Genomic DNA, 72,089 nt, shown 5'->3' on the forward strand with positions numbered 1-72,089 from the left:
ATTCGGAAAGAGATGCATGACAGGGCATCCATTATGACTTCTTAACTTTGGATTTGACTGAAGTGGGCTGTCAAGGAGGCCAAAGACTGCTGGGGGAATGATTTTACTATAAAAAACAAGGCATTCCCATCTACCTATGGGCCATCTTTTAATTTACAATATATATAATAATTTATAATAACCACCCAGAGTCCCCCATTGGGGGGACATGGGTGGGGGGAAATGTAATAAATAAACAAACAAACAAACAAATAAACAATTTAATTGTTCATTTTGAGAACACACTGAACTGATTTATGGGCAAGGGTAAGTCTATTATGTCCCCTTCATGGATCACTGCCTTGTCATGGGGAAGGGGCTTGCATAACTCAGTGAAGCCATGAGCTATACCGTGCAGGGCCACCCAAGACAGACAGGTTATGACAGAGTTCTGACCAAATGTGGTCCACTGGAGAAGAAAATGGCAACCCACTCCAGTATCCTTGCCAAGAAAAGCCCATGGACAATGTCAAAAGGCTAAAAGATATGACGCCGGAAGATGAGCCCCTCAGGTTGGAAGGTGTCCAATGTGCTACCGGGGAAGAGTGGACGGCATTTCCAAGTAGCTCCAGAAAGAGTGAAGCGGCTGGGCCAAAGCCGAAAGGACATTCAGCTGTGGATGTATCTGGAAGTGAAAAGAAGGTCTGATGCTGTAACAGAAGAACAATATTGTATAGGTACCTGGAATGTAAGATCTATGAACCAAGGCAAGGTGGATGTGGTCAAACATGAGATGACAAAATTGAACATCGACATCTTGGGAATCAGCAAATTAAAATGGACAGGAATAGGTGAATTTAATTCAGGTGACCATTATACCTACTACTGTGGGCAAGAAACCCTTAGAAGAAATGGAGTAGCACTCATAGTCAATAAGAGAGTGGGAAAGGCAGTAATGGGGTACAACCTCAAAAATGACACAATGATCTCAGTGTGAATCCAAGGCAAACCATTCAACATCACAGTAATCCAGGTTTATGCCCCAACCACTGATGCCGAAGAAGCTGAAGTTGACTGGTTCTATGAAGACCTACAACACCTTCTAGAACTAGCATCAAAAAAGATGTCCTTGTGATGGAATGTTGTTATGAAGGCCACGCTCAGGGAGATAAACATTTCCTTAGCCCCCAACAGGAGTGTGGGAAGTTTAGGAAGATGAGACTGGCACCACCCTAAGGAATTCACGGTGTTGTGGCTTGCTGGCTTGGGAACGTAGGTTGAGTCTGGAGAGATTGATGTCAGGTTCAGCCCAAAGAACTCCACGAGACAGTGCAAATACAGTTCTGTTGCATTTATTAGCTTCCACCTCAAGACAGAAATCTCTCCAGATTCAACCTAAGTTCCCAAGCCAGCAAGCCACAACACCGTGAATTCCTTAGGGTGGTGCCAGTCTCATCTTCCTAAACTTCCCACTCTCCTGTTGGGGGCTAAGGAAATGCTTATCTCCCTGAGCATGGCCTTCATAACAACATTCCATCACAGTCCTTTTCATCATGGGGGATTGGAATACTAAAGTAGGAAGACAAAGATTAATCCAAGGATTAACAGGCAAGTTTGGCCTTGGAGTATAAAATGAAGCAGGGCAAAGGCTAATAGAGTTCTGTCAAGAGAACAAGCTGGTCATAGCAAACACTCTTCCAACAACACAAGAGACAACTCTACACATGGACATCACCAGATGGTCAATACTGAAACCAGATTGATTATATACTTTGCACCAAAGATGGAGAAGCTCTATACAGACAGCAAAAACAAGACCAGGAGCTGACTGTGGCTCAGATCATGAGCTTCTTACTGCAAAATTTAGGCTTAAATTGAAGAACATAGGGAAAACCACTAGGCCACTCAGGTATGACTTAGATCACATTCCTTGTGAGTACACAGTGAAGGTGATGAATAGATTTAGGGGATTAGATTTGGTAGACAGAGTGCCTGAAGAACTATGGATGGAGGTCCGTAACACTGTACAGGAGGCAGCAACTAAAACCATCCCAAGGAAAAGAAATGCAAGAAAGCAAAATGGCTGTCTGATGAGGCTTTAGAAATAGCTGTGGAAAGAAGGAATGCGAAAAGCAAGGGTAAAAGGGAAAGATATAAGCAACTGAATGCAGATTTCCAGAGAATAGCAAGAAAAGATAAGAAGGCCTTCTTAAATGAACAATGCAAAGAAATTGAGGAAAACAATAGAATGGGGAAGACTAGAGATCTCTTCAAGAAAATTGGAGATATCAAAGGAACATTTAGTGCAAAGATAGGCATGATGAAGGACAAAAAGGCAGAGACCTAACAGAAGCAGCAGAGATTAAGAAGAGGTGGCAAGAATACACAGAAGAACTATACAAGAGAGATGTTAATGTCCCTGATGTCCATGCTGGTGTGTCCACTAACATTGAGCCAGACATCCTAGGGAGCAAAGTCAATTGGGCCTTAGGAAGCATTGCTAACAACAAAGCTAGTGGAGATGACAGTATTCCAGCTGAGTTATTTAAAATACTAAAAGATGATGCTGTTAAAGTGCTACACTCAATATGCCAGCAAGTTTGGAAAATGCAAAAGTGGCCACGGGATTGGAAAAGGTCACTTTACGTTCCAATTCCAAAGAAGGGCAATGCCAAAGAATGCTAAAACTATCGCACAGTTGCACTCATTTCACATGCTAGCAAGGTTATGCTCAAAATCCTACAAGCTAGGCTTCAGCAGTACGTGAACCGAGAACTACCAGATGTAGAAGCTGGGTTTCAAAGAGGCAGAGGAACTAGAGATCAAATTGCCAACATTCGCTGGATCATGGGGAAAGCATGAGAGTTCCAGAAAAACATCTACTTCTGCTTCATTGACTATGCAAAAGTGTTCGATTGCATGGATCACAACAAACTGTGGCAAATTCTTAAAGAGATGGGGGTACCAGACCACCTTATCTGTCTCCTGAGAAATCTGTATGCGGGCCAAGAAGCCACAGTTAGAACTGGTCATGGAACAACCGATTGGTTCAAAATAGGGAAAGGAGTACAACAAGGCTGTATATTGTCACCCTGCTTATTTAACTTATATGCAGAGTACATCATGAGAAATGCCAGGCTGGAAGAATCATAAGCTGGAATTAAGATTGCAGGGAGAAACATCAACAACCTGAGATATGCAGATGATATCACCCTAATGGCAGAAAGTGAAGAAGAACTAAAGAGCCTCTTGATGAGGGTGAAAGAGGAGAGTGCAAAAGCTGGCTTGAAACTCAACATTAAAAAAGCTAAGATCATGGCATCTGGACCCATCAATTCCTGGCAAACAGAAGGGGTGGAAATGGAAGCAGTAACAGACTTCATTTATTTGGGCTCCAAGATCACCGCAGACGGAGACTGCAGCCACGAAATTAAAAGATGCTTGCTCCTTGGGACGAAAGCTATGGCAAACCTAGGTAGCATATTAAAAAGCAGAGACATCACCTTGCTGACAAAGATCTGCATAATCAAAGCTATGGTTTTCCCAGTAGTAAAGTATGGCTGTGAGAGCTGGACCATAAAGAACGCTGAGCGCCGAAGAATTGATGCCTTTGAACTGTGGTGCTGGAGAAGACTCTTAAGAGTCCCCTGGACTGCTAGGAGGTCAAACCAGTCAATCTTAAAGGAAATCAATCCTGATTGCTCATTGGAAGGATTGATAATGAAGCTCAAGCTCAGATACTTTGGTCACTTAATGCAAAGAGAGGACTCTTTGGAAAAGACCCTGATGCTGGGAAAGATTGAAGGCAAAAGGAGAAGAGAACGGCATAGGATGAGATGGTTGGATAGCATCACTGAAGCAATGAGCATGAAACTGAGCAAACTCAGGGAGGCAGTGAATGACAGGAAGGCCTGTCGTGATATGGTTCATGGGGTCACGAAGAGTCAGACACGACTTAATGACTGAACAACAACAACATGTCTATTATGAAAACACCATGTGTGTCCATGTGTGGGGGGCGAGTTGGCAAAAGCCAAGCATTTGAGATTATAGTTTCTAATTCAGAGACTGTAGGAACTTTCAGGCTCAAACTTTCATCCTCCCAGAATTCCAAATGTGAACGATCCAAAATTACTTTATGCAGACAATGCAGCCATTATATCAGGACACCCTTTAGACAGTCACTCATGCCCTAGTCATCTCCCATACAGATTATTGCAGTGTGCTCTACATGGGGCTACCCTTGAAGAGTATCCAGAAGCTACAGCTGGTTCAAAATGCAGCTGCGCAGGCAATCTTGGGTTCCCCAAGAATCGCAGAGGTTACATCTTTGCAGCAGAAGTTGTGTTGGGTGACAGTTGGCTTCTGGGTCCAATTCAAGATATTGGTTATCACCTTTAAAGTCCTTCATGGCCTGGGACCAGGTTACCCAACGACTGTCTCATCCCCATTTCATCGATCCATCCCACCTGGTAAGTCAGAGAAGGCATGTTATGGACCCTGTTGACGAAAGAATGTCAACTGGCGGGGTAGATCTGGAAAGGTCAACCCAGGGGAAAGAAATCAAAGCCTTGCCAGAAGTAAAAGAACAAAGCCCTGTAACTGAAAAGCAAGAAGAACTGAAACAAAGAATAACTCAGTAACTAGAACAGCACAACAATAACAGAATAAGGTTGCCTGCATTGAAGCTTGTTAGAAAGAAAAGGCTAGCACAAGTATTAAATGATGCCAATCCTGTAATACAAAATATAAGCACCAGCTCACTGCAAGACACAAACCAACTGAGGTATAGCACAGCTGCTCTTATAACTGAATACCTTGGATGCAAAATCAAAAAACAAGAAAAAAAGCCAAACAGTGCACCACCAAAATGGAAGATCAGGTTGGAAAATAAAATCAGCATGGTAAGTTCAGGTGCAAGCAAGCTAGAGCAGATGAAAGAAAAGGAGCTGAAGAACAAAAAGACCAAAGAATACCTGATGAGGAAATATCAACAAGAAATAAGGAAGATCAAGAAAGCACTGGAAATAATAAAGCAGCAAATAACAGCCATAGCCAAAAAGATCAGCAGATATGAAGCTCGAATTGCACACTACAGGCAAAATCTCCAGTTTCAGTCAGATCAGAAAGGTTTCTACCAATCCATCAATGGAGACTGCAATGAACCAGTCAACACCTGACAAAGAGGAAACAGTGCAGTTCTGGGTGCAGCTATGGGACAACACAAAGAAATACAAGAATGCAGCTTGGATAAAGGAGGTGGATAAGAATAAAAACGAAGCTGAAATGAAAGAACTTGTAATAAGAACAGGAATGGTGGAGAAAAGGGCAAAGAAGATCAAGAATGGGTCAGCACCAGGTGAAGATGAACTGTGTGGTTTTTGGTTGAAACATCTCACTGCTCTGCACCCACTCATTGCCAAGCAGTTTAACAAGATACTGCAAGGAGCTGACATTGAAGATTGGTTAACATCTGGCAAAACCTACCTGATAATGAAAGAGAGCAGCATCCAAAAGGGGCAGCACCAGGCAACTACAGGCCCATTGCCTGCTTACCACCAACGTTCAAATTACTAACTGGTGTTGTAGCTGATGCATTCCAACAACACCTAGTTGAAAACAAGCTCTTTCCACCTGAGCAGAAAAGAAACTGCCCAAAATGGCAGAGGAACAAAAGATCAGCTCCTAATTGACAAGATGATTCTGGAAAACTCTAAGAGAAGGAAGACCAACTTGAATGTAGCTTGGATTGATGACAAGAAGGCATTTGACTCCGTGCCACATGACTGGATAGGCAAGTGCCCAGAAATAACAGGAGTCTGTAGAAATATCAGAAGCTTTGTGCAAAGATCAATGGCATAATGAAAATCACAGTTGCTGGTCAATGGCAATAGGCTGGGAGAGGTTAATATCAAGAGAGGAATCTTTCAGGAAGACCCACTTTCACCACTACTGTTTGTCATTGCATTGATTCCTCTTCAACAATATTGAACAAGTCAGGCCAGGGCCATCAAACATCAAATACATCTGCTAGGCTATCCCACCTCCTTTACATGGACCATCAGAAGCTGTATGGAAAAACACCATCTTAAAAGGAATCACTGCTCAATAGTGTCCAGATATACAGCCAAGATATTGCAGTGGAGTTTGCACTGGACAAATGTGCCACCCTGACCATCAACAGGCGAAAAATAGTGAAAACTGAAGGAATCAAGTTGCCCAATGGAAATAACATCAAGAGTCTGGATGAAGAAGGTCATTACAGATACCTGGGTATCCTTCAGCCTGACAACATCAAGCACACTGAAGTCAAGAAGAAGGTTGGTAGTGAATACATCAGAAGAGTGAAGAAGATCTAAAAGTCCAAACTCAGTGGCGGAAATACCATCCCGGCAATTAACACCTGGACAATTCCAGTCATTAGATATACAGCTGGAATAGTGGACTGGACTCAAGTTGAACGAAAATCCCTGGATAGGAAGACCAGAAAAATAATGACAATGAATCATACCCTTCATCCACTCAGCGACGTTGACAGATTCTCCTTATCAATGAGCATAGGTGGCATGGAATGTTGCAAGTACATCAGATAGCTGAAGAAGAAGAAAGGGCATTGGGAGAATATCTGAAGGACAGTGAAAAGATGCACTGAAGCTAGTACGTGATGGAGGCTTACTGAATACCAAAGGAACCAAACTTTGGAAAGACCAAATGAAGAATAGAAAAGAGACATGGCAAAGCAAAGCATGGCCAGTACAGAAACAAAACTACAGCAAAGCAGATGATAAGATCTGGCAATGGCTAAGAGAAGGATAGTTGAAGAAGGAGGTAGGGGGACTAATTCTGGCTGCACAAGGCCAAGCCTTAAGAACAAATGGATAGAAAGGCAGAATTGAGAAGACAGCAACAGACAACGAATGCCACCTCTGTAAAGGAGCTGAAGAAACAGTGGACCACCTAGTTAGCTGCTGCAAGAAGATCACACAGGCTGACTATAGACAACAGCATGACAAAGTAGCAACAAAGGTGCTTTGGAATATCATGAAGAAATACCATTTGCCTGCAAGCAAGAACTAGTGGGACCACAAAACAGACGAAATAATAGAAAATGAAAAAAACTAAAGTGCTCTGGGGTTTCAACATTCAAACAGACAAGCACCTGCCACACAACACCCCTGACTTAACAATTATTGATAAGAAGGACAAAAAAGTTTGGGTAGTGGACTAGCCTGGAGACAGCAGAATAGAAGAGAAAGAACTGGAGAAAATCACAAAATATAAAGATCTGCAAATAGAAGTAGAACAACTGCGGCAAAAGAAAGCAAAGATAGTACCAATAGTCATAGGTGCCTTAGGTGCAATCGCAAAACAACTGGAGCACCACGTGAAGACCGTTGGCATTGACCAAATCACCATCAGTCAATTGCGAAAGGCAGCTTTACTTGGAACAGCTCATATCATGCAATGATACCTTTCACACCATCAAAAAACAACATCTGCCACTCCCAGTTCTTTGGGAAGGACTCGATAGGCGAATAAAAATGCCAGATCCAGTCTAAACATCTGGCTGAATGTGTGACCAACCATAATAATAGTAATGCCTATCCTGGGCTTTTGCCTGTTGCTGCTGAATGATGCCAGGTCAATCCATAAGAAGGCTGTCCTCATCCATGATTTGATCATGGATGAGAGGGCTGATGCGGCATGTATTACCAAAATCTGGCTGGGTCTGGAGGGGGGAGTCCCCCTTTTGGAGATGTGCCCAGTTGGGTTCTGGTGTGGCATCAGCTGAGACTCCAGGGTAAGAGTGGTGGGATGGCAGTTGTCAACCAAGATACTTGGGATGTTTCCAGAGGCACTGCGCCACAGATTGCTGAGTGTGAGACCCTGTTTGTTAGGCTGGGCTCTAGGGTTCATTTGGGACTGTTGGGTTTGTGCACCTCCTGGTCACATAGCAACATTCCTGCCTGAGCTCCTTGACTCAGTGGCCAGGTTGGTGATGGAGTTCCCCAGGCTTATGGTCCTGGGTGACTTTAACTTGCCTTTCTGGGTGCAGGGTAAGAGGCAGCTTGGGAGACGGCGATCATGTTACAGCTTCAGAGGTCCCAGGAAAAAGTGGATGGTCTGGACACCTTCCAATCAGGGTTCAGGCCTGGGTATGGGACCAAGACAGTATTGATCACACTCTTGGATGATCTTTGCCTGGAGCGTGATGGGGGTGGTGTGTCTGACCTTGGTCTTTTTGATCTCTCAGCGGCTTTTGATACCATCATCATAGTGTCCTTGTGGGATGGCTCTGTGAGTTGGGGGTGGGCAGCACAGCGTTATGCTCATACTCCTTCCAAGGTCAGTTCCAGTGAGTTTTGATGCGGTCTAGCCCATGGCCCCTTCTTTGTGGGGTGCTGCAGGGCTTGGTACTTTCTCCCCTCCTGTTAAACATCTACATGAAGCTGTTAGGTGATATCATCTGACAGTTTGGATAAGGTATCATCAGTATGCTGATGATACTCAGGTTAATATCTCCACCCCAGGCCATTTGAGTGATTCTGTGGAGGCTGTTGGGGCTGGATGGGATGCAACAGATTTAGCTCAACCCAAACAAGAGTCAGTGGGTTTGGGTTTTGGACCGCCTGGTTTGGGAACCTTCCATCTTTGGTCCGGGATGGGGTGGCACTTCCCCAGATTGACCTGGTGTACAATCTGGGGGTCCACCTAGACACATGACTCCTGCTCAAGGCAGCTGTGGCTAAGGGGGGCTTTGCAAAGCTTTGGGTTGTGCCTCAGCTGGACAAATTTCTGGATCGGGAGGCCCTGCTCACAGTCACTCATGCCCTTGTAACACTCTACAGGGGGCTGCCCTTGAAGAGCTTTCAGAGGCTTAAGCTGGCACACAATGCAGCGATGAGGGCAGTTAATGATGTTGTTTTTTCAGTGCTTCTGACACCACTGCTTCGCAATCTGCATTGGCTTCCAGGGTGCTTCCGGATGCAATTCAAGGTGCTTCTAGTTACCTGAAAAGCACTTCATGGCTTGGAACTAGGTTACTTATAGGACTGTCTCTCCCCAATTGTTTCTCACCCAGTTGGGCAGGTGTCAGCTAAAGAGTGCTGACTGGCGGGTCCAGGAGGAAGGCCTTTTCCGCCATGATGTCTGCCTTGTGGAATAATCTCCCACTGGAGATTAGGATGGCCCTGACCCTGCTGGACTTCCATGAGGCCCTAAAAATTTGGTTTTGTGCCCATGCCTGGAAGGGTGATACAGCTGATCTCTTGGGTCTGTTCGCAGTTATCTATGAAGTTTGGCTGATACGTTTATATATATTTGTATAATATAATATGATATGATATGATATGATATGATATGATATGATGTGATATATTTATATATATTACCAGATATATATATATATATATATATATATATATATATATATATATATATATATCTGGTAACATGATCTCATGCAGATATCCCCTTGCTACATCTTCCGTTGTTTCACCAAGACCGAGCAATGAACAATGCAACTCTACTTCCAAAACAATTGAGACTAAAAGAGAAATAGATTTTATTCTTTTTTTGTATCTCATAACAAACACTTCTCCCCATTTAAAGTTTTTCTTTTCATATTTATTTGCTACATTTATATTTCCCCCTTCCTTCTCAAAGTCAGGTTGGTCTAAGAGGTTGCCCTTGGTCCATCACTCAGTGCATGACCTAGACCAATATTCAGACTAGCAGATGATACCAAAAGAATGCTGAGTATCAATAGTAATATTGGTCATTTAAAGCCTGTGTTTGAACTGAAGTGTCCAAGTATCCAGCAACTTGCACTGTCCCTCAGTTTTGTTATGCTGGCTCAGTTGATGGGGGTAGAAATTTATAACAGGTGACACAGGGACACTTTTACAACAGCAGTCACATTGGTCATCCCCTCCAACTAACATGGGGGCTTCTCTAAACTCCTTGACAATTCCTGGAGAGAGGCTGCCACCAGCCATCTTTCCCAGAGAAATCCTTTTTGGTGCTGAATTACTCAGCAGCCAATAAAGTGGTGACCTCTTAAAAGAGCCAGTTTGGTCTAGTGGTTAAGACTCCAGGTTAAAAACCAGGAGACTGTGAGTTCTAGTTCTGCCATAGGCATGAAAGCTGGCTGGGTGACTTCGGGCCAGTCACTCTCAGCCCATGATGTCAGACTTGAGCAACAAGCCGGTTGGCCAGTTCTTGTCACAACCAATGGATTGACATTTGGTTGTTCCGAAAAAGTGGACCCTGCACTTGCAGGAAAACGCTAGGAAGGAAAAAAAAATGAAGTGGTGACCTCCTTCTTGATGTCTGCTTGGTTTGGTTGCTTAACCAAATGGGGAGATACATGGGCTAAGGTTGAAATCCTTTCTGAAAGAGAGTGCTCCTTCAGTAAAACTGCCAGTACGTCAAAGCTGAGGAAGGAGACAAGAGCTGAAAGAGGAAAGCAGATAGAGAGAAAAAGGGAATAAGAGTGACTGCTAAAGAGATAATCCCAGGCATTGCTCCTTCACCAGGGACTTGCCAACAATTCTACAGAAATGAATTGGCTGAACAGTGTGAATAAGAATAAAAGAACCTCAAGGAACTGCAGGGATTGTAACATTGCATGGCAGAAGCCAGACACGATGCTGCAGCCACTCTTGTAATGAATGTTAGCCTGGCAAAGCTATATGACTGGTCCTGGAATCCAGAAGGGACTTGAACCCTGCCACCCTCAAGGTTTATGTTCACGCTCCATTGCTCATTTGCCCCAGGGAAGCTGAATGTATGAAATTGCTGCTGATAGGGCTTCTGCAAAGTATCTGAGATCTCTATTTTTCTATTCTCTGTTGAGAGAGAGAGAGAGAGAGACAGACAGACAGACAGACAGACACTGACTCTTCCTGATCTCATTCCAAACCCAGTTTCTGCAGTGCCTCTTCCAGGGAAACAAGACTGGGTCCTAGGCTGATACTGAGTCATCATATGAAGAAGTTTGTTTTTTTTTAAATAGTATCCCATGATGTTTAGCTTGAAAAAAAAAATCTTAAGACATGACTTTATGTTCCAATGAGGGGTTTTAGTTAATGTTTTAAATTTTGTTCTGTAGTATTTCTGCACAAGCAACCACATCAGCCGGAAGGCCTCAATGGCAAAGTAACTGCTTCAGTCAATAAACAGACAAAGAAAGAACGAGACTGTTTCTGGGTGACTTTATGGCACAATGTGTGGCTGAAGAGCAGGGAATGCCTTCCACGCTGAAATCTATGTAAACACATATGCACACCCAAACACACACACACACACTCATGCAGCCACACAAATAGGCTGCCCCGAACCCCTCTTAAAGAAGTCGCACAACAACTGCAATGCTCATTTAGCTGTATTTCAAGGAAAATTTGCCAAATTTAACTTCAATGCATAAATGTTTTAGAGTCTGAGAGATAGCACTTTTGATTTATATAAAGGAAGATAAAGCGATAGCAAGCGGTGATGTCAAGTCCTTGGCCAGATCTTGAAGATATCCAGAGCGGTAGACGGAGATGGCCTTATTTTCCAAAGGGGCTACAGAAATGGGATAAAAGAATAGGTTTGATCAAAGTGGGTTTAAGGTCTCTTCTGCCACCTGAGCCCCAAAACTCAGTCTCTCCTGTCCTCCTTTCTGCCCTTCAAACACCTCTCCCTCTTCAGGGCAATGCCTTGCAATGCTTTCTGAATGCAAGCGATATGCAGGCACAGTATCCCAATCTACATCCGTGGCATTTCATTTGGGGAGACTTTTCTTACCGCCTACAGCACACATATCTCTGCCCTCTTCCACATCTCCATCTCACAACGAGGCAGCTGCGCCGAGGACAACGGCGATTCTGGACCCAGCATCTTCCTCGACAACGACACCCGTAAGCATTCCCTGTGAAAAGCAAATGAGGAGCCAGGTGTATGATGAGTAAAGTTACCCTGATATTTAGATAAATTTCTCCTTCCAAGGTACCACCTGCTTCTGCAGAATTGATGAATTCCTATGGCTTCAAGCAATTCCATCTGACCAGAGGAATCAATGCCCTTCTCTGCTCTCGAAAAGCTGCGTATATGAGACCCAGTTCTGACTTTCATTGGGTTGTTCACGTAATCCCCAACAGTCAAGCTTTTCTTGAGGGAGCATGTGCAGTTTTGCTTTCTCTATTAAGCAAATCATATTAAGTAGGTGGAAAAAATATAATTTCTCTGTTTCTAGATATTTTCCTGCAAGTCTAGGGATTACCTCATTTCACCTCTTTTTCCCATACTAAGTACAAATAGGTTCACCAGATTGTTACTATCTTGCCTCTTTATTCAAACAGAAGGTACTTTGGTGAGAATTTGGTGAACTAAAACAAACTGTAAACCCTAAACCCTAAAACCAACCAACCAACAAAAGAAACTGACAACAACACAAACCCCAATACAGTTCAGTACAGAATAGTGAATCAGTGAATTGGCTTTCCAGTCCATCCTTGATGCCCTACATTATATTAGGTGTCCAGTTTTAATGCAGAAGAAAAATCAATGGCGTATTTTTCAGACATTTGGGGGCTCACATTGCCAATAGTCCACGTTGCTGAAAGTTATTTCTTTAAATTAAAACTAAAAGATGTCAATGTTTGAGATATTTTAGCTAAAATATGAAGCTCTAATTCAAGAAGTCCATTCCTTAAACTTGCAACAAATCCTGGCCCTGGATTGAATGGTAGACCTGACAAGGCTGTAGAAGAATCCCCTGCTTGCAAAGGTGATCATATTTGTTTATAAAGGAATGAGTTATCAGTCCTTTCTAAATGATCAGTAATTTAGTTTCTTACCTGGTTCAGGCAGGAATGCAAGGAGAAGGAATGCGAAGAGCAGATAAAGGATCTTCATGTTGGGATTGGTCCTGGACCAAATCTTGCTTCTGGGACAGGACACAGCTCTCTATTTATAGAGTCATAATGATTACATCATATCCCCTGAGGGAATTATTGCAAGTATTCTTAGGAGTTACTTTTACTGTTCCTACATAAGGCATTATTGCACCTTCCTTCTATTGAAACACTCCTGTGGGTTTGCTGTTGCAAAAGTTCTTGGAAGAGCAAGGGACTCAGTTGAATGGCTAACCTGTGGTAGTTGCAAAAGATCCCAGCCTCAGGGCTTGCCCTGTCCAGGTGGGAAAGACAAAAGTCCTTCCTGAATTGCTGCCAAACCTCTACCAGTTGAGAAAGATAATACTCGGCCATATTCACCAGTGGTTGGAGGTTTGGAAGAGCCATGATACAGTTTAGAAGCAAATGATAGAAATTCTGGATTGGCAGTGCTGTCATTGGTGGGTGGGCTTTGGGAAAACAGCTGGCTCTGCTCCTTGGTGGGTGTATGTGGCACTCAGATGAAGTGCAGGCTGATTTTGCTTTCACTGCAGTATCAGCCTGGTGATTCCTGTTTCCCCGAAGACTGAAGATATGTGTAGCATCAGAAATATTCATGAAGCCTTATTTGTATTCTGGAGTTAGCAGAAGTCCTGCGGGACACAGAAGATCAGTTGAAATTGGGAAGGAGAGCTGGGTTCTCTAAGCTGCGTATTCTGCCAGTGCTGGTTATATTAGATGTTTCCTCCCGCTTCAGCCACAAAGAATTTCATGGGGCCATGCTTTTTATTAAATATCTCTAAACTTTCTTTCTCTTCCCAAAGTCATATTAGCAATAATAAGAACATTAAACCCAAACAGGATGAGAGTAGAGCAAGTTCCAATGAAAGACTTAGTTTCAAAGTCCCCTCCAAGATGCTACATTTGGAGCATATAGAAGTTGACTTCTGACTTTTCTAAAAATCCACTAAAATGTAACCAAAAACACTAAAATAACCAAATTAGATAAAAACTACCCTAAAATTAAAAAAATGATGAAAACCAAAAAAGTGAAGGAAAATTTCCTAAACTAAAAACCCCCTACCTTATATTTTAAGTTTATAGTTAGTCACTGCTTCACTTATAAATACCATACCACAGCATAGAATAACCAGATCCAAAACATTATTGTAAAATAATCATCCATCTTCACAAAAGTAGAACATTCTGTACTGCTTTAGCCTTTGCTTATATTTCAATATATTTTGAAAGTATTTCCAAAAGTCATTCTGTAATATATGGAATAAGATCACTTTTTCAATTTCTCAGGATTATTCTTTTAGCTAGCCCCCACGCATGATACAACCATAATTTCTGACAGACAGGTACTCTATATAATTCAACATCACATTAAAGTCTCTAACATTTAAAGGTTTTCCCATAAACCTACTCGTATCCATGAAAATGCTATTCCCAAAAATTGACAAATGATTACAGGACCATATCATATGGGTCAATGAACCCTCAATATTTTTTTACACCTCCAATATGGGAAATATGATGCTTTACCTTTCAACTCCATTCTTTGGGGAGTCCAATACACTAAATCCAATTTTTGGATCATTCAACTTTAATGTCAAATCTGTTGATACCATTTTATCATTTTCAAGTGCATGAAGCCATTGACGGGGTATTATTGATTTTTAAAATCATGAAGCAATTGATGGAGCATTATCTATGTGGCCATACTTTTTATTGCTTGTATTAGTCTGAGGTGGTGAGTGGCAGAATTTTGCTTATTCATTTGCAGTTTCATGACTATCCACATGCAACTTTTACCTGCTGAGGGCCTCAGAAATCAAAATGTGTTGGCTGCCACTTTGCTATTCCTAGGAAAGTATGATTTTCTCTGTTTTGATCACTTCTTTCAGCTTGATCCCAAGTGAACTTGAATATTGGCTTTATTTATGTATTTCTTTATTTACATAGTATATATTATTTTGGTTTTGGTAAATGAATAAATTTTGACCTTTATATATATACTGGATAATCTGCCCAATTGGGGAAGCCTCAAAATGGTTTACAACAAATGAAATAAAATAAATAAATAAATAAATAAATAAATAAATTAAAATAAAATAAAATAAAATAAAATAAAATAAAATAAAATGAATAAGCAACATTGAAGTGGAAAACCATTGTAACAGAGCAGAACAACAGTGCCCTTAGGAACAGCTCTGAGATCCAATCCCTCTCATCGCTGATCTATTTGGAGGGTCTCTGGAGAAGCAAGGTTTCAGCTGCTTTCTGAAAGAAACAATATGGTGGAAGGCAGTCTAAACTCTGGAGAAATGTGCTGCTTATAAAAGGAGTCCAAAGAAGATGGCCAGCAACTGAGAAAGTTTGTCCCTGTAGTCCCTAAATATGACACTCCTTAAGAGATGGGAGAAGGAGAGAGGCCCCGATGTATATTTGTCCGCAGCCGCATGGTATGCGGTATACTCCTGCGGCGGTGAGGGGATCCCTTTTGTCTTTTTCTGATTTTAGCATTTGTTGTATTTTTCTGGTGGGTCTGAAGATTGTCTGGAAGTTGTGTTTTTCCATCAGTTTTCCCATGCGGTCTGTGACCCCTTTGATGTAGGGCAGAAATACTTTGTTGGTGGGTGGCTGTTTTTCTTCTTCAGTCGCATGTTGTTTTCTTGGTTTGATGGCTCTTTTTATTTCATTCTTGGAGTAGCCATTTGCTTGTAGGACCCAATTAAGATGGTTAAGTTCAGAGTTTAGGAATTGGGTTTCACAGATCCGACTGGCATGATCCATCAGGGTTTTGATAATGCCTCTCTTCTGACATGGGTGGTGGTTGGAGTTTTTGTGTAGGTACCGGTCTGTGTGGATGGGTTTTCCGTAAACTTTGTGTCCTAATTTGAGGTCTGGTTTGCATATGAAAAACCAATGCATCTTTTGTAATACAGATGTAACATGGGAAAACCCAGAAGGTCCCATTACCATATGAGCCCCTGTATTCTGGATTACTGGAAACTTCTGGGTGGTCTTCAAGGGCATGTAGAGTGCATTGCAGTAAACCAATGGAGAAGTATGTACGGCATGAGTGACCGTGAGAAGGGCCCTCTGATCCAGGAACGGCCGTAACTGGCATGCTAGATGAAGGTGTGCAAAGGCTATCCTAACCACAGCTGCCACCTGCTGTTAAAGAATTCAAGAACATTCCCTAGTTATAAAGACAATGACTCCACTCCCAACCCATGAACAAAGTAAGATGCCAAGATTAGCTGTATCATAATTCACAGAGAGGTCCAGAAAGACAGGGCAGTTACATTTCTACTGTCCCAGTCTCACTACAGGTTTTCCACAAGACCCTCACCTTTTGAGTCAATGTAGTGGCAGGAATGAGCCCGTAGTGTGAATGGATGGAGATCTTAACCTGTTCTGCGAGAAATTCCCTAAGTTCTTCCACCTTAGTTTTACTCTGGCCTTGTAGTAATTTTCACTAGCACCATTTATCTTCCAGTGGTATAACATTACCTGTCATCCTCTTTAACCATAGTGAGTGAAATAGGTGAAGATACTTTATTATAAAGTTTTTCTAAAAAACTGGTAAAAATGAAATAAATTCTATGGCTACATCCTGGCTGTGATTTACAAGGCACGCGAGTAATGAAATGAGTCCCCCTCTTACTTTAGAAGAGAGGTCATATCACAAGTTATTAGTAAACCAAACTTAATAAGCTTTTAATTCCATGCCTGCATAAAGAGGCTGGTGGAAGTTGTTTCATTCATCCATCGATTGGTGGTTTCTTTGCTCAATAAGGAGGTTGCATGAAAACACATTTACACAACTGAGATGTGGAAGCAGCAGCTGTCTCTTTACTTATATTTCAGTTCAGAAAGTAGTGAAACAGGGCTGTATTCTGGCCCCTCTTCAGTACTGACATGAATTCAATTGCCATTGCACTGGTAAGCCATGCCCAATGTGTGAGGTCCCTAATGTTAGGCAAACCTGGATTATAGAGCATATTAGAGCTTAGTATCTTGCAAGGCTGAAGGAAGCCAAGGAAGGAGTTTGTGAGGAAACCCTTGAAGCCAAGGATTTCATGTTCAGAAATAACGGTGAGATATCAATAGTAGCCCGCAAACCTCATGTCTTCTGATGTAACGTGTGTTTGAAAGTGTGGAAACATGGAGAAACCAGAAAGCCTCAACTGACTTGGAATTTAGCAATCAAAATTCCTAAGCTAAATAATACAGATACATTAGAACAGGCAATTAGTTTTCAAATGAAATCCAAGCTCAAGATGAGTTCAAGGTCTAGAAAATTTGAAAATCAGTGGCCTGAGATGTGTTGAGTTAGGTAGAATTGACAGCTTCCCTTGTTATATTTCATGTTGGAGTTTAAAACTTGATGTGAAAAAGAAGACTTCCAAGATGGCTACTGGGAGCAGACGCCAGCTGCTTCACTAGGCTAGACGAGGCAAGCCGAAGGTGAAACCAAGGGGCTGAGCAGTGCAGCTGGGTTAGGTTTTTACCTGGCTGCCCTGGGGGTTCCTTGGCACCATTCCACGAGGACTTGGGGTCCCTTGGTCCTGTGAACCTCATGGGTGAGCATTCTGAGGTTGAACAGCCTGAAGTTGAATGGTGCAGTAGGGAGCTGAAGCCGGGGATCACAGTGTACGTAGTGAGCACAGGAGGTGGCCTGAATTGCCGAGTGGTGCCCAGCAGAGTTCAACGGAGGTTGGGGGAGCTCGATGGAGGCTGGTGGAGCTCAGCGGAGGTTTGAGAACCAGGCTACATAGCTGAACTGGGCTGCAAAGCTGAGCGGCGCAATGGGGGGCTGTGGTGAGTGGCCCTGATCCTAATGATACAGTGTAGTGGTGTCCTGGGTTGAGCGGCGCAGTGAGTGGCTTGTGGTGCTGGGTCACAACTGGTGGAGCCTGGTGGAGGGTGGTGTGACTTGGGAGAGAGTGGTAGGAGCTCGCCGTAGGCTGACAGATTCAGGCTGCACGACTGAGCAGTGCAGTGAACAACAGAACAAGCAGCCTGAGACCAGCGATGTAGCAAGATGACTGAGGGGAGGCCTGGTCTGCAGCAACTTGGAGAACAGCCAGAGTAGGGCTGGGACAGTTCAAACAACTGAAAGTTTACCAGACTGGTGATGGCATAACAGTGATACCTTGAGCAGGACTGGGGGCAATAGCCAAAACTTGGCTGCGATGGCCCAAGGCCTGAAAATCAGCCAGAGAGGCGGCCAGAGATGCAACCTGAAGGGCGGCCTAGGTGGTCAATTCAACCGGCCCCTATAGCCTATGTAGAGAGGGAAGAGGTGGGTGGGGGTCCCTCCTGTGTGTGAGAGTTGGGGTGCCCTTCCCTAGTATGAGAGACAGGGAGAGGAGCCCAAGGGTGAATGTATGGAGTGCAAATGAGGGTGTGAGTGTTCTGAAGATACTTGCCCCCTGAGTGAGAGTCAGGGAAGGAGGGGAAGTAGATTGGGTGACCCTTGCCAGCTAGTAAGAGAGGCCAGTAAAGGGGGCACAGTAGGTGATAGTGAATGAAGGGGGTGAGGGTTAGGGTTCTGATGGCACTGAGAGGGGTAGCTGAAGTGCTGAGGAGCCCACCACCACCCTCTGATTGATTGAGGTTGTGTGTTGATGTATGGTTGGATGGAGGGCCACCTAACCAGGAAAACCAGAGGTCGGAGACTGGGGGGAAATGGAGGCTGTGGGGAAGTTAGGGTGGGTTACACTATTCAGGTGGTGATGGGCAGGGGATATTATGGCAGGAGTCAGAGGGTGGGCTGCTCTCGGGGAAGGTGCCTTTGGTGTTTGTTACCAGTGGCATGTTCTGGCCCTCTGTACTCAGACCCAGGCCCCGGACAGCAGATCCAATGGCAGCCCTGGCTTTCGGTTGCTGCTTCTTAATGCCAGATCAGTTAACAACAAGGCCCCCCTTATATGTGATCTGATCACTGAGGAGCGGGCCAACCTGGTGTGAATCATTGAGACCTGGCTGGGCCCTGAAGAGAGGTGTTCCCCTTTCAGAAATGTGCCCAGCTGGGTTTACGGTTTGGAACCAGCCAAGACACCAGGGCAGGGGAAGAGGGGTAGTGGTTGTCATCCAGGAGTCTATCTTGGCCTTCAGGGGTGCTGCTCCACAAGTGGCCAGTTGTGAGAAGTTCCTGAAGTTGGGCTCGCGAGAACAGTTGGGATTGTTGCTACTGTACCAGCCTCCCTGCTGCATAGCAACCTCCCTGCCTGAGCTGCTGGAGGCAGTCTCAGGGCTGGGGGTAGAATTCCCCAGACTTATGGTTCTGGGGAACTTCAATCTGCCATCCCTGGGACATGCCTTGGAGGCAGCCCGGGAGTTCATGGCCACCATGATGCCCCTGGACCTATCCCAGATTATTAGCGATCCGACTCAGGACAGTGGCCTCACGCTGGACTTGGTTTTCTTGTCGGAGCAGTGGCAATGTGATCTAAAGGGGGAATTATGTCTGTCTCCCTTGTCATGGTCTGATCACACCCTGGTGCCCTTGAGATTCTCCTATGGTACCTTTCTCTGCAGGGAGGCAGGACCCAATTGATTGGTTCGCCCCAGCGACCGATGGACCCAGTGGGGTTCCAGAGGAAGCTGGGGACTATACCCAAGGATCTGCTGCCCGGTCCAGGGGAGGCCTTGGCCATCACCTGGAATAGGAAGGTGGTTAAGGCCTTGGACAAGATCTCACCCATGTGACCTCTCTTGACCCATCAAGCCCGATACTCCCCATGGTTTACAGAGCAGTTGAGGGTTCTGAAAATGATTAAGAGTTATCTAGAGTGCCGCTGGAAGAAAACAAATCTGACAGAACACAGGCTAGAGCCACTATTAAGGCCTACCTTGTGGGGGTAAGAGCGGTGAAACGTCAACACTTCTCCGCTCTTACTGCATCCACAGAATGCTGTCCAGCAGCCCTGTCTAAGATCACTCGATCTCTTCCGGGAAAGGTGGGCCCAGTGACCCACCTACAAGGCCATGCAGAGGAGTTTTCTGGGCATCTCGAAGATAAAATCGCTCGGATACGTTTCCCAGTTGGATGCCAATCATGTGACATGGCCTGTGGAGAGTCCTGGGGTACATACTTTCCCTGTTATCTGGGAGCAGTTTGGTCCTGTTGGACCTGAGGAAGTGGACAGGGTCCTCCGGGCTGTAAATGCCACCACCTGTCAATTAGATCCATGCCCCTCCTGGCTGGTTAAGGCAGCTCGGGAGGTGACGTATGGGTGGGTCCAGGTGATGGTGAATTCATCCTTGATAGAGGGAGTGTTTCCAGTAGCCTTTAAAGACAGAATGGTACACCACCTTGTCAAGAAACCATCACTGGATCCCACTGTACTGGACAATTTTCATCCAGTATCCCACCTCCCCTTTTTAGGGAAGGTGGTTGAGAAAGTGGTGGCATTGCAGCTCCAGAGGATCGTGGATGAAACAGATTAACTGGACCCTTTTCAGTCTGGTTTCAGCCCAGATTTGAGAAAGAAACAGCATTGGTCACATTTCCGGGTGATCTCTGTCAGGAGCAGGATGGGGGTAGTGCATCATCCTTGCTCGTCTTGACCATTTAGTGGCTTTCAATACCATCAGCCATGGTATCCTTTTGCGTCAGCTCAGGGAGTTGAGGGTGGGTGGCATAGTTTTGTGCTGGTTCACTTGAGACAGGGCATGTCTCAATCAGTGTTAATAGGGAGCGAGAGGTCCAGGCTGTGGCTACTCCTTTGTGGGGTGCTGCAGGTTCAGTACTTTCCCCACTCCTTTTTAACATCTACATGAAACCACCATAGGATGAGGTATCAGCAATATGCAGATGATATCCAATTATACATCTCCATCCCTGGTGATCTGAGTGATGCTGTGACTTCCCTTTTGTGGCACCTGGAGGCTGTGGGGGTCTGGATGGGGAACATCAGGCTTCAGCTGAACCCTGGTAAGAAGGAGTGGGTGTGGGTTGGGGGCTACTCTGTATCCAGAAGTTTACCATCTTTGGTTGAGGATGGGGTGGCACTACCCCAGATAGACCCAGTGCGTAATCTGGGGGTCCTCCTGGAGTCATGACTCCTGCTTGAAGAGCAGGTGGTAGTAGTGGCCAGGAGGGCCTTTGCTCAACTACATGTTGCGCACCAGTTATGCTCTTTCATGGATTGGGAGTCCCTCCAGTCAGTCACCTATGCCCTAGTCATCTCCTGTATAGACTATGCACTCTACATGGGGCCAACCTTGAAAAGTATCTGGAAACTACAGGTGGCAATGGAGGTGAATATGTGTAGCTCAGGGCTGAACTGTAGAGTCCTTGGGGTTCTCTGAGCTTGGTTCTTTTCTTGCAAACGTTTCATTACCCGGCTAGGTAACATCTTCAGTTACCTAGCCGGGTAATGACACGTTTGCAAGAAAAGAACCAAGCTCAGAGAACCCCAAGGACTCCACAACTACAAGTGGGTTCACAATGCAGCCGCATGGGCAATTATGGGTGCCCCAAAGATGGCACATGTCACACTTTTGCTATGTGAGCTTCACTGGGTCCCAGTTTGTTTCTGCGTCCAATTGAAGGTGTTGGTTATCATCTTTAAAGCCCTACATGTCATGGGACTGGGTTACGTGATGGACCATCTCACTCCCATTATATAGACCTGTCCCACCTGGTCAAGGACAGAAGGTACAGTATGTTGCAGACCCTGTCTATGAAAGAATGTCAACTGGTGGGGCCCAGAAGGACAACCTTCTCTGCTGTGGCCTCAACCTATGGAATACCCGTCCCCCAGGGGTGGGGCAGCCCCCTACTCTCTTGACCTTATGGAAAACAGTCAAGACCTGGCTCCGCCCACTTGCATGGGATTAGAAAAGGGGCAACCAACCTTGGGGGTGGCTAGCACCTTGAAGATGCTCCCATATGTTAATATCTTTTCGATCACCAGCATCTTGGAAGATACTATTATTTATTATGTATTTGGTTTTATTGTATTTTTATACTATGTTTTAACTAATATTCATTTGTTGTTTTTATTGTAAACCGCCCAGAGTCACTTCCTCGTGAGATGGGCAGTGTCTAAATTTGAAATATCAATCAATCAATCAATCAATCAATCAATCAATCAATCAATCAATCAATCAATGTAAATTATTGGTCAGAACCAATGGAAATGAGCAACACAAGAGTTAATGTGTAGTTTAACCAGGAAGATCGATTAATGGAAGAATTCTCCTAAGCTCAGTTACCTCACTAAACTCGTATCCAGACTAAGAATGATAGGAATTAAGCCGCTTCTTACTCTTTTACTGTTGAAGTCATCATTCACAAATAGGTGTTTTCCAGATATGGTGGGATCTTTTCGGTGTATCTTTCTATGTGGATCATGTTTGTTATTGTGCCAGATGTTGGGCCCCTCCGATCAGAGGGCCACATGCTATGTGAAAGTGCTCAGGACCTTTTGGACTACTAATCTTGTTTATGATGTGGCTAGATTAAAGCCTTAATGATGTGAGGATAGAAGAGAGAAGAAGATCTGTGAACTCAGAAGGAAGTTCCAACCTCAAATCAGTATCTAAAAGATGCCAATGGGCAGATAGTAACTGATTCAAAGGAGATCAAAAGAAGATGGAAGGAGGATACTGAGACACTGTACGGTAGAGTTGTCAACATCCAAGATACCTTAGAAGAGATTTCCTTCTTACAGGAACCCCCAGTACTAGAACATGAAGTTAGATCAGCCCTCCGGTGATTTCCAAGTTGGGAAGTTATAGACGAACTGATGAAATACCTGCTGAAATATGACAAGCAACAGAAGAATCATCTTCAAGATTGTAACTAAGCTAGGCCAGCAGATCTGGAGAATGACACAGTGGCCAACAGATTGGAACAGGTCAGTGTCACAAACCAATATTAAAAAAGGAGACCGAACAGAGTGTGCAAACTGTCATACAATATCCTAAATTTCACATGTTAGCAAAATAATGCTTAGGATTATCCAACACAAATGAGAGCCCTACATGGAAAAAGAGATGGCAGATGTTCAAGGTGACTTTAGGAAAGACTGAGGAACATGAGATATTACTGCTGCTGCTGCATGCTGGATAACTGAGAAAGCTAAAGAATATCCAAAGGAAGTCACTATATGCTTCATTGTTTATAGAAAGGTCTCCGATTGTGTTGATGAGCTCAGGCTGCGGAAAGTGGTCAGAAAAATGGGAATCCCATAACATCTCATTGTCCTTATGAGAAACTCATGTAAAAGTCAGGAAGCCAGAGTACTTACAGAACATGGTGAAACAGACTGGCTCAGGGTTGGCAAAGGAGAGAGACAAGGTTGTATACTCTCCCCTTACTTACTCAACTGATATACTGAATATGTATTAAGGGAAGCTTGACTGGAAGAAGATGAGTGTGATTTTAAAACTGGAGAAATGAAATCAACCCAGAGTTCTCACTTGAGGTGCAAATGACCAAGCTCAAATTATTCTGCTGAGATACATTACATGAAAACTTAACTCTCTGGAAAAGGATCAATGAATGAATGAATCAATCAATCAATCAATCAAATCTTTAGTGCGGTCATAGACCAGCATAGGAAAATGATGCAATGCTGGGAAAGAGGTGGCAGGAAAGAGAAGAGGACAACCAGCAGCAAGGTGGATGGACTAAGTTATCGTGGTGATGAGTGCAGCTTTGGAAGACCTGGAAGACCAGGTTAGGAACAGATTGTCATGCAGAAAATCTATCTATGTGGTTGCTAGGATTCAAAAATGATTTGTTGGAACATGATTGATTAGTTGATCAATTTGTTACATGCAACTGTAGCTTCATTATCCCAATCAGTTCAGTTGCATGTCTACCAGGTGGGTATTTTAAATGTGTGAAAATATTCCTTTAAACCTTTTAATTGTTTTGTCTTTGTCAGGAGATAAAAGAATTAAAGAGCTGGAAAAGGCCATCTGGACCATTGAGTCCAAACCTTTCCTTAGTGTGGGAAATTGATTGACAAAGAGGAAGGGAGGTGACTTTTTAAGAATTGGGTACATTTGGCCGGAATTACTCTCTGTAGGTTAGAAAAACAATGTACAGGCTCTTCTATAGCATCCCTAGTAGCTATTTTGTTAATTCAACCATATAGTTTGAATCTATATGAATTGGACTGGAACAGACCTTTCTATTTTTCCTTATGGTAGTACTTTTATTGTTAGGCCTGGCTATATTTTGAGATCTTTTAATTTATTTTTGTATACTTTGGTTGGATTGTATTTAACATGCTCTCTCTCTCTCTTTGTGTCTTTTCTGTGGGTGGTGCTGGGAGGTAACTTTGCTTGAAACATTTCTGATAGATGCAAGATATGTAAGCTTGTTGGCCACAACTCGTGGTTTTCTCACCAGCCCTTTACCCCAATGAAAGACTGGACTCGAGTTACTCATTTATTAAGGCACCTTAGTAAGTGAGGACCCCTTCCCAAGATGAGAGCCCGGAAAATAGAAAGCATAAATCTTTTATACCTTTTCAAAAACAGCATCATAATCAGAGGTTATATGATTGGTCACATAGTTGAGCCTGCGTACTTAATAGCTAACATCCCATAATAACATAACATATTTTCAAACCATATGTGTCTGTGTCCATGACAGCTGGTGATATTCTGTATCTGGGACGCTTAGCGGTTTTCGAACATCTTTATTTGAGGCTTTATCTGAATACACATCTACATCTCTGCTCCTGTTCTGCTAGCTAACTTCACACCTGATCAATATCTTCCTGTTTTAACTCTTTTGCAAAGTTAACCACAGACCTTGTTGGCATGTTCTGTTGAGGGGTGCAAGTTCAATAGTTTATGACCCCAGTCTGACTCTAACTCTATCAATTAACCCCAATTCTGCTGCCATCAGCTTGTTGGGACTAGGACTGAAGAATTAGATTTACAGAGCTGATTATTGAAAAAGGATGAAATTGCATTGGAAGGTAATGTCCTGTTGGTGTTCTTATGGCCTTCTTCTGTTGCCTGTAACATAAATATGTTGCAATAATGTATCTCAGGAAAGAAGGAGAGAGTAGAAGTGAGGGGGCTGGGTAAGGTCAACAGGAGCAGAGGCATCTGCAGGGCTGGGCTGGTCCAAAATGTGAAGACAGTGGGGCAACTGAATGCTTGAAGACCCATACAGGTAGTGCTATCTTGACTGTTTTGACCTCCCAGTGAATGCCCCTGAGAGCTGGGTTGAGGTAGAGAGGACATGGGCTGGTACTGATCAAATTACAGGAATGCAGCTGCTTCTTTTCTAAGCCAAAAGACCCAAAGTTGGAGCATTGCCTAAGGGAGCCAGTCCCAAACTGAGCTGAGCTTATTTTGCTGAAGGGTTTTGCACATGCCCTGCCCTCTCTCTGTGCCCAGCTTATAGCTGAAGGACTTTGGAATGATAGATATGTGGCCCCACTACTCAATGGTCTGTAGACTGGACAAAAAGTAGCAGTGTATTGTTGAAGGCTTTCACGGCCGGCATACGATGACTGGTGTGGGTCTTCCGGGCTGTGTGACCGTGTTCTGGAAGTTTTGTTTCCTAACGTTTCGCCAGCACCTGTGACCGGCATCTTCAGAGTGCAGGAGCACAGACAGGAGCAGTTCTCTTTGTGCCCAGGGTGATGTGACCCTTTTGTGGGTATTTATAGAGATCTGAGGGGGGGATTGGGTGTGTGTGGGGGGGTTGGGTTACTGAGTGGCTGCTTGTTTTGGTGTCAGAATCTGTGTGTATCTTCCTGGGGATTAGGCAGGGTTTTTTTCTTGAATTGAATTGAGTTGAATTGTTAACGAGGGGCTGCTGGGGGTGATTAGCAAGTTCATTGTGTGAACTGTTCACATTTCCTGGTGGTTGAGCTGAGTTCGTTGACCTTGCAGCCTGCAAAAGGTCAACGAACTCATCTCAACCACCAGGACATGTGAACAATTCACACAATGAACTTGCTAATCACCCCCAGCAGCCCCTCGTTAACAATTCAGTAGAAGAAAAAACCCTGCCTAATCCCCAGGAAGATACACACAGATTCTGACACCAAAACAAGCAGCCACTCAGTAACCCAACCCCCCCACACACACACCCAATCTCCCCCTTCCCCCCCCACATCTCTATAAATACCCACAAAAGGGTCACATCACCTGGGCACAGAGAGAACTGCTCCTGTCTGTGCTCCTGCCCTCTGAAGATGCCGGTCACAGGTGCTGGTGAAACGTTAGGAAACAAAACTTCAAGAACACGGCCACACAGCCCGGAAGAACCAGTCATCAAAAAGTAGCAGCTTGCAAACCAATTACTTTTCAGTGTAGATTAGTTATGCACGACTATAATGAAATATAACTAACATTTATTAATATGCTTACTGAGAAACCTATCTCTATATATCTATATCTGTATCCATATCTACATCTATCATCTATCACCTATCATTTATCGTTTATCTCTTCTACGTTTCTTTTTCTTTTACTTTCTTTTTCTCCCCCCTCCCTCCCTCCCTCCCTCCCTCTCTCTCTCTCTCTCTCTCTTTCTTTCTTTCTTTCTTTCTTTCTTTCTTTCTTTCTTTCTTTCTTTCTTTCTTTCCTTTTGTCATTTCTTTCTTCAGAACTTTCTTTAATGTTTATTCTTCTTTCTGGTTTTGTTTTTCTATTCAATTCAGAAACATGAAAAAAAAATTAAAGGGCAAAAATAGAGTGCCTAAATTGGAGCATTGCCTGTAGGATCCAGTCTCAGGCTGAGCCAAACAATATTGGCTCTCATTCAAAGTACCCAAGGAAAAAACGTGAGGCTGGACCACAGCCAATGAAAACCAAGATGTCCTGAAGGTAAAAGGTCTTTTGAGGACTTCAACATACGGTGTTTCCCACTGCCTGGCAAGGGACTTCACCATCGACCACTGAACACGTGCCCTGCCTGTCCAGTTCCTCTTTCTTTCTTCCTCAGCTATAATTTCTTCTGTCTTTCCATCCAAGGCTGCAAGTACAATAGATAACCTGTGTCTATCCATTTCTAACTTTTCTTGTTATTGTCCTGTTTCTTAAAAGTTGATGCTTATTGTATAACTTTGCAGAATTCTTTAAGTAAACTTATGTAAAAGTTATTTGAAAGCATCCTTTGCTTGTGTCTCACTATAAAAAGCTGAACCAATGTATCTATATGGAGAAGGCCTCTTCACTGCTTTCAGGCTACACTGAATGCCAGAGAGGGAACACCACTGTGGCGCTTAGGAGTTGGAGACACCTGGATATCTGCTTTGGGTTCTGGGAATACAAATGTTAAGCAACTCTTGGATTAACGTTCTGTTTCCAATGATGCTGCACTTTCTTCTTCACACAAGAATTTATTTGCTGTACTCAGATTTCAGGAGGATGGTTTGGAAAGGATGTTCTAGTGAAAAAGGAGATCTAAGGCCTTCTCTTACAATGGCAAATTTCATCTGGCAGAAACAGAGATATCAGGGTGCATATGTGTGCATCCAAAACGGAATATGGTGTCACTGTGTGATTGAAGCCCCATCCCTTGTTTATGCATCACTTCTATGCTAAGTGTTATCAACCGGAGACACATGCAGTGAAGTGGGCTTATCAAGGAGGTTGGTTGTTATCAGCGTGATGGATTAGCAGTGGGCCCAGTGTCCAATCCATATGTTTTTTTGCCCCTTTGAGTCAGTCTGGACTAGTTCCTGCAGTTCTCTTGGGAAGATTTTGGGAAATGGTTTGTCATCGCCTTCTGCCTATGCTGAGAGAGAGTGACTGACCCAAAGTCACCCAGCTGGCTTCCTGCTTAAGGTGGGACAGGAACTCACAGTCCCCCAATTTCTAGCTTGATGCCTTGACCACTACACCAAACTGACTCTCTCCCCAGACTTACAGTCATATTTTTCTTCATTCTTGTCTTCTGATATTAATTGCATTACCTATTATGCCCACATTACTGACAACAATAAGGTTCCAGTCTTAATGAAGTGCTGCTGACTGAATGGATCATTGTGTGAATGATATTTTTTAAATAGAGAGGAAAGGGAGGTAGTTGTACAGTGCCATTGAGATGGTGGAGTTGTGAGTATTCTTTGGTTGGAAAACAGTACATCTTCCTGCCCATACAAGCGTTTCCTCCCGTACAAGTAGCAGGCAGGCCAAATGTTTCCATTTCCATCTTCATTCGGGGTGGGTGGGTAAGTGGTTGCCTCACTTTCTGTAGCAACACTGTTATGTCACCATGTAGCAATTCTGTAAACCTCTATAGCACCCAAAGTTGCAGTATCCCAAGGACACAGATTGCAATTGCCATTTCCACACTTAATCTTGCATTAAGTAGAAACTGTTGATAATCCTTGAGTAACCTTGAGTAATCTTTGTGGAAAGCACACAGTTGGAATATGAATTTGAAACTGCCTCATATCTATGTTCCTTTCTCCTTTCTCCTTCCAGAGTGAAGGGGCACTCCACTCTGTCTGTCTTGTGATATTTTACCACATTTCTTGGCTGCAGGCAGTGCCATTTGACAGTACCAATTTCTTTACCCCGATCCTCATGACTGATTAAGTGATCACATGCCACCAAGTTGGTGTCAATTCTTAAAACCCACTTAAAGACATTTTCTTCTTGACGATCTGTGCCTAACCTGGTCCTTCAGCTCTTCCAGTGGTGCATCATCACAATTATAACTGAATCCATCTGCTTTGCAGCTGGTTGTCCTCTTCTCTTTCCTTCTACCTTCCCCAGCATTAGAGCCTTCTCCAGAGAGTTAGGTCTTTATATAAAATGTCAAAGTAGGATACCTTGAGTCTGAGCATTTGTCCCTCAAGTGAGACCTGTCATTCATTGTTCAATGATCCATTTGTTTGTTTTCCTGACTGTCCACTGTATGCTCAAGTTCACTGAAGTTCAAAGGTGTTAATACTTTTCCTATCTTGGTTTGTCAAACTCCCATTTGCTGCAGATGAATGAAGCTGGTGAGGAGCCACCAATGGTTGCCACAGTAGACAGAACTGTTAAGTCAACCTAGAGCAGGCCCCTTACAAGCTCTCCATTGGAAGGGCAGAAAGAAAAAACGCAGGATTTCAACGTCTTGAAGCTCTGAGTTATATAAGGGTTTTGGTTTGTGTGGACTTCAGTGGACAAGTCTATATAAAGTCTTCAGTTTTACAGGAGAAAAGAAAATCAGCAGACTATTTTTCAAATGTTCTTGAGATCTACACTGTAAGCAAAATATACCCCAGCAAAACAAATCTTTTGTATATGGCATCACTCTAGTCTGCAGTAAAGGGACTCATTTACTTGAGTCGTGTCCATTAGTATTTTGCATAGTTAGCCAAGAGGAGCCAAGTGTACAGGGAGTGGAGATTGGGCTCTGTGTGTATGAAGCCTGACCAGGAGAAACAGAGAGGACGCAGCTCTTTCTTCATGCTTAAAAAGCTGAGAAGGATGCAAAATCCATAGAGGCTACACAGCCTTTCTGGCCACACCACTCTCTTAAAATCACAATAGACTTCTCCAGTTTCTATTTCTGTTTAGTGATGCTTTCTTGCATTGAGAATATAACACAGTACCTTGTGGAAATTTGGGAAAAGAGCTATGTTTTTTCTCTAAGTTGTCAAGTGGCTTCTGCTGCAAGGTGGCTTGTGTGGTCGGTGTCTGAGGCTGGAAACAGACAGTGCTGCTTTAATGATTCACTGAGAGATGCTGGACCTGCCCTCTTACATCCACTGCTTGGGAGCCCAATTGGAAGCATTGCACAGCCCTGCTAATTGACCCCTGATGTAGCCACTGTAATAAGCTTATTGATTTATCACATTTTTATTCTTTCTATTCATCGAGTTTATGGTACGCTCTCTGCTCCCTCCATCCTGACATGTATTTCCACAAGCCTAAAGAAATTTAGGATGAGCAGGAACAACTGGACCAACAAAGGGGTGGCCCTAGGCTCCCAGCTAGCCATTGTGGTCCTAGCAAATGATATTGTTGACACCCACAAAAGTATCTGAATTCCTTTCAAAACCTTTAACTGAAATAAATATACCCCTTTGTGTTTGTTTCCCTTTTATCATTTGTCCCTTGCTTGCTTTCTCAAATGAAGGTGAATGTATGAAAGGATATAAATATGTAATTATATGAAACTGTTTTCCTCTTTTTTTCTGAAAGAATGTTTATTTTCTGCCTAAGGTCATCATGGTTTAAGGGATAATTGGTTCCTTTTCCCTTTCCTTGTATTGTCTCCATTTTCTTTCTCTTGTGGGCAAACTCCGAAATGCCTTGGATTATTAGCTGCAAAAAGAAAGGGGTTGCATTAACAGCAGAAAAAGAGATCTGGCTAGGGAGGAGGAAACAAACAGCTAACAATGTAACAGAGTTACATTGTGACATTGGCGGTTATATAAATTTGATAAATAAATGAAAAAAAACAAGCGTTCTCTTCTCCTTTCCCTATATTGAGGTGAGGCCTTGGAGAATTTGTCTTCTGTCACTCCAAGGACCCCATACATCTACCGAGACAATGGCAGAGCAAATCCACCCTGTTTGCTGCTTTTAAAAAAGAAAGCCCCAGCAGGAGATCCCATCCACAGATTTCCATACTAATGTCCTTAGATTGCTTTCACCAGCCTTCACCCTTCAAGATATCCAGTTGACAGAGGTTGGAGATTTTTCTGCTGCTTGTGAGCTAAAATCTGTCTTGCAATTCCTCAGAGGTTCTCTTCTGCTATAAAAGAGATTTCTGATTCTTTATTTTGCTGTCATGATAGTTCAGAATTCCTCTGAACTTATTCTGGTGTGCTTTTAAACTTGTATTGGCAGAGGGTGCCTCTGTTGGTTTTGTGGATTTCTCTTACATACCTTTCCATCACTCTGAAGCCTCCCTGGGTGCCCCTTCTGCCCAGAGTGAAAAAGCCCCTTGGGAGGAGGCCCCTCACATTGCCTTCACTGGGGATGTGATTTATAGAGATGGAGGGATGATGTCACGGCGAAACATAAGACATTCTCCCGTACCCACAGTGACCTTGTAACATAAACCTGTCTTCTCACAACATAATAATCTGACGTAGTTAACCTAGTCTTAGACCCAAATAAAATATGGCTATTCAGCATTTGCCTGGGACATCTACAGTTGTGGGCTGATAGCTGAGAGTAGTATGCATTTACTTGGTGTAGCAACAGACTTGATTACTTGGTTACAGCAGAAAGATTCAGTAGGTGTAAGAAATCGACCCTCTGCCCATGAACTGCTTTATTCAACTGAAGGAGAACTGCTAGAGAAAAGAGGAGAACATTTCTGGCAGTATTAGACTAGCCGATCTTTTTCTCCTCCCTGCCTGAGGTACAAATGCTCTGAAAAAGGACCCTAAGAGTGAGGGATGAGATCAAGAGTGGAAAAAGGAAACCCAGTTGAAAAACTAACGCAACAATTTCTACGTTACATGCAACCTGCCTATAAAACTGAGCTGAGCAATCAAGTTACAAAGAATTGCTGCAGTGAGAAAGACATACTAAGAAGGTACTTCGTGAAGTCAAGTATTGAGCCTGCGTTAGGGTGGGCAACTGGAAGCAAGTAGCGGGAGGCTGTATTCAAGGCAATGAGTGGGAAAGGTGGTTATTCAGCCACACCTTCCGAGCTTGGCCTTGAGGGTGGAGCCCATTTCTGTGGACTACAGAAGATCCCCCCATAGCCTTGTACAGGCCCTCATGAATGGGGAAGATGCAAAAAGAGAAGAAAATTATCAACAGGTAGACTAAATATTAGCAGAGCAGTGAGACTGAAAACGGTAAAATTGGCAGCTCTGGAAAGAAAGAAAGTCAGTGTTTAACAATGTGGTTCCTTGCTCAAGAACCACAGGAAGTGGGTGATGAGAAAACTCTGGAAGCCAACTGTATCAATCAGAGTGCCTGGAAGCCTAGAAATAACATTGAGCTCCTGCTATTATCCCCCCCGCCCCCAAAAAAGGTTAATTATCTTGTGTAATGAGTGTGTGCAGGAAGGGTAACAAGGAAACCTCAGGGCCAAACTGACTTGGTGTTTAGTAATAAAGTGAGAGAAGGTAAAGAATAAAATAAAATAAGTGAGGACTAGTGCTGCTATCTACCTCTAGAAATGATTGAGGAGCACTGTTTGAAAAGAATAAGATGGGAGCTGCCCAAGTTCCTGTGTGAAGAAGTTCAGCAATTGTTACCAAGGCAGAGGAAGAGAGCAGGACTTTTATTGATTAATTATTGTTAGGGCATTTTGTTACTTGGGACCAATGGTTAGACGTGGGAGAAGGAACGCTTTAAGCTCAGCTTTCTGAGTAACCTTGCCACATGGAAACTGAAGCTGTCATAAAACATGCCACAGTGTTTGGATGGTTTCCTTCTGTGCTAGGCCCCATGGTTCCCTATAGTTTACTGCAGAGAGAGAGATTGTTTTAGTGCTAGCAATCCTTTCCTGGCGAATCTGGCTTGGTAACTGTACTGATGTCACGTAGGCCACAGATGAAGGTGATTGAATAAGTATTTTTGTGCTTTTAGCACTTTTATCATCTTGAGTCTTTCATCATTCAAAAGATGGAACTGAGTACAAACTATCACGAGGACATTTCCACACCTCCTTTTTCTGCCCCCTAGTCCCTCAAAAACAGTTTGAAATCATCTACTTTTCTCCTGACTCTGGCGTTTTGAGAAGAAGTTGTGGTGTTTCTCTCCCCATAAGAGGACACTTCTACACCACTGACATTTCCACCTCCAAATCTCTCATAAGGCTGTTTGAATTTGATCCCTGATTATTCACCATGAAAAGCAGAGAACCCCAAACCTCCAGCCTTAGCATTATTTCATTTTATAACTCATGTGGCTTCTGAAGCTGAAATGGTAGTATGCTGATAATTTTGCAGAAGGACACTTTCTGAGCTTTGACCATGGCTGCATAACCTTGACTGATCTCATAGGGTAATTGGAGTTGCAATAGTCCAGGCAAGCCCCTTCCAGTATGTGAACGAACTGCTTGGTCATTTTAGTAGCAAGAACTGATCAAATTCTGTGGTTATTCCAAAGACAAAAATTACAGGTCCTTGTAGTTTTATGAATGAAAGGCTTGAAAGAAAGGTTCTCATTGATAAAATGTCCCAAACTCCCACCAACAGTTCTGAAAAATAATAGAAGGAAGAGGTCGACAGAGAGAGAGAGAGAGAGAGAGAGAGAGAGAGAGAGAGAGAGAGAGAAGAACATTGAGGTTGAACAACAGTCAGCTTGGCCTTTTCAAAATTAAATTGAAGGTTGTGGGAACACATTGAGCTGGGAATCCCCGTAAGGCAACTGGAGAGGAAGCACACCTCGTATCCAAGGCCAGGGCAAAAGAATGCACCTGAAAGTCACTAGCATAAATGAAGAGTTAGCAAAAAAAGACATCAAAGAATGTAGGGACAAAGTAGAACAAGTAAAAAAAAAAAATGTACCTAGGACTGAATTGTGAGGCACGTCCTTAGATGAACCAAAGAACTTATAAAAATTCTAGAAAAGCTATGACACAAGCAAAGTCAATGGGGAAGGTAGCAGGGAGTGTCAGAAATCTTCCTCCCTCCCTCCCTCCCTTCCTCCCTTCCTCCCTCCCTCCCTCCCTCCCTCCCTCCCTCCCTCCCTTCCTTCCTTCCTTCCTTCCTTCCATTAGGTGCAGGTGCAGGGGACAGAGGGAGGTGGGAAAGAGGTCAGGAATATGCTCATGATGATCACATGACACAGGCTGACCATGTGGCATAGCAGCATAACAGTGCTTAAGCAGCCACAAATTTCAATCCCATGGGAGCATTGGGGCCCAGATTTTGGACTCATTCCATAGGTTAACCCATTTGAGATCAATTGGTTCAAAAATGGTTGCCCTGTGATGGTCTCTTTCACCCAGTTGAAAGTTACAGACATGAGAGTTTTATTAGTATATAGATTGTAAAAGTTATTCTGTGTATCCAAACTGCTTGACTGGATTTATCATAGTTACCCAGACAGCCTCACTGTGTGCAGCCAGTGTGGCATAATGGTTGGAGCCAAGATGGTGAAAGTGATGTTGTTTGCTATTCACTAAAAACTTGATTTGCACCTAATGCTTCCCCGTCCTTCTACTGTTTCATGGATTGGAAAAACAGTTTACATTGATGCTAATGCAAGCTTTTCCCCAATGCAAATAGCAGGTCCTTCCTAATCCTCAGGCTGTAGTCTGAAGTTGGAGTTTGAGAAGCAATAAAATGCTAAGGCCCTGCACTCCCTGCTAGGGTCTGCAGAGAATGTTTTAAAGTAAGTGCCCTCTTTCCCCTCTTCTTTGTAAGAGCCCCATTTTTGCTCCCTTTCCTTCTCTGAATCTATTCTCCCCTCCCAGTTCCTCATAAGGAAAGTACACTCTGTAACTGGCTGCTCTTGGCTGATTGCTTTGAACTGTTCATTGGCATCAACTTGCCTCGACCACCACAGTGCCTTGAGGGTGCCCTCCTCTTAGCACCTCTGTCAGAAGGGGAAGAAAGAATGCCATGTAGGCTTTACAAAATAAGGAAAAGAGGTAGATCCAAAATTTCTGATTGATACTTGTCGAAAATTGGTAAAATATCAGCATATAGAAATAATTTATACTCACACCATGCCAAAGAAATGGGCTTCATGTCTAACAATTGCCTTCCAAAGGTGCCCAAAAGTTCAAGGGTCAAATTGAATAAGAGGGAAAGCGGGCAGCCCTGACAAGTGCCACATTGTGACTGAAAAGAATCTGAAATTATTTGATTCATTATAACTCTAGCACAGGGTTGCAGATAATAAATCTCAACCCACTGACCTAAGTCCCATGGATAGCGCTCTCTAGTCATCACTAACATAAGCAAGATTGATCCCCATTAATCTTATAAGCAACATACTTTCAAAAATGCAGTACTTTCTTTACAAAATAAGGCAGAGAGGTAGACTACTGATCTAAAATTGCTAAAACTTCAGCATATACAAATAATTTATATTCATACCATGCTCTAGTAATACCCTTCATGTCTAACGATTGCCTTCCAGTGGTGGCCAAAAGTTCAAGGGTCAAATTAAATGACAAGAGTGAAAGTGGGCAGCCCTGCTGAGTGCCACACTGTAACTCAAAAGAATCTGAAATTATTTTACTTGTTATAACTCTAGCGTAGATAATAATACAAATAATAAAACTGCAAATAATGAAACTCAATCCACTGAACTAAGTCCCGCGGATAGCGCTATCTAGTCATCACTTGCTTTAAAAATTTAACGTGAACCAAACCAAAGGCTTTCTCTGGGTCTAAAGATACTAGTACTGCAGAGCCCATTCTTCCCTTAGTGGCATCCCGTGTGACAATTAATGAACATAAATTGTCTGATTCCTGGCCATTGTTGATGAACTCCAACTGGAAGGGGTGAAATGTGCGTTCTGCAACCTCTCTAGGCAGTAGAGTAGTTAAGAACTTTGTATCTGTGTTAATTAATGAAATAGTCCTAAAACTAGCACAAACTTTAGGATTCTTACCTGGTTTAAATTTAATCTTATATATCTCTCATAAAATGATGTTGGAATTTGCCATTCTTAAAAGACATTTTAAATGGAAGAGTTTATGTACTAGGACCATGGTCAGATAAAAAATAGGATGGAGAGAAGAATCCAAAACATATTCCATAAGAAATAAATATATACTATTGTTTCTAAAGTGGGGGTGAAGTAAACGCCATACACCTATCAAGTTAAACCTTTACATATAAACCTGGAACACTTTCCAATTTTGACTATAACTATAATTTTTAGGAGGAGCATTCCTATCCTTTTCTATTTTCATCCATTCAAAAAGTTGCCCCCTAAAATCACATAATAGAATAGTAATACACACATTCTTGCCATGCATCTGTGAAGTGAGGATACTTTTTTACAGACCCGTAGAAATGTACAAGAACTAAATTAACATCTAACGTCCTCAGGTTAATAATAATAATAATAATAATAATAATAATAATAATAATAATAATATGTTTTATTGAATTTGTAATTGTGGCTTTAGGATAGTTGTATGCCATTGTGTTTATTGATTGTTTATTCTTTCTGTTGTCATATTTTAATTGCTTTGAGCTGCCCAGGGTCACACTTCTGAGATGGGTGGCTGTAGATGTTTAATATAAATAAATAAATAAGTAAAATACCTTCTTAGAATCCATACTGTAAGTGTTTATATTTGCCATGCTTCATAATATATTGTATGTAGTGGAACCGTTCTTGCTTGACTTTGGATAAACTTCTGTTTAATATATGCTGAAAGTGAGCTGTACATTTTGCCATTGCTGCATATTTTCCAAGTTTAATTATCGATTCAGATATCATCGGAATTGTATCTTTTTTCCAGTGTTGGGCAAAATGTATTCTCGACACTGTGAGCACCTATGACCGGTCCTCGGAGTTCTAGTTGTTGGACATCTCCTTGGTTCTGTGATTCTGGCTTGCAGCTATGACGTTGCAGTGAGCCACGGTGACGTGATCGCAATTTCTGACGTTCCCTGCCAGCGTCCCACAAGCAAATTCAATAGGGAAGCCGGCAGGAAGTGACAAGTGATGATCACTCGCATGGTCCTGTCTTAACAACGGCAACTGGGATTGCCGGAACTGCCGTTGCTAAGCGGCGCAGGCATGTGACATTGCTTAGCAACGGCAATTCCGGTCCCAATTGCCATCATAACCTGAGGACTACCTATAAGTAACAAAAGAGTGAAACCTTAGTATCAGGTATTAAGGTTAGATAAAAACTTTTATTATATCACAATAATTTAAAGTGTTTTGCAAGATTTCATCAATGCCATATTCAGCTTTAGATGCAAAATTTAAATAACCTTATGCTTATCATCATTAACATTTTAGAAATCATAGCTAATATTGACATAAATTTGTCTGTTTTAATATTTAAAGGTTCAAGTTATCTAAACATCAATGTTATTAACTTCCAGTCAACACTGTATAAATACCACTGTACCCAAATGATATATTACTTGTGTTTTATAATAATACCATTAAAAACAAAAAAGAAATACTCATAAGGATCAATATATACTTGCATTACTACCATGTCAATTTCTTTCTCAACTAGCCCCCTGACTCCAGCTGCATCAGTCCTCTTTTCACTAATATATGAAATACCTGAACATCGAACTTCAGAGAAAAAAAAGATGCTTCATCATCTCTAATATAAGATTCTGGTATAAATAGAGTACCAACTTTATATCTATTTAAATCTCCTTCCGTGTTTAAAAATATTTCCAAGGGAAATTCTTTCCTCCAAAGAATTACGGATCATTAAATCAGGGAATATTTGCAATTTGCATTCCTTATATTTCAATGAAGACATCTCCCATGTCTTCCTCAAAACCATATCACCCGCTGAAGCTCTATGAAATTTGACCATCATCTGAGGAGCTTTCCTGGGAATCATAAGTCTTCTACTTCCAGGTCCACCTCTGAGGACAATGAGAGGGAAGAAGGGACAGTACAAACAATAAATGATGACTTTATTTTGATTAAGGTATTATAGTGATATGACATATTAGCTTTTATGGAAGCCTTTTGTGAAAGCCCAAATAGTGCCCCGAAGGTGGTGCTCAGCACTCTTAGAAGTGCCACTCGAAGGAAACCATCTCTAGATCCTGTGAGTGCAGCCCAGTCCTCAGTCAGTGGATCTCACTCTTCTCCTAAGATTCCAGGGCAGTTGGAAGATGTCCTGAGGGTTGGGGTGGCTTCCTAAGCATCCCGCCACCTAAGGAAAAGTGATCTCCCCTTTCAATATCCCCCCCCCCCAGTTTTTACACCAATAACTATCCTTTCAGAAGAGGAGGGTCAGTGTCCACCTAGCCCTATTCTGTGCTCACACACAGCCTTTGCAGGCTCCAGCCTCTTAGAGTCTCCCTCTGGTGGGAAAATGACAACTTTTTTTTTTTTTTTATAATGTTTTTTTTATTTTTACAACAAACACAAAACAAACATGAACAAACAAAAACATAAAAAGGCATAAAAAAGCATCTTCCATTTTATACCGTGTGTCAACCAGTTAAACTCGTTGGTGCCCCTTTCATAATCTTAAATTCTCATATCATCTATTCAAAAATATACTTGTATACTTATCAATTAACAATTATTAATCATTCATAGCTAATCTATAAAATCATATATTACAAAAAATTTTAACTTTCAATAGGATTAGTAATACATCTCCATCTATCTATTATATGTGTATATATATAATAATTAATATCAAATTTCTATTATAAAATTTCCTAATCTATTACATTACTATATTTTCTCATCTAATCATTAATAAAAACAAATCCCGTGTCATATAAAATTGCTTATCTTCTTACTCTAATTTCAAATCTCAATTTAACTCATCTCTGCACATTCCATAATTTTGAATAACTTCCTCCTGCATAAGTACTTTTTAATTTTTCCAATTCTTGTTACAATTCTAACCAATATCAGTTACAGTATCAATTACAATTCTAACCAAGTTACAGTTCTAACCAGATTTCACTACATGTTATACAATTTTTAACTATATATCTCAGATTTATACTTTATTCCAGCGCTTGCATAATTTTGAGTTCACCCTTTTCATTCAATGTCCCAAAATATCTGGCTGTTCATTCCTTTTTTCTATATTATTGGATAAGAGAAAGCAATAATAAGTGTCCTTTTGAACATTCTGCTTTTGGAAGCTTCTGTCAGTTCCATCATTGTTGTATTCCCCTGATTTTCTCTTTAAACATCTGCAATAGTTTCTTTCAATATTGTTTTACTTCTTCTTTTTGTACATTCTCTTAGTACGATTTTCCATTATAATCTTGTATAATCTTTTTCTCACCCTCAGTGCCAAGAACAAATCTGTCTCTCTTCATTTATCAGTTGATTAACCCTTTTAATTCTCAGTTTATAGGCCTCACAATAATTCCGTTTAATGTTTCTGATTTCTTGTACTATTTCTTCCTTTTCCAATGATCCCGTTTTATGTTTAATTAAGTCCATTTTAGCTTTAATATCTTTTTTCTTTTTTCTTTTTTTTTCTTTTTTGAGAATTTCTGCAGCTCTTCTTCCAATTTTTTATAGTCATCCTCAATAGTTTAAAGATCTTTTTCTGCATTGTGTTTCTCGTATAGTCTATTATCTTGATAAACCTTCATTGAGTCAAAGGATTCTTTATCTTTGTTCTTGCCAAAAATAAGAGAAAAAAAGAAGCAAAAGGAGAGAAAAAAAAAAAGAAGGAAAAATAAAAAGAAAAGGAAAAGAAGGAAAAGGCTAAGCCTCTTTAAAAAAAAATCCATCTGGGGGAATAGAAAGCAAAGCAGAGCTTCTAGCAGAAAAAAGAGCTACTGCCACTAATCAAGGCTCTTGTGACTGGCTCAAACTTTCCATCTTAATGTTTTCAAAGTCGCTTTCAACTCCACTTTCTTGTTTATAGTTACGGATGGCACCTGTATAAGCATGCACATCCCACTATCTTTTTAGAAAGCACAGGGTCTTTGAGCGTGCGTCACAATGAAAAAAAAAGCACTAATTCGCGCCTCTAAATGGCAGTGCAACTTTCTTTCATTTACTTTCTCTTAACTCCACTTTCCCCATTTCAAAGTCAAAAAGATATAAATTTCTTATAACAATAAAAAAATCTTAGTAAAAAAAAGGCTTAAAATAAAAAGTTATTGAGTATTAAAAAGAGAAAGCCAATCCAGTTAAAAATATATTTTTAAAAGAAAAACATCTTGTCAATTCCACTAAAAAGGGAAAGTTGAAAAGAAAAATTTTCTCCCCCTTCTTTTTTTTTAATAGGGTTCAATCTCGCCGCTTAATCCACTTTTCTTCACTTTTAAAAATCTCTTTAAGTTACTTAAGGTGTTCTCTAAGAATAGTTGAATAGTAAAAGTCCATCTCACCCAGTTGACACCCCTCTCTTCCATCTTCCTTTGGAGCTGTCCCGGCTTTCGCAGCCATTTTTGGCTGCCTCTCCTCCACCGGCTTCAAGAGCTTCTCCCCGGATCGATCTGGGACTTGCGGCGTCCCTGAGATCCGCGGGACGCGCCCTTTGCGTTCGCCATCTCTACGGCACGGCTTAGGTCCATCGGGACCGTCCGGGCGAGGAGATATCGGCTGCCATCCTGGGAGCCCAGGATCGCCCGCCGTATCGCCGCGACGCCAGCTCCGCCCTCTCGGAAAATGACAACTTTTGACAGACAGAGTAAGGAACTCTTGTTAGAATATCTGATTATCCCCTAAAGGCAGAAGCTATAATCCCTCAGATCCTGGTCCTCTGTGTAGCATCCAGACTCAGCCCACATAATCTTCCCTTCTCATGGACCCCAATTTAGGGCTGCCAGAGGTCCAGTGCAAAGGTCCATGAGAGGCTCTGTTTCTCCTCTCTCCCTGGTACACTTCCAGACTTGCCCCCCCCCCCCCAAGACCAAGGAAAGATGCCATCGGGTTAGGGCATAGGTAGAGAATGCGGATAACGGGACAACTGTGTGTGAGAGAGGGCAAGTAGTTCTGCTGCTACTGCTGCCTTCCACAAAGACTCTTGATGCTCCCCCTGACCCACCTCCGCAGTGGTATTTGCAGGGGAAGAAGCTGGAGGCTTGTGCTGATGACCTGGAACTTCCAGGCCACAATGTTCTTCTTGAATAATTACAGTTTGAGTTTCATCACCTTGAGACCTTCCTTTTTCAAATGTCTTCTACATCTGCTGTTAAAGCACACCTGTCCTTCGCCTACCCCACCCCACCCCACCCCCACTTTGCATGTGCTATTGTACAGTTTTAGCTCTCATCCTTAAATTCAATTTTGTGCTGCTTTCGCCTGGGGAATTCCAGCAGCTGACAAAGTAAGTGCTTCAGTATTTAAAGAAATGGGGGAAGGGATCAGAGAGAACATGTGTGTGAGTATTAAGTATACAGTTTCTGACTGAATTGTGGGATTGCCCCACCCAGACATAAGTATACACACTTCACTGTACATGCATATTCACATACATGCAAACAAATTGATATATCATTTCAGTGAGCTTGGAAATCAGTAATGCAACATTTTTTCTGCAAAGCAGCAGAAGGCTATGTCTTTTCCTAAGACAATTTGTGAATGTTTTCTTCAGTAGAGAAATGTTTTGGTGTCTGATGAAAGCAATCATTGAAATAAATGAAGATGAAATAGCTGCAGGTGGTAGCCAGAAGTCATGGGCGAGATTCTAAAGGTCTCTCAGTACGTACCCAGTGACGTTATTTTACCCTGTAGAAAAAGAATGAAAATAATGATTTTATTTTTACACTTAATATCCAATAGAAGAGAATATATGTAGCCCAGGGTTGAAGTGTAGAGTCCTTGGTGCTCTTTGATTGCTTGTAGATATCTCATTACACAACTAGGTAAGGTCAACAGTGCAACTGAACATGGGGTTTTCTCCCTATTTACATACAGTAGCTTGCACTGCCAGTTTTGGTGGAGGTGTGATTTTCTCCTTGGTAGTTCCTTGATTAGGGTATTATTTTCTGCTTGATTGTTTGCCTGGTGTTAATCCCTGCTTATCTGGGAGTTGGCTGCTGGGGACAATGTGCTCTGTTTTTGTTTCCTTCTTAGCTTTTTTATTGTCGATTTTGAATGGTATGTAAATATGTTTTTTTTCCTATGTGTCTATTGATGGCTGATTTGCCTGAATGCCACGCTTCCAGGATTTCTCTAGCATTTTTGGATTTTGGTCTAGGATGCTGACAGTTTCCCAGTTGAAACTATGGTTGAGTCTGTTCATGTGTTGTGAGATAAAAGAGTTTTCATTATGTCTTCTGACTGCAGGTTGGTGTTCATGGATGTGCTCTGCTAGTCTTCTGCCTGTCTGACCTACATAGTAGCTGTTACAGTCTTTACACTGTCTGTTGCAGATACTCCTGTTTCTTCTTCGTGGGCTAGTGAGTGTTTTGGTTTACTTAAGATGTTTTGGAGGGCTTCAGTTGTTTGTGTGGTAATGTGTATTTGTAATAGTCCATTGGTTGTTTCTGAGAGGTTTCTGATGTATGGTAGTGTTATCCTTTTCATAGCTTGTGTTGGTTGTGCCGTAGTGGGTTGAGTGGACATGCACTGTTTTAAAAATAAATTATTGAAGTTTTTAATAAATATAGTAAAAACTAATAGAAACTGAACTAGAAGAAAAAAGAAAAAGAAAAGTTCAGAAGGTACAGAAAAAAGAAAAACAACAGGAAAAAAAATTAGAAGAGGAAAAAAAGGAAAGACAACAAAGACAATAATAAAGAAGTGGTTTCCAACCTTCATCACACCAAGCACAAGCTAATATAATAACGTTTCATCCTCTTTTAAAGTTACAAATAAAAAAAAAACTATTCTCCCCATAGGTGAAATTTTTATCTATATGCAATCCAATAATCAGCATCTTTTCAGTGCTGTTTCTTCAAAAAGTCCATTAGGAGTTGCCAGAAATATCAAACAAATAGTTTATCCCTGATCAAATAGTCCAACTTTATATTCCTTCTTTTTGCTCTTCATAATCTTGACCTTTAAATCATTCCGACGGCAATGCAGGATTTGATCTTTCATTGATCCTTGGCATTCAAGAGGAATCTTGGTAAATCACATAAAGAGGCACCATCCAGACTTTCTTGTCGCAGCTGTTCCATGTCTAGGTTGTTTTCTTGATTTGTCTTTTGGATTCCCATTTTGATTATCTCAGTTTTGCTGTCTTCCATGTCTTCAAGTTCTGTAATGCATATGTCCGATAAAAGTTTTAAAGAATTTTTCTCATGATCTTCCAAAAATTTATCCAAGGAAATCTGTATCCTTTCTGAAAATTCAGTTATTAATATCTCAGTCTACTTATCAAAAAACCCTTTAAGATAAGAAAAGGTTATAGCTGACTTAGCCATTTTAATTCTTTTCTGCCCGGTCCTTTAGTTCCTTCTAGTGTCCATTTGCAACCTTCATCAGCCTCAGTTCCTAATAAGGGTTTCATTCCATTTCAGTCATTTTTCACAAGTATATTTTTTAATTATATACTTGTTTTTCAAATCTCCCCCAGCAGCTCCCTGTAGATGTTAAATAATAGCGAAGAAAGGAATGAAGACTGTGGCACCCCAGATGAGCGTTGTCACCAGGCCAACCTCTCTTCCCTTATAATCATTGATGTAAACTGCCTGCTATGAAATGAGTTGAAGAGACAGTGCCTTCAGTCCTATAAGATAGCAAGGTCAGTGGTGTTAAATGCTACCAAGAGATCCAAAAGGACTAGGCCTGGGAGGGAATGCCGCCACCCAAGTCCCAAGAAAGCTCATCCATTATCTGTATAATCTTCTTCTTCCAGGATGCTCTGTAGCTGCCTCCCTAAACTCTCTCAACACTATTTCCCAAAAGGGACATAGGAATCTGGGTTGTAGCTGTCAACACTGAATAAAGGGAGTGCCTCTTAAGCAGGGGACACATTACAGCTGCTTGCAAGGTTACAGAAATCAACTACTCCTTCAATGAGATACTGACCACCTCCTCATCCAGCCAATTGTGTTCTCAGCTGCCCCCTGAAGAAGCTAGAGATCACTTTGACCTCTTAATCTTAAAATTTTGAGTCCACAAGTCCAAAAGGAGGATTAGATGCCATGCTTCCATATCGAGATCATCCTGCAACTGCTCTGCAGCTAGCACAAGCTCAAGTGTATGATTTCTGGTGTCAGTTGGATAAAGATCACGTTGGACAAACTCATGTTTCATCATTTCACGATGAAAACTTTGGAAATCCTCACCTTTCCCAGACTTTGCCCACAGGGCATGGTGATTAAATTTGCCCAACATCAAAAGGCATGGACAACCCAAGACCAGTCCAAGAGCTAATACAGGAGCTCAGGCAGGGTACTTATTGGGAAGCAGAGTAGCTGGTATAAAAGTAAGGTTCTTATCTTGTCCTTAAGTTGCAACCTAACACTCAGCACTCCCATTGCAGTATCTCCAGAGCAGTGACCATAGCCAAGATCTCTATAGATCAGTGCTCTCCCACCCACCACAACTTGCTATAAAAACCTTCAGTAGACTAATCTGAGGGGGCGACATCACTGCTGCAACCCAGCTTGATGTTATTAGTATGTGCCGGGTCTGCCTGTTCACCCAGTACGAAGTTGTGGATTCCCATTCGGAAAGAGATGCATGACAGGGCATCCATTATGACTTCTTAACTTTGGATTTGACTGAAGTGGGCTGTCAAGGAGGCCAAAGACTGCTGGGGGAATGATTTTACTATAAAAAACAAGGCATTCCCATCTACCTATGGGCCATCTTTTAATTTACAATATATATAATAATTTATAATAACCACCCAGAGTCCCCCATTGGGGGGACATGGGTGGGGGGAAATGTAATAAATAAACAAACAAACAAACAAACAAATAAACAATTTAATTGTTCATTTTGAGAACACACTGAACTGATTTATGGGCAAGGGTAAGTCTATTATGTCCCCTTCATGGATCACTGCCTTGTCATGGGGAAGGGGCTTGCATAACTCAGTGAAGCCATGAACTATACTGTGCAGGGCCACCCAAGACAGACAGGTTATGACAGAGTTCTGACCAAATGTGGTCCACTGGAGAAGAAAATGGCAACCCACTCCAGTATCCTTGCCAAGAAAAGCCCATGGACAATGTCAAAAGGCTAAAAGATATGACGCCGGAAGATGAGCCCCTCAGGTTGGAAGGTGTCCAATGTGCTACCGGGGAAGAGTGGACGGCATTTCCAAGTAGCTCCAGAAAGAGTGAAGCGGCTGGGCCAAAGCCGAAAGGACATTCAGCTGTGGATGTATCTGGAAGTGAAAAGAAGGTCTGATGCTGTAACAGAAGAACAATATTGTATAGGTACCTGGAATGTAAGATCTATGAACCAAGGCAAGGTGGATGTGGTCAAACATGAGATGACAAAATTGAACATCGACATCTTGGGAATCAGCAAATTAAAATGGACAGGAATAGGTGAATTTAATTCAGGTGACCATTATACCTACTACTGTGGGCAAGAAACCCTTAGAAGAAATGGAGTAGCACTCATAGTCAATAAGAGAGTGGGAAAGGCAGTAATGGGGTACAACCTCAAAAATGACACAATGATCTCAGTGTGAATCCAAGGCAAACCATTCAACATCACAGTAATCCAGGTTTATGCCCCAACCACTGATGCCGAAGAAGCTGAAGTTGACTGGTTCTATGAAGACCTACAACACCTTCTAGAACTAGCATCAAAAAAGATGTCCTTGTGATGGAATGTTGTTATGAAGGCCACGCTCAGGGAGATAAACATTTCCTTAGCCCCCAACAGGAGTGTGGGAAGTTTAGGAAGATGAGACTGGCACCACCCTAAGGAATTCACGGTGTTGTGGCTTGCTGGCTTGGGAACGTAGGTTGAGTCTGGAGAGATTGATGTCAGGTTCAGCCCAAAGAACTCCACGAGACAGTGCAAATACAGTTCTGTTGCATTTATTAGCTTCCACCTCAAGACAGAAATCTCTCCAGATTCAACCTAAGTTCCCAAGCCAGCAAGCCACAACACCGTGAATTCCTTAGGGTGGTGCCAGTCTCATCTTCCTAAACTTCCCACTCTCCTGTTGGGGGCTAAGGAAATGCTTATCTCCCTGAGCATGGCCTTCATAACAACATTCCATCACAGTCCTTTTCATCATGGGGGATTGGAATACTAAAGTAGGAAGACAAAGATTAATCCAAGGATTAACAGGCAAGTTTGGCCTTGGAGTATAAAATGAAGCAGGGCAAAGGCTAATAGAGTTCTGTCAAGAGAACAAGCTGGTCATAGCAAACACTCTTCCAACAACACAAGAGACAACTCTACACATGGACATCACCAGATGGTCAATACTGAAACCAGATTGATTATATACTTTGCACCAAAGATGGAGAAGCTCTATACAGACAGCAAAAACAAGACCAGGAGCTGACTGTGGCTCAGATCATGAGCTTCTTACTGCAAAATTTAGGCTTAAATTGAAGAACATAGGGAAAACCACTAGGCCACTCAGGTATGACTTAGATCACATTCCTTGTGAGTACACAGTGAAGGTGATGAATAGATTTAGGGGATTAGATTTGGTAGACAGAGTGCCTGAAGAACTATGGATGGAGGTCCGTAACACTGTACAGGAGGCAGCAACTAAAACCATCCCAAGGAAAAAGAAATGCAAGAAAGCAAAATGGCTGTCTGATGAGGCTTTAGAAATAGCTGTGGAAAGAAGGAATGCGAAAAGCAAGGGTAAAAGGGAAAGATATAAGCAACTGAATGCAGATTTCCAGAGAATAGCAAGAAAAGATAAGAAGGCCTTCTTAAATGAACAATGCAAAGAAATTGAGGAAAACAATAGAATGGGGAAGACTAGAGATCTCTTCAAGAAAATTGGAGATATCAAAGGAACATTTAGTGCAAAGATAGGCATGATGAAGGACAAAAAAGGCAGAGACCTAACAGAAGCAGAAGAGATTAAGAAGAGGTGGCAAGAATACACAGAAGAACTATACAAGAGAGATGTTAATGTCCCTGATGTCCATGCTGGTGTGTCCACTAACATTGAGCCAGACATCCTAGGGAGCAAAGTCAATTGGGCCTTAGGAAGCATTGCTAACAACAAAGCTAGTGGAGATGACAGTATTCCAGCTGAGTTATTTAAAATACTAAAAGATGATGCTGTTAAAGTGCTACACTCAATATGCCAGCAAGTTTGGAAAATGCAAAAGTGGCCACGGGATTGGAAAAGGTCACTTTACGTTCCAATTCCAAAGAAGGGCAATGCCAAAGAATGCTAAAACTATCGCACAGTTGCACTCATTTCACATGCTAGCAAGGTTATGCTCAAAATCCTACAAGCTAGGCTTCAGCAGTACGTGAACCGAGAACTACCAGATGTAGAAGCTGGGTTTCAAAGAGGCAGAGGAACTAGAGATCAAATTGCCAACATGCGCTGGATCATGGAGAAAGCATGAGAGTTCCAGAAAAACATCTACTTCTGCTTCATTGACTATGCAAAAGTGTTCGATTGCATGGATCACAACAAACTGTGGCAAATTCTTAAAGAGATGGGGGTACCAGACCACCTTATCTGTCTCCTGAGAAATCTGTATGCGGGCCAAGAAGCCACAGTTAGAACTGGTCATGGAACAACCGATTGGTTCAAAATAGGGAAAGGAGTACAACAAGGCTGTATATTGTCACCCTGCTTATTTAACTTATATGCAGAGTACATCATGAGAAATGCCAGGCTGGAAGAATCATAAGCTGGAATTAAGATTGCAGGGAGAAACATCAACAACCTGAGATATGCAGATGATATCACCCTAATGGCAGAAAGTGAAGAAGAACTAAAGAGCCTCTTGATGAGGGTGAAAGAGGAGAGTGCAAAAGCTGGCTTGAAACTCAACATTAAAAAGCTAAGATCATGGCATCTGGACCCATCAATTCCTGGCAAACAGAAGGGGTGGAAATGGAAGCAGTAACAGACTTCATTTATTTGGGCTCCAAGATCACCGCAGACGGAGACTGCAGCCACGAAATTAAAAGATGCTTGCTCCTTGGGACGAAAGCTATGGCAAACCTAGGTAGCATATTAAAAAGCAGAGACATCACCTTGCTGACAAAGATCTGCATAATCAAAGCTATGGTTTTCCCAGTAGTAAAGTATGGCTGTGAGAGCTGGACCATAAAGAACGCTGAGCGCCGAAGAATTGATGCCTTTGAACTGTGGTGCTGGAGAAGACTCTTAAGAGTCCCCTGGACTGCTAGGAGGTCAAACCAGTCAATCTTAAAGGAAATCAATCCTGATTGCTCATTGGAAGGATTGATAATGAAGCTCAAGCTCAGATACTTTGGTCACTTAATGCAAAGAGAGGACTCTTTGGAAAAGACCCTGATGCTGGGAAAGATTGAAGGCAAAAGGAGAAGAGAACGGCATAGGATGAGATGGTTGGATAGCATCACTGAAGCAATGAGCATGAAACTGAGCAAACTCAGGGAGGCAGTGAATGACAGGAAGGCCTGTCGTGATATGGTTCATGGGGTCACGAAGAGTCAGACACGACTTAATGACTGAACAACAACAACATGTCTATTATGAAAACACCATGTGTGTCCATGTGTGGGGGGCGAGTTGGACAAAAGCCAAGCATTTGAGATTATAGTTTCTAATTCAGAGACTGTAGGAACTTTCAGGCTCAAACTTTCATCCTCCCAGAATTCCAAATGTGAACGATCCAAAATTACTTTATGCAGACAATGCAGCCATTATATCAGGACACCCTTTAGACAGTCACTCATGCCCTAGTCATCTCCCATACAGATTATTGCAGTGTGCTCTACATGGGGCTACCCTTGAAGAGTATCCAGAAGCTACAGCTGGTTCAAAATGCAGCTGCGCAGGCAATCTTGGGTTCCCCAAGAATCGCAGAGGTTACATCTTTGCAGCAGAAGTTGTGTTGGGTGACAGTTGGCTTCTGGGTCCAATTCAAGATATTGGTTATCACCTTTAAAGTCCTTCATGGCCTGGGACCAGGTTACCCAACGACTGTCTCATCCCCATTTCATCGATCCATCCCACCTGGTAAGTCAGAGAAGGCATGTTATGGACCCTGTTGACGAAAGAATGTCAACTGGCGGGGTAGATCTGGAAAGGTCAACCCAGGGGAAAGAAATCAAAGCCTTGCCAGAAGTAAAAGAACAAAGCCCTGTAACTGAAAAGCAAGAAGAACTGAAACAAAGAATAACTCAGTAACTAGAACAGCACAACAATAACAGAATAAGGTTGCCTGCATTGAAGCTTGTTAGAAAGAAAAGGCTAGCACAAGTATTAAATGATGCCAATCCTGTAATACAAAATATAAGCACCAGCTCACTGCAAGACACAAACCAACTGAGGTATAGCACAGCTGCTCTTATAACTGAATACCTTGGATGCAAAATCAAAAAACAAGAAAAAAAGCCAAACAGTGCACCACCAAAATGGAAGATCAGGTTGGAAAATAAAATCAGCATGGTAAGTTCAGGTGCAAGCAAGCTAGAGCAGATGAAAGAAAAGGAGCTGAAGAACAAAAAGACCAAAGAATACCTGATGAGGAAATATCAACAAGAAATAAGGAAGATCAAGAAAGCACTGGAAATAATAAAGCAGCAAATAACAGCCATAGCCAAAAAGATCAGCAGATATGAAGCTCGAATTGCACACTACAGGCAAAATCTCCAGTTTCAGTCAGATCAGAAAGGTTTCTACCAATCCATCAATGGAGACTGCAATGAACCAGTCAACACCTGACAAAGAGGAAACAGTGCAGTTCTGGGTGCAGCTATGGGACAACACAAAGAAATACAAGAATGCAGCTTGGATAAAGGAGGTGGATAAGAATAAAAAAAGAAGCTGAAATGAAAGAACTTGTAATAAGAACAGGAATGGTGGAGAAAAGGGCAAAGAAGATCAAGAATGGGTCAGCACCAGGTGAAGATGAACTGTGTGGTTTTTGGTTGAAACATCTCACTGCTCTGCACCCACTCATTGCCAAGCAGTTTAACAAGATACTGCAAGGAGCTGACATTGAAGATTGGTTAACATCTGGCAAAACCTACCTGATAATGAAAGAGAGCAGCATCCAAAAGGGGCAGCACCAGGCAACTACAGGCCCATTGCCTGCTTACCACCAACGTTCAAATTACTAACTGGTGTTGTAGCTGATGCATTCCAACAACACCTAGTTGAAAACAAGCTCTTTCCACCTGAGCAGAAAAGAAACTGCCCAAAATGGCAGAGGAACAAAAGATCAGCTCCTAATTGACAAGATGATTCTGGAAAACTCTAAGAGAAGGAAGACCAACTTGAATGTAGCTTGGATTGATGACAAGAAGGCATTTGACTCCCTGCCACATGACTGGATAGGCAAGTGCCCAGAAATAACAGGAGTCTGTAGAAATATCAGAAGCTTTGTGCAAAGATCAATGGCATAATGAAAATCACAGTTGCTGGTCAATGGCAATAGGCTGGGAGAGGTTAATATCAAGAGAGGAATCTTTCAGGAAGACCCACTTTCACCACTACTGTTTGTCATTGCATTGATTCCTCTGTCAACAATATTGAACAAGTCAGGCCAGGGCCATCAAACATCAAATACATCTGCTAGGTTATCCCACCTCCTTTACATGGACCATCAGAAGCTGTATGGAAAAACACCATCTTAAAAGGAATCACTGCTCAATAGTGTCCAGATATACAGCCAAGATATTGCAGTGGAGTTTGCACTGGACAAATGTGCCACCCTGACCATCAACAGGCGAAAAATAATGAAAACTGAAGGAATCAAGTTGCCCAATGGAAATAACATCAAGAGTCTGGATGAAGAAGATCATTACAAATACCTGGGCATCCTTCAGCCTGACAGCATCAAGCACACTGAAGTCAAGAAGAAGGTTGGTAGTGAATACATCAGAAGAGTGCAGAAGATCTAAAAGTCCAAACTCAGTGGCAGAAATACCATCCCGGCAATTAACACCTGGACAATTCCAGTCATTAGATATACAGCTGGAAGAGTGGACTGGACTCAAGCTGAACGAAAATCCCTGGATAGGAAGACCAGAAAAATAATGACAATGAATCATACCCTTCATCCACTCAGCGACGTTGACAGATTCTCCTTATCAATGAGCATAGGTGGCATGGAATGTTGCAAGTACATCAGATAGCTGAAGAAGAAGAAAGGGCATTGGGAGAATATCTGAAGGACAGTGAAAAGATGCACTGAAGCTAGTACGTGATGGAGGCTTACTGAATACCAAAGGAACCAAACTTTGGAAAGACCAAATGAAGAATAGAAAAGAGACATGGCAAAGCAAAGCATGGCCAGTACACAAACAAAACTACAGCAAAGCAGATGATAAGATCTGGCAATGGCTAAGAGAAGGATAGTTGAAGAAGGAGGTAGGGGGACTAATTCTGGCTGCACAAGGCCAAGCCTTAAGAACAAATGGATAGAAAGGCAGAATTGAGAAGACAGCAACAGACAACGAATGCCACCTCTGTAAAGGAGCTGAAGAAACAGTGGACCACCTAGTTAGCTGCTGCAAGAAGATCACACAGGCTGACTATAGACAACAGCATGACAAAGTAGCAACAAAGGTGCTTTGGAATATCATGAAGAAATACCATTTGCCTGCAAGCAAGAACTAGTGGGACCACAAAACAGACGAAATAATAGAAAATGAAAAAAACTAAAGTGCTCTGGGGTTTCAACATTCAAACAGACAAGCACCTGCCACACAACACCCCTGACTTAACAATTATTGATAAGAAGGACAAAAAAGTTTGGGTAGTGGACTAGCCTGGAGACAACAGAATAGAAGAGAAAGAACTGGAGAAAATCACAAAATATAAACATCTGCAAATAGAAGTAGAACAACTGCGGCAAAAGAAAGCAAAGATAGTACCAATAGTCATAGGTGCCTTAGGTGCAATCACAAAACAACTGGAGCACCACGTGAAGACCATTGGCATTGACCAAATCACCATCAGTCAATTGCGAAAGGCAGCTTTACTTGGAACAGCTCATATCATGCAACGATACCTTTCACACCATCAAAAAACAACATCTGCCACTCCCAGTTCTTTGGGAAGGACTCGATAGGCGAATAAAAATGCCAGATCCAGTCTAAACATCTGGCTGAATGTGTGACCAACCATAATAATAGTAATGCCTATCCTGGGCTTTTGCCTGTTGCTGCTGAATGATGCCAGGTCAATCCATAAGAAGGCTGTCCTCATCCATGATTTGATCATGGATGAGAGGGCTGATGCGGCATGTATTACCAAAATCTGGCTGGGTCTGGAGGGGGGAGTCCCCCTTTTGGAGATGTGCCCAGTTGGGTTCTGGTGTGGCATCAGCTGAGACTCCAGGGTAAGAGTGGTGGGATGGCAGTTGTCATCCAAGATACTTGGGATGTTTCCAGAGGCACTGCGCCACAGATTGCTGAGTGTGAGACCCTGTTTGTTAGGCCTGGCTCTAGAGTTCATTTGGGACTGTTGGGTTTGTGCACCTCCTGGTCACATAGCAACATTCCTGCCTGAGCTCCTTGACTCAGTGGCCAGGTTGGTGATGGAGTTCCCCAGGCTTATGGTCCTGGGTGACTTTAACTTGCCTTTCTGGGTGCAGGGTAAGAGGCAGCTTGGGAGATGGCGATCATGTTACAGCTTCAGAGGTCCCAGGAAAAAGTGGATGGTCTGGACACCTTCCAATCAGGGTTCAGGCCTGGGTATGGGACCAAGACAGTATTGATCACACTCTTGGATGATCTTTGCCTGGAGCGTGATGGGGGTGGTGTGTCTGACCTTGGTCTTTTTGATCTCTCAGCGGCTTTTGATACCATCATCATAGTGTCCTTCTGAGATGGCTCTGTGAGTTGGGGGTGGGCAGCACAGCGTTATGCTCGTACTCCTTCCAGGGTCAGTTCCAGTGAGTTTTGATGCGGTCTAGCCCATGGCCCCTTCTTTGTGGGGTGCTGCAGGGCTTGGTACTTTCTCCCCTCCTGTTAAACATCTACATGAAGCTGTTAGGTGATATCATCTGACAGTTTGGATAAGGTATCATCAGTATGCTGATGATACTCAGGTTCATATCTCCACCCCAGGCCACTTGAGTGATTCTGTGGAGGCTGTTGGGGCTGGATGGGATGCAACAGATTTAGCTCAACCCAAACAAGAGTCAGTGGGCTTGGGTTTTGGACCACCTGGTTTGGGAACCTTCCATCTTTGGTCCGGGATGGGGTGGCACTTCCCCAGATTGACCTGGTGTACAATCTGGGGGTCCACCTAGACACATGACTCCTGCTCAAGGCAGCTGTGGCTAAGGGGGGCTTTGCAAAGCTTTGGGTTGTGCCTCAGCTGGACAAATTTCTGGATCAGGAGGCCCTGCTCACAGTCACTCATGCCCTTGTAACACTCTACAGGGGGCTGCCCTTGAAGAGCTTTCAGAGGCTTAAGCTGGCACACAATGCAGCGATGAGGGCAATTAATGGTGTTGTTTTTTCAGTGCTTCTGACACCACTGCTTCGCAATCTGCATTGGCTTCCAGGGTGCTTCCGGATGCAATTCAAGGTGCTTCTAGTTACCTGAAAAGCACTTCATGGCTTGGAACTAGGTTACTTATAGGACTCTCTCTCCCCAGTTGTTTCTCACCCAGTTGGGCAGGTGTCAGCTAAAGAGTGTTGACTGGCGGGCCCAGGAGGAAGGCCTTTTCCGCCATGATGTCTGCCTTGTGGAATATTCTCCCACTGGAGATTAGGATGGCCCTGACCCTGCTGGACTTCCATGAGGCCCTAAAAATTTGGTTTTGTGCCCATGCCTGGAAGGGTGATACAGCTGATCTCTTGGGTCTGTTGGCAGTTATCTATGAAGTTTGGCTGATACGTTTATATATATTTGTATAATATAATATGATATGATATGATATGATATGATATGATATGATATGATATGATATATTTATATATATTACCAGATATATATATATCTGGTAACATGATCTCATGCAGATATCCCCTTGCTACATCTTCCGTTGTTTCACCAAGACCGAGCAATGAACAATCCAACTCTACTTCCAAAACAATTGAGACTAAAAGAGAAATAGATTTTATTCTCTTTTTGTATCTCATAACAAACACTTCTCCCCATTTAAAGATTTTCTTTTCATATTTATTTGCTACATTTATATTTCCCCCTTCCTTCTCAAATTCAGGTTGGTCTAAGAGGTTGCCCTTGGTCCATCACTCAGTGCATGACCTAGACCAATATTCAGACTAGCAGATGATACCAAAAGAATGCTGAGTATCAATAGTAATATTGGTCATTTAAAGCCTGTGTTTGAACTGAAGTGTCCAAGTTCAGCAACTTGCACTGTCCCTCAGTTTTGTTATGCTGGCTCAGTTGATGGGGGTAGAAATTTATAACAGGTGACACAGGGACACTTTTACAACAGCAGTCACATTGGTCATCCCCTCCAAGTAACATGGGGGCTTCTCTAAACTCCTTGACAATTCCTGGAGAGAGGCTGCCACCAGCCATCTTTCCCAGAGAAATCCTTTTTGGGGCTGAATTACTCAGCAGCCAATAAAGTGGTGACCTCTTAAAAGAGCCAGTTTGGTCTAGTGGTTAAGACTCCAGGTTAAAAACCAGGAGACTGTGAGTTCTAGTTCTGCCATAGACATGAAAGCTGGCTGGGTGACTTTGGGCCAGTCACTCTCAGCCCATGATGTCAGACTTGAGCAACAAGCCGGTTGGCCAGTTCTTGTCACAACCAATGGATCGACATTTGGTTGTTCCGAAAAAGTGGACCCTGCACTTGCAGGAAAACGCTAGGAAGGAAAAAAAAATGAAGTGGTGACCTCCTTCTTGATGTCTGCTTGGTTTGGTTGCTTAACCAAATGGGGAGATACATGGGCTAAGGTTGAAATCCTTTCTGAAAGAGAGTGCTCCTTCAGTAAAACTGCCAGTACGTCAAAGCTGAGAAAGGAGACAAGAGCTGAAAGAGGAAAGCAGATAGAGAGAAAAAGGGAATAAGAGTGACTGCTAAAGAGATAATCCCAGGCATTGCTCCTTCACCAGGGACTTGCCAACAATTCTACAGAAATGAATTGGCTGAACAGTGTGAATAAGAATAAAAGAACCTCAAGGAACTGCAGGGATTGTAACATTGCATGGCAGAAGCCAGACACGATGCTGCAGCCACTCTTGTAATGAATGTTAGCCTGGCAAAGCTATATGACTGGTCCTGGAATCCAGAAGGGACTTGAACCCTGCCACCCTCAAGGTTTATGTTCACGCTCCATTGCTCATTTGCCCCAGGGAAGCTGAATGTATGAAATTGCTGCTGATAGGGCTTCTGCAAAGTATCTGAGATCTCTATTTTTCTATTCTCTGTTGAGAGAGACAGACAGACAGACAGACAGACACTGACTCTTCCTGATCTCATTCCAAACCCAGTTTCTGCAGTGCCTCTTCCAGGGAAACAAGACTGGGTCCTAGGCTGATACTGAGTCATCATATGAAGAAGTTTTTTTTTTTAAAATAGTATCCCATGATGTTTAGCTTGAAAAAAAGAATCTTAAGACATTACTTTATGTTCCAATGAGGGGTTTTAGTTAATGTTTTAAATTTTGTTCTGTAGTATTTCTGCGCAAGCAACCACATCAGCCGGAAGGCCTCAGTGGCAAAGTAACTGCTTCAGTCAATAAACAGACAAGGAAAGAACGAGACTGTTTCTGGGTGACTTTATGGCACAATGTGTGGCTGAAGAGCAGGGAATGCCTTCCACGCTGAAATATATGTAAACACATATGCACACCCAAACACACACACACACACTCATGAAGCCACACAAATAGGCTGCCCCGAACCCCTCTTAAAGAAGTCGCACAACAATTGCAATGCTCATTTAGCTGTATTTCAAGGAAAATTTGCCAAATTTAACTTCAATGCATAAATGTTTTAGAGTCTGAGAGATAGCAATTTTGATTTATATAAAGGAAGATAAAGCAATAGCAAGCGGTGATGTCAAGTCCTTGGCCAGATCTTGAAGATATCCAGAGCGGTAGACGGAGATGGCCTTATTTTCCAACGGGGCTATAGAAATGGGATAAAAGAATAGGTTTGATCAAAGTGGGTTTAAGGTCTCTTCTGCCACCTGAGCCCCAAAACTCAGTCTCTCCTGTCCTCCTTTCTGCCCTTCAAACACCTCTCCCTCTTCAGGGCAATGCCTTGCAATGCTTTCTGAATGCAAGCGATATGCAGGCACAGTATCCCAATCTACATCCGTGGCATTTCATTTGGGGAGACTTTTCTTACCGCCTACAGCACACATATCTCTGCCCTCTTCCACATCTCCATCTCACAACGAGGCAGCTGCGCCGAGGACAACGGCGATTCTGGACCCAGCATCTTCCTCGACAACGACACCCGTAAGCATTCCCTGTGAAAAGCAAATGAGGAGCCAGGTGTATGATGAGTAAAGTTACCCTGATATTTAGATAAATTTCTCCTTCCAAGGTACCACCTGCTTCTGCAGAATTGATGAATTCCTATGGCTTCAAGCAATTCCATCTGACCAGAGGAATCAATGCCCTTCTCTGCTCTCGAAAAGCTGCGTATATGAGACCCAGTTCTGACTTTCATTGGGTTGTTCACGTAATCCCCAACAGTCAAGCTTTTCTTGAGGGAGCATGTGCAGTTTTGCTTTCTCTGTTAAGCAAATCATATTAAGTAGGTGGAAAAAATATAATTTCTCTGTTTCTAGATATTTTCCTGCAAGTCTAGGCATTACCTCATTTCACCTCTTTTTCCCATACTAAGTACAAATAGGTTCACCAGATTGTTACTATCTTGCCTCTTTATTCAAACAGAAGGTACTTTGGTGAGAATTTGGTGAACTAAAACAAACTGTAAACCCTAAAACCAACCAACCAACAAAAGAAACTGACAACAACACAAACCCCAATATAGTTCAGTACAGAATAGTGAATCAGTGAATTGGCTTTCCAGTCCATCCTTGATGCCCTACATTATATTGGGTGTCCTGTTTTAATGCAGAAGAAAAATCAATGGCGTATTTTTCAGACATTTGGGGGCTCATATTGCCAATAGTCCACGTTGCTGAAAGTTATTTCTTTAAACTAAAACTAAAAGATGTCAATGATTGAGATATTTTAGCTAAAATATGAAGCTCTAATTCGAGAAGTCCATTCCTTAAACTTGCAACAAATCCTGGCCCTGGATTGAATGGTAGACCCAACAACGCTGTAGAAGAATATCCTGCTTGCAAAGGTGATCATATTTGTTTATAAAGGAGTGAGTTATCAGTCTTTTCTAAATGATCAGTAATTTAGTTTCTTACCTGGTCCAGGCAGGAATGCAAGAAGAAGGAATGCGAAGAGCAGATAAGGGATCTTCATGTTGGGATTGGTTCTGGACCAAATCTTGCTTCTGGGACAGGACACAGCTCTCTATTTATAGAGTCATAATGATTACATCATATCCCCTGAGGGAATTATTGCAAGTATTCTTAGGAGTTACTTTTACTGTTCCTACATAAGGCATTATTGCACCTTCCTTCTATTGAAACACTCCTGTGGGTTTGCTGTTGCAAAAGTTCTTGGAAGAGCAAGGGACTCAGTTGAATGGCTAACCTGCAGTAGTTGCAAAAGATCCCAGCCTCAGGGCTTGCCCTGTCCAGGTGGGAAAGACAAAAGTCCTTCCTCAATTGCTGCCAAACCTCTACCAGTTGAGAAAGATAATACTCAGCCATATTCACCAGTGGTTGGAGGTTTGGAAGAGCCATGATACAGTTTAGAAGCAAATGATAGAAATTCTGGATTGGCAGTGCTGTCATTGGTGGGTGGGCTTTGGGAAAACAGCTGGCTCTGCTCCTTGGTGGGTGTATGTGGCACTCAGATGAAGTGCAGGCTGATTTTGCTTTCACTGCAGTATCAGCCTGGTGATTCCTGTTTCCCCGAAGACTGAAGATATGTGTAGCATCAGAAATATTCATGAAGCCTTATTTGTATTCTGGAGTTAGCAGAAGTCCTGCGGGACACAGAAGGTCAGTTGAAATTGGGAAGGAGAGCTGGGTTCTCCAAGCTGCGTATTCTGCCAGTGCTGGGTATATTAGATGTTTCCTCCCGCTTCAGCCACAAAGAATTTCATGGGGCCATGCTTTTTATTAAATATCTCTAAACTTTCTTTCTCTTCCCAAAGTCATATTAGCAATAATAAGAACATTAAACCCAAACAGGATGAGAGTAGAGCAAGTTCCAATGAAAGACTTAGTTTCAAAGTCCCCTCCAAGATGCTACATTTGGAGCATATAGAAGTTGACTTCTGACTTTTCTAAAAATCCACTAAAATGTAACCAAAAACACTAAAATAACCAAATTAGATAAAAACTACCCTAAAATTAAAAAAATGATGAAAACCAAAAATGTGAAGGAAAATTTCCTAAACTAAAAAACCCCTACCTTATATTTTAAGTTTATAGTTAGTCACTGCTTCACTTATAAATACCATACCACAGCATAGAATAACCAGATCCAAAACATTATTGTAAAATAATCATCCATCTTCACAAAAGTAGAACATTCTGTACTGCTTTAGCCTTTGCTTATATTTCAATATATTTTGAAAGTATTTCCAAAAGTCATTCTGTAATATATGGAATAAGATCACTTTTTCAATTTCTCAGGATTATTCTTTTAGCTAGCCCCCACGCATGATACAACCATAATTTCTGACAGACAGGTACTCTATATAATTCAACATCACATTAAAGTCTCTAACATTTAAAGGTTTTCCCATAAACCTACTCGTATCCATGAAAATGCTATTCCCAAAAATTGACAAATGATTACAGGACCATATCATATGGGTCAATGAACCCTCAATATTTTTTTACACCTCCAATATGGGAAATATGATGCTTTACCTTTCAACTCCATTCTTTGGGGAGTCCAATACACTAAATCCAATTTTTGGATCATTCAACTTTAATGTCAAATCTGTTGATACCATTTTATCATTTTCAAGTGCATGAAGCCATTGACGGGGTATTATTGATTTTTAAAATCATGAAGCAATTGATAGAGCATTATCTATGTGGCCATACTTTTTACTGCTTGTATTAGTCTGAGGTGGTGAGTGGCAGAATTTTGCTTATTCATTTGCAGTTTCACGACTATCCACAAGCAACGTTTACCTGCTGAGGGCCTCAGAAATCAAAATGTGTTGGCTGCCACTTTGCTATTCCTAGGAAAGTATGATTTTCTCTGTTTTGATCACTTCTTTCAGCTTGATCCCAAGTGAACTTGAATATTGGCTTTATTTATGTATTTCTTTATTTACATAGTATATATTATTTTGGTTTTGGTAAATGAATAAATTTTGACCTTTATATATATACTGGATAATCTGCCCAATTGGGGAAGCCTCAAAATGGTTTACAACAAATGAAATGAAATAATGAACTAATGAAATAAAATAAAATAAATAAATAAAATAAAATAAAATAAAATGAATAAGCAACATTGAAGTGGAAAACCATTGTAACAGGGCAGAACAACAGTGCCCTTAGGAACAGCTCTGAGATCCAATCCCTCTCATTGCTGATCTATTTGGAGGGTCTCTGGAGAAGCCAGGTTTCAGCTGCTTTCTGAAGGAAACAATATGGTGAAAGGCAGTCTAAACTCTGGAGAAATGTGCTGCTTATAAAAGGAGTCCAAAGAAGATGGCCAGCAACTGAGAAAGTTTGTCCCTGTAGTCCCTAAATATGACACTCCTTAAGAGATGGGAGAAGGAGAGAGGCCACCCTTCCTCATTTATTGGTTGGGCAGAAGCCACTGGGAGAAGGAAGCCCCATAGATATGCCGGTGCTAAGAGTGAGAAATCTCCAGACCCAAAGACAGCAAACCAGACCACCACTCTGTCTCCAACCTTCTCTTCTGGGGGAACGTTGTTGAGAAAGTGTTGGGACTGCAGCTTCCCTGGAGGAAGTGGATTATCTAGACCCACTTCAGCTGGGTTTCAGGCTGGGATTTAGATCAAGTCAGCTCTGGTCACGCCTGTAAACAACCTGAGGTGGAGCATCTATCTTTGTGCTCCTTGATCTCTCTTGACTGAAGGGCTTTTAATCCCAGAGTGTCGGCTGCAGTGCTGCTTATAAAAGGAGACAGAACCAAGAAGGGCCCTTGAAGCTTCAGCAAATGGACTTGACTTCTTCCAATAACCTAGACCAGTGTTTTTCAACCTTGGCAACTTTAAGATGTGTGGCTTCAACTCCCAGAATTCCTCAGGCAACATGCTGGCTAGGGAAGTCTGGGAGTTGAAGTCCATGCATCTTAAAGTTGCCAGGGTTGAGAAACACTGGCTTAGATTAAAATGATTGAATAAACAACAAAGTCAAGAAAACAGGGCTCTTAGACAAGTACAAACATCAAACCCAGGCCTGGGACAAAAGCCAAGTTTCCAAACTGTGAACAAAAACCAGTGCAATGGCTGGTGTGGGTCTTCTGGGCTGTTCTGGAAGTTTTTTTTCCTAATGTTTCTCCAGCATCTGTGACTGGCATCTTCAGAGGACAGGAGCAGTTCTCTCTGTGCCCAGGATGATGTGACCCATTTGTGGATATTTATAGAGATCAGCGAGGGTGCCTGAAGGGGGTGGGGGGGATGGGGGTCGGTGGGTTTGGGTTAACGAGTGGCTGCTTGTTTTGGTGTCAGCATATGTGTATCTTCCTTGGGGTTAGGCAGGGTTTTTTCTATTGAGCTGTTAACGAGTGGCTGCTGAGGGTGATTAGCATGTTCATTGTGTGAATTGTTCACGCGTCCTGGTGGTTGAGCTGAGTTCATTGACCTTTTGCAGGCTGTATCTTTCAGGATTGGTAGCCAGGTTTTGTTGATTTTTAGACTTTCCTCTTTTTTATTGAAACTGTGCTGGTGTTTGTGAATCTCAATGGCTTCCCGGTATAGCCTGGTATAGTGGCTGTTGGTGTTGCCCAGTATCTCTGTGTTTTCAAAAAGGATTTTGTGTCCAGTGTGCTTGAGAGCATGTTCAGCTACTGCAGATTTTTCTGGTTCCTGTAGTCGGCAGTGTCTTTCGTGGTCTTTTATCCTGGTATGGATGCTGTGTTTTGTGGTCCCGATGTATACTTGTCCGCAGCCGCATGGTATGTGGTATACTCCTGCGGCGGTGAGGGGATCCCTTTTGTCTTTTGCTGATTTTAGCATTTGTTGTATTTTTCTGGTGGGTCTGAATATTGTTTGGAAGTTGTGTTTTTCCATCAGTTTTCGCATGTGGTCTGTGACCCCTTTGATGTAGGGCAGAAATACTTTGTTGGTGGGTGGCTGTTTTTCTTCTTCAGTCGCATGTTGTTTTCTTGGTTTGATGGCTCTTTTTATTTCATTCTTGGAGTAGCCATTTGCTTGTAGGACCCAATTAAGATGGTTAAGTTCAGAGTTTAGGAATTGGGTTTCACAGATCCGATTGGCATGATCCATCAGGGTTTTGATAATGCCTCTCTTCTGACATGGGTGGTGGTTGGAGTTTTTGTGTAGGTACCGGTCTGTGTGGATGGGTGTTCTGTAAACTTTGTGTCCTAATTTGAGGTCTGGTTTGCATATGAAAAACCAATGCATCTTTTGTAATACAGATGTAACATGGGAAAACCCAGAAGGTCCCATTACCATATGAGCCCCTGTATTCTGGATTACTGGAAACTTCTGGGTGGTCTTCAAGGGCATGTAGAGTGCATTGCAGTAAGCCAATGGAGAAGTATGTATGGCATGAGTGACCGTGAGAAGGGCCCTCTGATCCAGGAACGGCTGTAACTGGCATGCTAGATGAAGGTGTGCAAAGGCTATCCTAACCACAGCTGCCACCTGCTGTTAAAGAATTCAAGAACATTCCCTAGTTATAAAGACAATGACTCCACTCCCAACCCATGAACAAAGTAAGATGCCAAGATTAGCTGTATCATAATTCACAGAGAGGTCCAGAAAGACAGGGCAGTTACATTTCTACTGTCCCAGTCTCACTACAGGTTTTCCACAAGACCCTCACCTTTTGAGTCAATGTAGTGGCAGGAATGAGCCCGTAGTGTGAATGGATGGAGATCTTAACCTGTTCTGCCAGAAATTCCCTAAGATCTTCCACCTTAGTTTTACTCTGGCCTTGTAGTAATTTTCACTAGCACCATTTATCTTCCAGTGGTATAACATTACCTGTCATCCTCTTTAACCATAGTGAGTGAAATAGGTGAAGATACTTTATTATAAAATTTTTCTAAAAAACTGGTAAAAATGAAATAAATTCTATGGCTACATCCTGGCTGTGATTTACAAGGCACGCGAGTAATGAAATGAGTCCCCCTCTTACTTTAGAAGAGAGGTCATATCACAAGTTATTAGTAAACCAAACTTAATAAGCTTTTAATTCCATGCCTGCATAAAGAGGCTGGTGGAAGTTGTTTCATTCATCCATCGATTGGTGGTTTCTTTGCTCAATAAGGAGGTTGCATGAAAACACATTTACACAACTGAGATGTGGAAGCAGCAGCTGTCTCTTTACTTATATTTCAGTTCAGAAAGTAGTGAAACAGGGCTGTATTCTGGCCCCTCTTCAGTACTGACATGAATTCAATTGCCATTGCACTGGTAAGCCATGCCCAATGTGTGAGGTCCCTAATGTTAGGCAAACCTGGATTAAAGAGCATATTAGAGCTTAGTATCTTGCAAGGCTGAAGGAAGCCAAGGAAGGAGTTTGTGAGGAAACCCTTGAAGCCAAGGATTTCATGTTCAGAAATAACGGTGAGATATCAATAGTAGCCCGCAAACCTCATGTCTTCTGATGTAACGTGTGTTTGAAAGTGTGGAAACATGGAGAAACCAGAAGGCCTCAACTGACTTGGAATTTAGCAATCAAAATTCCTAAGCTAAATAATAAAGATACATTAGAACAGGCAATTAGTTTTCAAATGAAATCCAAGCTCAAGATGAGTTCAAGGTCTAGAAAATTTGAAAATCAGTGGTCTGAGATGTGTTGAGTTAGGTAGAATTGACAGCTTCCCTTGTTATATTTCATGTTGGAGTTCAAAACTTGCTGTGAAGAAGAAGACTTCCAAGATGGCGACTGGGAGCAGACGCCAGCTGCTTCACTAGGCTAGACGAGGCAAGCCGAAGGTGAAACCAAGGGGCTGAGCAGTGCAGCTGGGTTAGGTTTTTACCTGGCTGCCCTGGGGGTTCCTTGGCACCAGTCCACGAGGACTTGGGTTCCCTTGGTCCTGTGAACCTCATGGGTGAGCATTCTGAGGTTGAACAGCCTGAAGTTGAATGGTGCAGTAGGGAGCTGAAGCCGGGGATCGCAGTGTACGTAGTGAGCACAGCAGGTGGCCTGAATTGCCGAGTGGTGCCCAGCAGAGTTCAACGGAGGTTGGGGGAGCTCGATGGAGGCTGGTGGAGCTCAGCGGAGGTTTGAGAACCAGGCTACATAGCTGAACTGGGCTGCAAAGCTGAGCGGCGCAATGGGGGCTGTGGTGAGTGGCCCTGATCCTAATGATACAGTGTAGTGGTGTCCTGGGTTGAGCGGCGCAGTGAGTGGCTTGTGGTGCTGGGTCACAACTGGTGGAGCCTGGTGGAGGGTGGTGTGACTTGGGAGAGAGTGGTAGGAGCTCGCCGTAGGCTGACAGATTCAGGCTGCACGACTGAGCAGTGCAGTGAACAACAGAACAAGCAGCCTGAGACCAGCGATGTAGCAAGATGACTGAGGGGAGGCCTGGTCTGCAGCAACTTGGAGAACAGCCAGAGTAGGGCTGGGACAGTTCAAACAACTGAAAGTTTACCAGACTGGTGATGGCATAACAGTGATACCTTGAGCAGGACTGGGGGCAATAGCCAAAACTTGGCTGCGATGGCCCAAGGCCTGAAAATCAGCCAGAGAGGCGGCCAGAGATGCAACCTGAAGGGCGGCCTAGGTGGTCAATTCAACCGGCCCCTATAGCCTATGTAGAGAGGGAAGAGGTGGGTGGGGGTCCCTCCTGTGTGTGAGAGTTGGGGTGCCCTTCCCTAGTATGAGAGACAGGGAGAGGAGCCCAAGGGTGAATGTATGGAGTGCAAATGAGGGTGTGAGTGTTCTGAAGATACTTGCCCCCTGAGTGAGAGTCAGGGAAGGAGGGGAAGTAGATTGGGTGACCCTTGCCAGCTAGTAAGAGAGGCCAGTAAAGGGGGCACAGTAGGTGATAGTGAATGAAGGGGGTGAGGGTTAGGGTTCTGATGGCACTGAGAGGGGTAGCTGAAGTGCTGAGGAGCCCACCACCACCCTCTGATTGATTGAGGTTGTGTGTTGATGTATGGTTGGATGGAGGGCCACCTAACCAGGAAAACCAGAGGTCAGAGACTGGGGGGAAATGGAGGCTGTGGGGAAGTTAGGGTGGGTTACACTATTCAGGTGGTGATGGGCAGGGGATATTATGGCAGGAGTCAGAGGGTGGGCTGGTCTCGGGGAAGGTCCCTTTGGTGTTTGTTACCAGTGGCATGTTCCGGCCCTCTGTACTCAGACCCAGGCCCCAGTCAGCAGATCCATGGCAGCCCTGGCTTTCGGTTGCTGCTTCTTAATGCCAGATCAGTTAACAACAAGGCCCCCCTTATATGTGATCTGATCACTGAGGAGCGGGCCAACCTGGTGTGAATCATTGAGACCTGGCTGGGCCCTGAAGAGAGGTGTTCCCCTTTCAGAAATGTGCCCAGCTGGGTTTACGGTTTGGAACCAGCCAAGACACCAGGGCAGGGGAAGAGGGGTAGTGGTTGTCATCCAGGAGTCTATGTTGGCCTTCAGGGGTGCTGCTCCACAAGTGGCCAGTTGTGAGACCCTGTTCCTGAGGTTGGGCTCGCGAGAACAGTTGGGATTGTGGCTACTGTACCAGCCTCCCTGCTGCATAGCAACCTCCCTGCCTGAGCTGCTGGAGGCAGTCTCAGGGCTGGGGGTAGAATTCCCCAGACTTATGGTTCTGGGGAACCTCAATCTGCCATCCCTGGGACATGCCTTGGAGGCAGCCCAGGAGTTCATGGCCACCATGACACCCATGGACCTGTCCCAGATTATTCGCGATCCGACTCAGGACAGTGGCCTCATGCTGGACTTGGTTTTCTTGTCGGAGCAGTGGCAATGTGATCTAAAGGGGGAATTATGTCTGTCTCCCTTGTCATGGTCTGAACATACCCTGGTGGCCTTGAGATTCTCCTATGCTACCTCTCTCTGCAGGGAGGCAGGACCCATTTGATTGGTCCGCCCCCGGCGACCGATGGATCCAGTGGGGTTCCAGAAGAAGCTGGGGACTATATCCAAGGATCTGCTGCCCAGTCCAGGGGAAGCCTTGGCCATCACCTGGAATAGGAAGTTGGTTAAGGCCTTGGACAAGATCTCACCCATGTGACCTCTCTTGACCCATCAAGCCCGATACTCCCCATGGTTTACAGAGGAGTTGAAGGTTCTGAAAATGATTAAGAGTTATCTAGAGTGCCATTGGAAGAAAACAAATCTGACAGAACACAGGCTAGAACCACTATTAAGGCCTACCTTTTGGGGGTAAGAGCAGTGAAACGTCAACACTTCTCCGCTCTTACTGCATCCACAGAATGCTGCCCAGCAGCCTTGTTTAAGATCACTCGATCTCTTCTGGAAAGATAGGCCCAGTGACCCACCTACAAGGCCATGCAGAGGAGTGTTTTGGGCATCTCGATGATAAAATCGCTCGGATACGTTTCCCAGTTGGACGCCAATCATGTGACATGGCCTGTGGAGAGTCCTGGGGTACATACTTTCCCTGTTATCTGGGAACAGTTTGGTCCTGTTGGACCTGAGGAAGCGGATAGGGTCCTCCGGGCTGTAAGTGCCACCACCTGTCAATTAGATCTGTGCCCCTCCTGGCTGGTTAAGGCAGCTCAGGAGGTGACGTATGGGTGGGTCCAGTTGATGGTGAATTCATCCTTGATAGAGGGAGTGTTTCCAGTGGCCTTTAAAGACACAATGGTACACCACCTTGTCAAGAAACGATCACTGGATCCCACTGTACTGGACAATTTTCATCCAGTCTCCCACCTCCCCTTTTTAGGGAAGGTGGTTGAGAAAGTGGTGGCATTGCAGCTCCAGAGGATCGTGGATGAAAGTGATTAACTGGACCCTTTTCAGTCTGGTTTCAGCCCAGATTTGAGACAGAAACAGCATTGGTCACACTTCCAGGTGATCTCTGTCAGGAGCGGGATGGGGGTAGTGCATCATCCTTGCTCTTCTTGACCATTCAGTGGCTTTCAATACCATCAACCATGGTATCCTTTTGCGTCAGCTCAGGGAGTTGAGGGTGGGTGGCATAGCTTTATGCTGGTTCACTTCCTTCCTCCAGGGCATGTCTCAATCAGTGTTGAGAGGGAGCGAAAGGTCCAGGCTGTGGCTACTCCTTTGTGGGGTGCTGCAAGTTCAGTACTTTCCCCACTCCTTTTTAACATCTACATGAAACCACCATAGGATGAGGTATCAGCAATATGCAGATGATATCCAGTTATACATCTCCATCCCTGGTGATCTGAGTGATGCTGTGACTTCCCTTTTGTGGCACCTGGAGGCTGTGGGGGTCTGGATGGGGAACATCAGGCTTCAGCTGAACCCTGGTAAGAAGGAGTGGGTGTGGGTTGGGGGCTACTATGTATCCAGAAGTTTACCATCTTTGGTTGTGGATGGGGTGGCACTACCCCAGATAGACCCTGTGCGTAATCTGGGGGTCCTCCTGGAGTCATGACTCCTGCTTGAAAAGCAGGTGGCAGTAGTGGCCAGGAGGGCCTTTACTCAACTACGTGTTGCACACCAGTTACGCCCTTTCATGGATTGGGAGTCCCTCCAGTCAGTCACCTATGCCCTAGTCATCTCCTGTATAGACTATGCACTCTACATGGGGCACCCTTGAAAAGGATCTGGAAACTACAGGTGGCAATGGAGGTGAATATGTGTAGCTCAGGGTTGAACTGTAGAGTCCTTGGGGTTCTCTGAGCTTGGTTCTTTTCTTGCAAACGTTTCATTACCCGGCTAGGTAACATCTTCAGTTACCTAGCTGGGTAATGATACATTTGCAAGAAAAGAACCAAGCTCAGAGAACCTCAAGGACTCCACAACTACAGGTGGGTTCAGAATGCAGCCGCGTGGGCAATTATGGGTGCCCCAAAGATGGCACATGTCACACTTTTGCTATGTGAGCTTCACTGGGTCCCAGTTTGCTTCTGGGTCCAATTGAAGGTGTTGGTTATCATCTTTAAAGTCCTACATGTCATGGGACTGGGTTACGTGATGGACCATCTCACTCCCATTATATAGACCTGTCCCACCTGGTCAAGGACAGAAGGCATGTTGCAGACCCTGTCTATGAAAGAATGTCAACTGGCGGGGCCCAGAAGGACAGCCTTCTCTGCCATGGCCCCAACCTATGGAATACCCGTCCCCCAGGGGTGGGGCAGCCCCCTACTCTCTTGACCTTCTAGAAAACAGTCAAGACCTGGCTCCGCCAACTTGCATGGGATTAGAAAAGGGGCAACCAACCTTGGGGGTGGCTAGCACCTTGAAGATGCTCCCATATGTTAATATCTTTTCGATCACCAGCATCTTGGAAGATACTATTATTTATTATGTATTTGGTTTTGTTGTATTTTTATACTGTGTTTTAACTAATATTCATTTGTTGTTTTTATTGTAAACCGCCCAGAGTCACTTCCTCTTGAGATGGGCAGTGTCTAAATTTGAAATATCAATCAATCAATCAATCAATCAATCAATCAATCAATCAATCAATGTAAATTATTGGTCAGAACCAATGGAAATGAGCAACACAAGAGTTAATGTGTAGTTTAACCAGGAAGATCGATTAATGGAAGAATTCTCCTAAGTTCAGTTACCTCACTAAACTCGTATCCAGACTAAGAATGATAGGAATTAAGCCACTTCTTACTCTTTTACTGTTGAAGTCATCATTCCCAAACAGGTGTTTACCAGATATGGTGGGATCTTTTCAGTGTATCTTTCTATCTGGATCATGTTTGTTATTGTGCCAGATGTTGGGCCCCTCAGGTCAGAGGGCACCCAGCATGCTATGTGAAAGTGCTCAGGATCTTTTGGACTACTAATCTTGTTTATGATGTGGCTAGATTAAAGCCTTAATGATGTGCAGATAGAAGAGAGAAGAAGATCTGTGAACTCAGAAGGAAGTTCCAACCTCAAATCAGTATCTAAAAGATGCCAATGGGCAGATAGTAACTGATTCAAAGGAGATCAAAAGAAGATGGAAGGAGTATATTGAGACACTGTACGGTAGAGTTGTCAACATCCAAGATACCTTAGAAGAGATTTCCTTCTTACAGGAACCCCCAGTACTAGAACATGAAGTTAGATCAGCCCTCCGGTGATTTCCAAGTTGGGAAGCTAGACGAACTGATGAAATACCTGCTGAAATATGACAAGCAACAGAAGAATCATCATCAAGGTTCTAACTAAGCTATGCCAGCAGATCTGGAGAATGACACAGTGGCCAACAGATTGGAACAGGTCAATGTCACAAACCAATATAAAAAAAGGAGACTGAACAGAGTGTGCAAACTGTCATACAATATCCTAAATTTCACATGTTAGCAAAATAATGCTTAGGATTATCCAACACAGATGAGAGCCCTACTTGGAAAAAGAGATGGCAGATGTTCAAGGTGTCTTTAGAAAAGACTGAGGAACATGAGACATTACTGCTTCATGCTGGATAATTGAGAAAGCTAAAGAATATCCAAAAGAAGTCACTATATGTTTCATTGTTTATATAAAGGTCTTTGATTGGGTCGATGAGCTCAGGCTGCAGAAAGTGGTCAGAAAAATGGGAATCCCGTAACATCTCATTGTCCTTATGAGAAACTCATGTAAAATTCAGGAAGCCAGAGTACTTACAGAACATGATGAAACAGACTGGCTCAGGGTTGGCAAAGGAGAGAGACAAGGTTGTATACTCTCCCCTTATTTACTCAACTGATAAACTGAATATGTATTAAGGGAAGCTTGACTGGAAGAAGATGAGTGTGATTTTAAAACTGGAGAAATGAAATCAACCCAGAGTTCTCACTTGAGGTGCAAATGACCAAGCTCAAATTATTCTACTTAGACACATTACGTGAAGACTTACAGTAGTTCTCTGGAAAAGGATCTATCAATCAACCAAATATTTACTATGGTCACAGACCATCATAGGAAAATGATGTAATGCTGTAAATGGTGGCAGGAAAGAGAAGAAGAGGACAACCAGCAGCAAGGTGGATGGACTAAGTTATAGTGGTGATGAGTGCAGCTTTGGAAGACCTGGAAGACCAGGTTAGGAACAGATCGTCATGCAGAAAATCTATCTATGTGGTTTCTAGGATTCAAAAATGATTTGTTGGAGCATAATCAATCAATCAATCAATCAATCAATCAATCAATCAATTTGTTACATGCAACTGTAGCTTCATTATCCCAATCAGTTCAGTTGCATGTCTACCAGGTGGGTATTTTAAATGTGTGAAAATATTCCTTTAAACCTTTTAATTATTTTGTCTTTGTCAGGAGGATAAAAGAATTAAAGAGCTGGAAAAGGCCATCTGGACCATTGAGTCCAAACCTTTCCTTAGTGTGGGAAATTGATTGACAAAGAGGAAGGGAGGTGACTTTTTAAGAATTGGGTACATTTGGCCGGAATTACTCTCTGTAGGTTAGAAAAACAATGTACAGGCTCTTCTATAGCAACCCCTAGTAGCTATTTTGTTAATTCAACCGTATAGTTTGAATCTGTATGAATCAGACTGGAACAGACCTTTCTATTTTTCCTTATGGTAGTACTTTTATTGTTAGGCCTGGCTATATTTTGAGATCTTTTAATTTATTTTTGTATACTTTGGTTGGATTGTATTTAACATGCTCTCTCTCTTTGTGTCTTTTCTGTGGGTGGTGCTGGGAGGTAACTTTGCTTGAAACATTTCTGATAGATGCAAGATATGTAAGCTTGTTGGCCACAACTCGTGGTTTTCTCACCAGCCCTTTACCCCAATGAAAGACTGGACTCGAGTTACTCATTTATTAAGGCACCTTAGTAAGTGAGGACCCCTTCCCAAGATGAGAGCCCGGAAAATAGAAAGCATAAATCTTTTATACCTTTTCAAAAACAGCATCATAATCAGAGGTTATATGATTGGTCACATAGTTGAGCCTGCGTACTTAATAGCTAACATCCCATAATAACATAACATATTTTCAAACCATATGTGTCTGTGTCCATGACAGCTGGTGATATTCTGTATCTGGGACGCTTAGCGGTTTTCGAACATCTTTATTTGAGGCTTTATCTGAATACACATCTACATCTCTGCTCCTGTTCTGCTAGCTAACTTCACACCTGATCAATATCTTCCTGTTTTAACTCTTTTGCAAAGTTAACCACAGACCTTGTTGGCATGTTCTGTTGAGGGGTGCAAGTTCAATAGTTTATGACCCCAGTCTGACTCTAACTCTATCAATTAACTCCAATGTTGCTGCCATCAGCTTGTTGGGATTAGGACTGAAGAATTAGATTTACAGAGCTGATTATTGAAAAAGGATGAAATTCCATTGGAAGGTAATGTCCTGTTGGTGTTCTTATGGCCTTCTTCTGTTGCCTGTAACATAAATATGTTGCAATAATGTATCTCAGGAAAGAAGGAGAGAGTAGAAGTGAGGGGGCTGGGTAAGGTCAACAGGAGCAGAGGCATCTGCAGGGCTGGGCTGGTCCAAAATGTGAAGACAGTGGGGCAACTGAATGTTTGAAGACCCATACAGGTAGTGCTATCTTGACTGTTTTGACCTCCCAGTGGATGCCCCTGAGAGCTGGGTTGAGGTAGAGAGGACATGGGCTGGTACTGATCAAATTACAGGAATGCAGCTGCTTCTTTTCTAAGCCAAAAGACCCAAAGTTGGAGCATTGCCTAAGGGAGCCAGTCCCAAACTGAGCTGAGCTTACTTTGCTGAAGGGTTTTGCACATGCCTTGCCCTCTCTCTGTGCCCAGCTTATAACTGAAGGACTTTGGAATGATAAATATGTGGCCCCACTACTCAATGGTCTGTAGACTGGACAAAAAGTAGCAGCTTGCAAACCAATTACTTTTCAGTGTAAATTAGTTATGCACGAATATAATGAAATATAACTAACATTTATTAATATGCTTACTGAGAAACCTATCTCTATATATCTACATCTGTATCCAAATCTACATCTATCATCTATCTATCTATCTATCTATCTATCTATCTATCTATCTATCTATCTATCTATCTATCTATCTATCTATCGTTTATCTCTTCTATGTTTTGGTTTCTTTTCCTTTTCCTTTCTTTTTCTCCCTTCCTTCCTTCCTTCCTTCCTTCCTTCCTTCCTTCCTTCCTTCCTTCCTTCCTTCCTTCCTTCCTTCCTTTCTTTCTTTCTTTCTTTCTTTCTTTCTTTCTTTCTTTCTTTCTTTCTTTCTTTCTTTCTTTCTTTCCTTTTGTCATTTCTTTCTTCAGAACTTTCTTTAATGTTTATTCTTCTTTCTGGTTTTGTTTTTCTATTCAATTCAGAAACATGAAAAAAAAATTAAAGCGCAAAAAATAAAGTGCCTAAATTGGAGCATTGCCTGTAGGATCCAGTCTCAGGCTGAGCCAAACAATATTGGCTCCCATTCAAAGTACCCAAGGAAAAAACGTGAGTCTGGAGCACAGCCAATGAAAACCAAGATGTCCTGAAGGTAAAAGGGCTTTTGAGGACTTCAATATACAGTGTTTCCCTCTGCCTGGCAAGGGACTTCACCATCTACCACTGAACACGTGCCCTGCCTGTCCAGTTCCTCTTTCTTTCTTCCTCAACTATAATTTCTTCTGTCTTTCCATCCAAGGCTGCTAGTACAACAGATAACCTGTGTCTATCCATTTCTAACTTTTCTTGTTATTGTCCTGTTTCTTAAAAGTTGATGCTTATTGTGCAACTTTGCAGAATTCTTTAAGTAAACTTATGTAAAAGTTATTTGAAAGCATCCTTTGCTTGTGTCTCACTATAAAAAGCTGAACCAATGAATCTATATGGAGAAGGCCTCTTCACTGCTTTCAGGCTACACTGAATGCCAGAGAGGGAACACCACTGTGGCGCTTAGGAGTTGGAGACACCTGGATATCTGCTTTGGGTCCTGGGAATACAAATGTTAAGCAACTCTTGGACTCATGTTCTGTTTCCAATGATGCTGCACTTTCTTCTTCACACAAGAATTTATTTGCTGTACTTAGATTTCAGGAGGATGGCTTTGGAAAGGATGATCTAGTGAAAAAGGAGATCTAAGGCCTTCTCTTACAATGGCAAATTTCATCTGGCAGAAGCAGAGATATCAGGGTGTGTATGTGTGTGTCCAAAATGGAATATGGTGTCACTGCATGATTGAAGCCCCTTTGTTTATGCATCACTTCTATGCTAAGTGTTATCAACAGGAGACACATGCATTGAAGTAGGCTTATCAAGGAGGTTGGTTCTTATCAGTGTGATGGATTAGGCAGTGGACCGAGTGTCCAGTCCCTGTGTTTTTTGTCCCTTTGAGTCAGTCTGGACTAGTTCCTGCAGTTCTC

At 42.8% G+C, this 72,089-nt stretch overlaps 1 long non-coding RNA gene across 1 annotated transcript; it reads right to left on the bottom strand.

The window, feature by feature from the left end:
* Window positions 1-11,359: 11,359 nt before the first annotated feature.
* LOC148214350 (uncharacterized) lies at window positions 11,360-12,895 on the bottom strand. The gene is made up of 3 exons (XR_015798156.1): window positions 12,822-12,895; window positions 11,770-11,893; window positions 11,360-11,547 (listed from the first exon to the last, which is right to left on the bottom strand). It is a non-coding gene; the product is annotated as an uncharacterized LOC148214350 (long non-coding RNA).
* Window positions 12,896-72,089: the final 59,194 nt, after the last annotated feature.

This window comes from Python bivittatus, unplaced genomic scaffold, assembly GCF_059951505.1.
Source record: "Python bivittatus isolate LINGU-HERP-01145 unplaced genomic scaffold, Pbiv_v1 ctg000690_np1212, whole genome shotgun sequence".
NCBI classification, from domain to species: Eukaryota; Metazoa; Chordata; class Lepidosauria; order Squamata; family Pythonidae; genus Python; species Python bivittatus.